The 72,089-nt window shown below is 37.6% G+C and overlaps 1 protein-coding gene and 2 pseudogenes across 1 annotated transcript; 1 reads left to right on the top strand and 2 right to left on the bottom strand.

Moving 5' to 3' along the window:
• Nucleotides 1–28,102: 28,102 nt before the first annotated feature.
• LOC112729082 (uncharacterized) lies at nucleotides 28,103–30,350 on the bottom strand. The gene is made up of 5 exons (XM_072196156.1): nucleotides 30,272–30,350; nucleotides 29,993–30,177; nucleotides 29,115–29,177; nucleotides 28,856–28,988; nucleotides 28,103–28,170 (listed from the first exon to the last, which is right to left on the bottom strand). Exons 1-5 carry the CDS (start codon nucleotides 30,348–30,350, stop codon nucleotides 28,103–28,105), a joined length of 528 nt encoding a protein of 175 aa, XP_072052257.1.
• A 1,411-nt stretch (nucleotides 30,351–31,761) lies between these two features.
• On the top strand, nucleotides 31,762–37,819 carry LOC112729021 (probable lactoylglutathione lyase, chloroplastic; annotated as a pseudogene).
• A 29,053-nt stretch (nucleotides 37,820–66,872) lies between these two features.
• Nucleotides 66,873–72,089, bottom strand: part of LOC140184777 (elongation factor G-2, mitochondrial-like) — a 10,436-nt pseudogene continuing 5,219 nt past the window's right edge.

Below are 72,089 nucleotides of genomic sequence, written 5' to 3'. Positions count from 1 at the left end.
TTTTAGGGCCTAAAAAGCATGTTTTCACATTTAAGCACAAATCAAGGGAGAATTGCAAAACCATGCTATTTCATTGAATAAATGTGAGAAAAGGTGATAAAATCCCCCAAAATAAGTACAAGATAAACCACAATATTGGAGTTTATCAGGATTATATGCCGCTTGCTATTATTCTATTGCTTCTGCTATTACTTTCAGATTAAATACTACATGATGGTATTCATAACAATATAAAACATCTATTAGCAAAGAGAATACACAATTCAAATTATTAAAATTTATAACACGAAGGGTTAACAAATGTCAATATCCAATGGAATGCACGGAGGCTCAGACAAATTGAGTAGGCTGGGAGAAAAATCTAAGCATAAATTTAAAATGAGGTTGACCGATACAATCAATCATAGCTATCACTTACATACTCATTTTAAGTAGTTTGTACTACTCTTAACAGAATGAAACCAATCCTAACATACATATTTAGGAGAATAATTCTCATTACTGACTAAATAACTGAACCTCAATGTAACTATGTAATAATCTAACAATTATGCTTCCCCAAGTATAAACCAACACTGAATTTGAAACTATATGGTATAAGCAACTTTGTAGAATGGTCTAGCAACTGAAAACCAATACTTGCATTTCTTCGATCTAATTAGTCAATGGCATTCATCTAAAACTGTAGAACATTAAATGAAAAATGATGAACTAGGCGCCACCAAATTTACATGGCCATCCTCTAAGGAGATGAAGAGGATGGTACTGTTAGTGCGCATAATAGCTTTAGCAGGCATTTAACCTTCTTCTGACTCTACAGATAATAATAGACATCATAACTAGAGTATTCTGGAAGATTCCAAGATTTTCATTCAGTGTGAAAGAACAAAAACAAAATCAAGGGTTGAAATTACGCAAAGTCAACCCCAAAATTGACAATGCTCAAACTCAGCTTGATAATATTTAGCTCAACTCATGGTTTGACTGATTTATTATTGAGCTTAATCTTATTATGGAATCTTGATGCACGAGTAAAATTTCAAAGACCATTTTAAACATTAACCCTTAGATATTAATTAAGCTTTTGGCTATAAGTACATACTTATTTTCAACATATTTAATCTACAAGACACATTATGCAAATAATTGAGATATTATATATTATTATTGATAATATATAATGATATAGGTGATATTATGCCAAGGTCTCAGGCATCTACATATCTATGTGAACCGATAAATGAATATACAACCTTGCTCATGGATCATAGCAAAGTTAAGTTTGACTCATTTAATAAATGAGCTCAAATTTTTAGCTCAAGCTCAGTAGCTCACCGGCTCAAGAGCTTAGCTTATAAAGTAACTAACAAATTGAGCTAAAAATAGCTCACATGCTATTAGGAACAAGGTAAACTACTGAAATTGCACCAAAAAACTCATATCGCTATGAAAAATAACCAAATAAGATTTCTATGAATGACAAGAAGTCTCAAAAGATTTAAAAACGTGACAAAATTAACAAAAATATCATTTTTTTTACATAAATGATAAAGGAATTTTGTATTTAGCAAACAACTTGTGCATTTTATTTTAAATTCAATCATTCACAAAAAATATTGAAAAAATTCCTTGACAAATCACCAAATTTTAACTATGACAAAGTCTCTTTTTTCTAATAATACTTACAAAAAATCGCATCGAAATCTAATATCTAAAGTATTTTATGAAAAAATATAACTAATATCCGGTTAGTTTTCTCACTTTTTAAATCTTTTGGAGCTTATTTGTTATCTTTCCAGGTTATTTTTATTAGTGGCATAAACTTTCGAGTACCATCTTGGAAGTTTATTTTTGGGAAAGTATGCAGATGTTAAACAAAAGGAGTTGTCGCCTTCTCTTAATGCAACAAGGAAACTAAATGAACAAGATATAGCATTAGTTTCAAATAGAACATTTGCTTCATACCATATATAGCTTCCATGTTATTCTCCTTTACAAGCGTACATCTTGCAAGTTATGTTCACCGTATTGTGATGCTTTGAATTGGTAGCATTCTTGGACTATCATGTCACCTTAACCCTATATATTCCCATATATTATTGGAGGATAGATTCACCCTTGACCAAGTAGGTAGATGCATTTGCATTAGTTGCATTCCACAACTCTCTTTTCATTATATCCTTTGGTCTTCTTATCTTTAGCATGAGGACATGCATGGTTTAAGTGTGGGGAGGTTTGATAAACCCTAATTTTGTGGTTTATCTTGTGCTGATTTGAGGGGATTTTGTCAATATTTTCCACACTTATCCACTTGAATTGCATGGTTTTGTATCTCCATCCGTGTTTGATCTTGTGATTGAAAACATGCTTATTTGAGCCGGAATTGCTATATTTTGATCTCTTCTATTACCACTCGATGCCGTGACGTATTTGTTTAGTGATTTTATAGTTTCCAGGGCAGGATTGGTCTAGAAGAGGAGAAGGAAGCATGCACAAGTGAAGAAACATGGAGGTTTGGAGCCTTGGAGTTCAGTCATCAACGCGCACGCGCACCTGGCGCGTACGCGTGGATGCGTACTATTGTGGCCACTCGCATATAGCTGACGCTCCCATGCACATTGGAAGAATCGTCATCAGCACACACGCGTACTGTGCGCATACGCGTGGATTCAGGAGCTCATCGGCGCACGCACGCACCTGGCGCGCACGCGTCGCGACCAGCACGTGACCTCATTAATGAAATCGTGGCTAGCGATTTCTGAGGCCTGGAGGGACCCAATTGAAGGCTAGCTCTGCATGGAAATGACCCATGGATTGTAGGAGCAATGGGGGATCACACATTAGACACTTAGACACATTTTGAGTTTTTGGGTAGTTTTTGTTCATCTAGAGAGGAACCCTTCTTCCTCCCTAAATCTAGCTTGATTTTGATCTCCCATTGTGAAATTACTGGATTGGATCTTGTTGTTTGATACTCTTGTTTACTCAATTTGAATCCTCTAGTGTTATTTTGTTTAGATCTTATCTTGATTGTGTTGTCTTATTGCTTTTCAATTTTCTACCCCAATTCATGAACATTGTGGGTGTTGATTTCTATGAATATGTTGATGCTTCTTGTGATTGCTAGTGTTAATTATGTAGTTTCTATAGATGATTGTTAGTGGGTCCTCATAATTCTCAATTTAATTGTAATTTGAACATGTCTCTAGTTAGTGCATTCTATGTGTTTGATGAAATGTTTGCTTTAATTATGGAGTAGTTTCTTTTACTCTTGGTCTAAGTTATGAGAATTGGGTGACCTTGAGTCATTGGGTCTCATTGGATTGTTGATTGGAGAACCCTTAGTGACCAAATTGACACCCATTAACACCAACCCACTACTAATTAGTAGATTGGTTGGGACTTATGGGTTGAAATTGGTCAAACCACTTGACGTACCTCAACCCTAGGAGTAAATGTTACGTACTTAAGGTTCTTTGAGGTAGACTTAGTGAGTTTGGTTCGTCACAATTGGCTAATTATAGTTGAAGACAAGGATAGAGACCCCAATTCCCATGCTTAGTCAAGAGTACCTTTGATTCATATTTGAAAAACCAAAATTCTTAGTTGCTAGTTCTTGATTTAGTTAATTGCTTAAATTTAGAGTTTCTTGCATTTTAAGATTTCTTGCATGACAAGCTTGGTAGTTAATTTTCATCACCATGATTCTCAACCCCGTATTTCTGATCAATGCTAAAGCACATGCTTTTCCATTCTTCGTGAGATGACCCGGAGTCTAAATACTCCGGTTACATTCTTATTTGGGGTTAGCACTTGTGACAACTGATAGGCGAATTTGTGATCTCAATGGCAATTGTTGTTCGTTCCCTCCCTGGCAACGGCTCCAAAAACTTGGTGCACAATACCATGGTTCACACACATTCTTCACAACTTCAGACAACTAACCAGCAAGTGCACTGGGTCGTCCAAGTAATAAACCTTACGTGAGTAAGGGTCGATCCCACGGAGATTGTTGGTATGAAGCAAGCTATGGTCATCTTGTAGATCTTAGTCAGGCTGATTCAAATTGGTTGAGAGATTATAATATATTAAAAGATAAATAAAATAGGATAGAGATACTTATGTAAATCATTGGTGGGAGTTTCAGATAAGCGTATGGAGATGCTTGTTCCTTTTGAATCTCTGCTTTCCTTCTGTCTTGATCCAATCGTTCTTACTCCTTTCCATGGCAAGCTGTATGTTGGGGGATCACCGTTGTCAATGGCTACTGTCTGTCCTCTCAGTGAAAATGGTCCAGATGCGCTGTCACCGCACGGCTAATCATCTGTCGGTTCTCGATCATGTAGGAATAGGATTTACTATCCTTTTGCGTCTGTCACTACGCCCTACAGTCACGAGTTTGAAGCTCGTCACAGTCATTCAATCCCTGAATCCTACTCTTTAGACTTTCCGGATTCTCAAGAATGCTGCCAATGGATTCTAGCTTATACCACGAAGATTCTGATTAAGGAATCCAAGAGATATTCATTCAGGCTTGTTTGCATGTAGAACGAAGGTGGTTGTCAGGCACACGTTCATAAGTGAGAATGGTGATGAGCGTCACATAATCATCACATTCATCATGTTCTTGGGTGCGAATGGATATCTTAGAATAAGAATAAGCATGAATTGAATAGAAGAACAATAGTACTTTGCATTAATACTCGAGGTACAGCAGAGCTCCACACCTTAATCTATGGTGTGTAGAAACTCCACCGTTGAAAATATATAAGTGATGGTGGTCCAGGCATGGCCGAATGGCCAGCCCCCAATGTCTAAGAACTGAACGTCCAAGGATCCTCCCAAAAGGGGATTTTCCAAAAAGGAACTCCATACACAATAGTAAAAAGTTCTATTTATACTAAACTAGTTACTAGGGTTTATAGAAATAAGTCTAAGTGCAGAAATCCACTTCCAGGGCCCACTTTGGTGTGTGCTGGGGCTGAGACTTGAGCTTTACACGTGTTAGGCTTCTTCTGGAGTTAAACGCCAAGTTGTAACGTGTTTTTGGCGTTTAACTCTGGTTTGTGACGTGTTTGCATTGTCTAAACTTGAATAAAGTATGGACTATTATATATGGCTGGAAAGCCCTGGATGTCTAATTTCCAACGCAATTGAGAGCACGCCATTTGGAGTTCTGTAGCTCCAGAAAATCCATTTCGAGTATAGGGAGGTCAGAATCCAACAGCATCAGCAGTCTTTTTTCAGCATGAATCAGATTTTTGCTCAGATCCCTCAATTTCAGCCAGAAAATACCTGAAATCACAGAAAAACACAAAAACTCATAGTAAAGTCCAGAAATGTGAATTTTTCATAAAAACTAATAAAAACATCCCTAAAAATAGTTAGATCCTACTAAAAACTACCTAAAAACAATGCCAAAAAGCGTATAAATTATCCGCTCATCAACAACCACCCTTTCTTAATTTGGGATTGAGGATTAATTATCAGTTGGGCTATACTAACAACGGATGTATTTTGTGGAATTCCGAACCGGTATACCTTCCGTCAACTCTACCAAATTAATGGCGCCGTTGCTGGGGAATGAGTGCAACGTATGCCTTAGCATTGGTTATATGAATATGTAGATAGTGTGGATAGTTTACTTGTTTTCTCTATTTTTCTCTTAGTATAGATTTCTTGTGTACATGAGCTATGACTCTCAAGTTTGATGACTCGGTCCCAACCAAACGCTAGCTTAGCCGAGCTTGACTTAGAAATTGAAAGGACTTTATTGCATACTCGGCAAGCTAGGCGTCGGTTGGACTACGCGCCCAGTGTTTCGGCCTCACTTGAGGAACATACCGAACCACTAGACGGTTCCGAGCGACTTAGAGTCCATTACTTCTTATTCTTCTGTTGGCACTACTGATACATCTTCGCAATCAACAGGTGAACCTCGCATGGCGGAGCCACGTAGGATCACTTTGCATGAACAAGGAGCGCCGGACCTCATTCTGCCACCACTACAAACAAGATTTCCCAACCTTGACCGAAACTTTGAGTTGAAGAGTAGTCTGATCAACTTGTTTCCTAAGTACCATGGGCTTCCCGGTCAAGACCCCATTCGACATCTGAGAGATTTTCAAGCGGCTTGTGCTACGGCCCGGAGGCATGGGGCCAACGAAATTGCCATCATGGTTTACTCCTTCCCCTTTTCTCTTGAAGGGCAAGCGAAGGAATGGTACTACTCCCAACCGGATGAGATAGTGACCAATTGGGACTTCTTGAGAAGAGAGTTTCTAGACAAGTTCTTCCCGCCGGAAAAGATCGACTATATCCGGAAAGAGATCTCGGGCATAATGCAAAAGTATCAAGAGACTTTGTATGAGTATTGGAGCCGATTCAAGAGATTATTGGAGACTTGCCCCCACCATGGGTTGAGCACTCATCTACTCATAAGTTACTTCACCGGAGGTCTTTGTGTGGAAGATAGAAGGCTACTTACCGCATCTAGCGGTGGTCCCTTTCCAAGAACAAGACAGAGGCGGAAGCATAGAGCTTGATAAATGATGTCACCGAGGCTACTCAACACGTAAGGGTGAGAAGCAACCCCCTCAAGGGTATAGTGGAACCCTCTCCTTCTGAATCAAGTTTGACTAAGGTGCTTGGTGACATGACTACCATTCTCATCGAGATGCACAAACAGCAAAAGGAGTTCTATTCCATTCAAGCCGTTCAAGCTTCACCCCAAGTTCCCCAAATTGAAGGTCCTCTAAGGATTTGTGGCTTGTGTTCTAGCACCGTACATTACACGGATCAATGCCACCGAATTCAAGAGGACTACACCTTAGCCGTCGCTAATGTGAATTACAACAATCACCCACCCTACCAAAACCAAGGCCACAACAACTACTCTCATGGCAATAACTCCAATCAAGGGTGGAGGGATAATGCACAAGGGAACCATCAAGGTCAAAGATGGAACAACTCTTCTTCGCACCACAACAACAATTACCAATCTTCATCCCAACACCACCATAACAACAACAACTACCAAGCCAACCAAAACCAAAACAACTACCAAAAATACCAAGCACCACATCAAAGACAACAATCCAACCAAGCTTCTTCTGCTTCTACCAACCAAGTTGATAAGCTTAGAGCTATTGTGGAAAAGAATGAAGAAAATAGCAAAGCTCAATTTAATACTGTGAATGCCCAATTAGCTAACCTCACCGAGATGGTCTCAAGATTGGTTTTACCCTCTTCCAACAACATCCACCAACCCTCAAGCTCTTCAAACCTTCCATCCCAACCCCTTCCAAACCCAAAGGGCATACTCAACGCCATCACACTACGGTCGGGGACTACATTGGAGAAGATACCTCCTAGGGTCTTGGAAGACATTCAGGAGAAGGAAGTGGCTGTTGAAGCTCCACATGAAGAGGAGGAGGTGAGCACAAGGCAAGAAGAAGAAGAAATGAGCCTCAAGGAACCTAAGAGGAAAGCTACCACAGATGATCCCATTCCTATCCCATTCCCTTCAATGATAAAGAAAGCAAAGAAAGCTCCGGAATTCGATTTGAACATGCTCCAAGTGTTCAAGAAGGTTGAGGTAACCATCCCACTTCTTGATGCTATACAACAAATTCTGAAGTATGCAAAATTTTTGAAGGACTTGTGTACACATAAAGATAGGATTGGTGAACTAGAAATGTTGTCTTTGGGCAATTCTATTTCTGCATTGATGAAGCCTATTCTTGAAAAGTTTGATGACCCCGGGCCTTGTCTGGTTTCTTGTTGTATTGGTAGAGTTATTTTTCCTGATTGTATGTGTGATCTAGGAGCTTGTGTGAGTATTATGCCGCTCTCAGTTTTTGCAAGGTTGAACTTGGCTCCATTGAAAAGGTTGGCCGCTCGATTTGCCTTAGCCGACAAGAGTATAATTACTGTGATGGGTATAGCCTAAGATGTACTCGTAGCAATCAAGGATTTGGTGTTTCCGGTCGATTTTTACATTCTTGAAATGCCACTAACAGAGGGTAGAAGCTCTTCCTCTGTTCTACTTGGTAGACCCTTCCTTAAAACTTCCAAATTCAAGTTAGATGCCTACACCGGCAGATATTCTTTTGAGGTTGGGGATACGATGATTAAGTTCAACTTGGAGAAAGCCATGAAACACCCACCAGAAGAGCATTCCGTTCTCCGATGTGATGTAATTGATGAGGTGGTAGCGGAAGTGCAAAGCGAAGATCATGACGAGCTATGTTACGCTACTATTAAAGAGAAGGATAATCATGATGAACAAAGGGAAATGGTTGAAGATGAATCCTATGAGCTCAGTGAAAAAGAACCTCAATTGGAAGCAAAAAGTGAACTGAAACCTCTTCCGTCTCATTTGAAGTATGCGTTCCTTGGGAACAATTAAGAGTTTCCGGTCATTATTGCTAGTGAGCTCTCTAGTCACGAAGAGGAGAAGCTCCTAGAAGTCCTGAGGAAACACAAGAGAGCAATCGGTTGGAGCTTAGCCGATATTGTGGGAATTGATCCACAAATGTGCATGCATCGCATTTTTCTATAAGAAGGAGCTCGGCTGGTTAGACAACCGCAAAGACGACTTAACCCAACTATCCTTGACGTGGTAAAGAAGGAAGTCACGAGCCTACTTGATGCAAGTATCATATACCTGATTTTTGATAGTGAATGGGTAAGTCTGGTCCAGGTCGTTCCAAAGAAATCTGGCATCACCGCTGTAAAGAATAAAGATGGTGAAGTGGTCACCACAAGAGTACAAAATGCATGGCGAGTGTGCATCGATTATAGGAGGTTGAACGCTACAACTAGGAAGGACCACTATCCTTTGTCGTTCATCGACCAGATACTAGACCGACTTGTGGGTAAATCCCATTATTGCTTTCTTGATGGCTATACTGGATATTTCCAGATTCACATCGCTCCTGAGGATCAGGAAAAGACCACATTTACTTGTCCCTTTGGCACCTTTGCCTACAAAAGGATGCCATTCGGGCTATGCAATGCACCCACCACATTTCAGCGGTGTATGATGAGTGTCTTTTCCGATCTTATGGAGAGTTGTATGGAAGTCTTTATGGACAACTTCAGTGTGCACGGAACTTCATTTGATAGTTGTTTGGAGAACTTGGCCAAGGTCCTAGCTAGGTGTGTTGATACTAACCTTGTCTTGAATTTTGAAAACTGTCACTTCATGGTTAGACAAGGTATAGTATTAGGACACGTAGTTTCCGACAAAGGAATTTCTGTAGACCCGGCCAAGGTGAATGTCATTACCGGTTTATCTCACCCCTCATCTGTGAGGGAGGTCCGTTCTTTTTTGGGGCATGCAGGATTCTATAGGCGCTTCATCAAGAATTTTAGCAAAATTGCATTGCCATTGTCGCGCCTACTCCAAAAGGACGTGGACTTTGAGTTTGATAGTGCTTGTGTGGACGCATTTGAGGAGTTAAAGAGAGCACTTACCACAGCACTGATTGTGAGGGGCCCTGACTGGACGTAGCCATTCGAGATCATGTGCGATGCGTCAAATCATGCCGTAGGTGCCGCGCTAGCACAGCGCGATGGTAAGCTCCCCTATATCATCGCTTACTCCTCAAAGACGTTGGATGCGGCACAATCCAACTATACCACTACCGAGAAAGAGCTTTTAGCCGTTGTTTATGCTTTGGATAAGTTTCGATCTTACTTGCTAGGCTCTAAGATAGTGGTATACACGGATCATGCTGCCTTGAAATATTTATTGACAAAGACTGAGTCAAAACCCAGGCTCATACGTTGGATCTTGCTTTTGCAAGAATTCAACATTGAGATTAGGGACCGGAGTGGATCACAAAATTTAGTTGCGGATCATTTAAGCCGCTTGGAAAATATTAAGTATGATCCATTTCCGATCAATGACTCATTCCCTTTAGAAGGTTTGCATGCTGTTTCGGATAGTTTTCCTTAGTTTGCCCCCATGGCGAACTACTTGGTTGCTAAGATTTACCCTGCCAACTTTTCCAAACACCAAAGAGATAAGTTGAGGAGTGATTCCAAATATTATATTTGGGATGACCCCCACTTATGGAGGAGAGGAGTAGACCAAGTAATTCGCAGATGTGTTCCAGAATCTGAAATCCAATCAATTCTTGAATCTTGTCACTCGTCCGAGTTTGGTGGCCACTTTTGCCCACAACAGACGGCGAAAAAAGTTTTGGATTGTGGATTCTGGTGGCCCACGCTGTTCAAGGATGCTAACCAATTTTGTGTGTCGTGTCACCAATGTCAAAAGTCGGGGAATGCATCTCAAAGGGATGAAATGCCTCAACAACCCATGCTATTTTGCGAAATCTTTGATGTATGGGGCATAGACTTTATGGGACCATTTTCCAACTCAAGTGGGTACTTGTATATCCTGTTAGAAATTGACTACGTCTCAAAGTGGGTAGAAGCGATACCTACTTGCCTTGATGACGCCAATGCTGTGATTTCTTTCATTAGAAATAATATTGTGTGCCGTTATGGGTTGCCACGAGCAATCGTGAGCGACCAAGGTTCCCATTTTTGTAACAGAAAAGTAGAAGCACTACTCAAGCGCTATGGGATAGCACATAAGGTTTCAACTGCATATCACCCCAAACAAATGGGCAAGCAGAAGTGTCCAACCGAGAGATTAAGCGAATCCTGGAGAAAGTGGTAAACCCACAAGGAAGGACTGGAGCACTCGGTTAGGAGATGCATTGTGGGCATACAGGACGGCCTACAAGACAGCGTTAGGGATGAGCCCCTTTCGGGTCGTCTATGGTAAGGCATGCCACCTCCCGGTGGAAGTTGAACACAAAGCCTATTGGGCAGTGAAGCAGTGTAATATGGACATCACCAAGGTGGGTGTAGCCCGAAAATTGCAGTTAGAGGAGCTTGAATATCTTAGAATAGAGGCATATGAAAATGCCCGGATCTACAAGGAAAAGACTAAGACATTCCATGACCACCACATTCGGAAGAAAGATTTTCAAGAAGGTGACGAAGTTCTCCTCTACAACTCGAGGCTCAGATTCATGCCTGGAAAGCTCTGTTTAAGATGGGAAGGTCCCTTTAAGGTGAAGGAAGTTAAACCCTATGGTATAGTGGAGCTGTTTGATCCTCAAAGTAAGACAACCTTCAAGGTGAATGGCCATAGAGTAAAGAAGTACCATGGCTACAAATCACCCAAGGAAGTGGAAGTGCTCCTCCTGGAGGATGCACCAAAAGAAGAGGAAGCTTGAGCACAAGATCGTCCAACTTAAGGATGTAAAAGAAAAGTGCTGGGTGGGAGACACCTGATGAGCGGATATTTTATACGCTTTTTGGGGTTAATTTCATATAGTTTTTAGGATGTTTTAGTTAGTTTTTTGTTTAATTCTATTAGTTTTTAGGAAAAAATTCATATTTCTGGACTTTACTATGAGTTGTGTGTTTTTCTGTAATTTCAGGTATTTTTCTGGTTGAAATTGAAGGAGCTGAGCAAAAATCTGATTCAGGCTGAAAAAGGACTGCTGATGCTGTTGGATTCTGACCTCCCTGCACTCAAAGTGGATTTTCTGGAGCTACAGAACTCGAAATGGCGTGCTTCTAATTGCGTTGGAAAGTAGACATCCAGGGATTTCCAGCAATATATAATAGTCCATACTTTTCACAAGGATAGACGACGTAAACTGGCGTTCAACGCCAGTCCTCTGCCCAAAACTTTAAGTTTGGTGTTTTCTTGTTGATTTCTCTGTGTTTTTCGAAAATTTTAGTTTGGTTTTCTAAAAATTTTAAGTTTGGTGTTCTTCCTTCGTGTTACTGTGTTCTTGTGAATCTTCAAAGTATTCTTGAGTTTTCCTTGTGTCTTGATCTTAAAATTTTTAAGTTTGGTGTTCCTTGGTGTTTTCCCCTCCAAAATTTTCGAAAACAAGGAGCATTAGATCTAAAAATTTTAAATCTTGTGCTATCTTATTGTTTTTCTCTCTCCTCTTTAAATTCAAAAATATATTTTCTCTCTGTTTTAAAAGCAAATTTTCGAATTCTATTTCAAAAATTCAGATTTTTATTTCAAAATTTAAAACCTTTTTCAAAAAAATCATCATATCTTTTTCAAAACTTCCTAACCATTTTCTCTCTCCTCAATTTTTCGAAAATTTCACCCATTTTTATTTATTATTATTTTATTTTCGAAATAAATTAATAAATAAATAAATAAAAATATTTTTTTTCTATTTTACATCATCTCCCTTTCTCCATCATGGACCTAAGCGGAAATGAACAGTCCAGGAGGACTCTGGGGTCATATTCTAACCCCTCTACTGCTTCATATGGGAGTAGCATTTGCATACCCTCCATTGGAGTCAGTAGCTTTGAGTTGAATCCTCAGCTCATTATCATGGTGCAGCAGAGTTTCCAGTATTCCGGTCTTCCACAGGAAGAACCTACAGAATTTCTGGCACAGTTTCTACAGATTGCTGACACAGTACATGATAAAGAAATAGATCAGGATGTCTACAGACTATTACTGTTTTCATTTGTTGTAAAAGATCAAGCTAAGAGGTGGTTAAATAACCAACCTAAAGCCAACATAAGGACATGGAAACAGCTAACAGAAAAATTCCTGAATCAGTATTTCCCTCCAAAAAGGATGACACAGCTAAGGCTGGACATCCAAGGCTTCAAGCAAGGAGATAATGAATCTCTTTATGATGCCTGGGAGAGATACAGAGAGATGCTACGAAAATGCCCCTCTGAAATGTTTTCAGAGTGGGTTCAGTTAGACATCTTCTACTATGGGCTTGCAGAAGGAGCTCAGATGTCTCTGGATTACTCAGCTGGTGGATCTATCCACATGAGAAAGACAATTGAAGAGGCTCAAGAGCTCATTGATACAGTTGCCAGGAATCAGCATCTGTATCTAAGCAGTGACCCTTCCATGAAAGAAGAGGTTAAAACAGCAACTGCTGAACTCAGTCCTGTAAAACAAGCTGCTGAATTCAATCAGCAATTGGACTTCCTAACAAAGCAGTTAACCGAATTCAAGGATAGACTACAAGAGACAAGGATGGCTAATATACATATGGAAGAACAGTTTAGGCAAACAAAGCAGCAGCTGTCAAGATAAATAACAGAAGAATGCCAAGCAGTTCAATTAAGAAGTGGGAAAACATTAAATGCCCCACCTCAAGGCAGCAAAAAGCTAAGAAATGAGCAAACCACCTAAGATTCACCTGAGGACTATAAGAGCCCAGGGAGAAATAATTCTGGCGTTAAAACGCCAGAAAATTGGTGGAAGGCTGGCGCTGAACGCCCAGACCATGCCCAAAACTGGCGTTCAACGCCAGAAACAAGGCAGGATTGGCGTTCAACGCCAGAAATGGACAAGGATCTGGCGTTGAACGCCCAAAATGGGCAGGATCGGCGCTGAACGCCCAAAATGGGCACAATTCTGGCGTTCAAACGCCAGGAACAGACAAGGAGTTGGCGCCCAACATCACTCCAGCTTCTACTTCTGGCACTCAATTGCCAGTGAGGGATCAGACACACACAAATGCTGATAACAACCCCTCTAAAAAGGCTTCTTCAACCACTTCTGTAGGCAATAAACCTGCAGCAACTAAGGTTGAAGAATATAAAGCCAAGATACCTTATCCTCAAAAACTCCGGAAAGAGGAGCAGGATAAGCAATTTGCTCGCTTTGCAGATTATCTCAGGACTCTTGAAATAAAGATTCCATTTGCAGAAGCACTTGAGCAAATACCTTCTTATGCCAAGTTCATGAAAGAGATCTTGAGTCATAAGAAGGATTGGAGAGAAACAGAAAGAGTTCTCCTTACTGAAGAATGCAGTGCAGTCATTCTGAAGAGCTTTCCTGGAAAGCTTAAAGACCCTGGGAGTTTTCTGATACCATGCATATTGGAAGATAATTGTACCAAGACATCTTTATGTGATCTTGGGGCAAGCATCAACCTAATACCTGCATCCACTGTCAGAAAGCTTGGCTTAGCTGACGAAGTTAAACCAACCCGGATATGTCTCCAACTTGCTGATGGCTCCACTAAATACCCATCAGGCGTGATTGAAGACATGATAGTCAGAGTTGGGCCATTCGCCTTTCCCACTGACTTTGTTGTGCTGGAAATGGAGGAGCACAAGAGTGCTACTCTCATTCTAGGAAGACCCTTCCTAGCAACTGGATTCAGAGGACATGAAAGAGCCTCTGAAATTTCTTCTGGAAGAGGAAAAACCTCCTAAACCCGAGCTCAAGCCATTACCACCATCCTTGAAATATGTATTTCTAGGAGAAGGTGACACTTTTCCAGTGATCATAAGCTCTGCTTTAAATTCACAGGAAGAGGAAGCACTTATTCAGGTGCTAAGGACACACAAGACAGCTCTTGGGTGGTCCATAGGTGACCTTAAGGGCATAAGCCCAGCTAGATGCATGCACAAAATCCTATTGGAGGATAATGCTAAACCAGTGGTTCAACCACAGAGGCGGCTAAATCCAGCCATGAAGGAAGTGGTGCAGAAAGAGGTCACCAAATTACTAGAGGTTGGGATTATTTATCCTATTTCTGATAGCCCCTGGGTGAGCCCTGTCCAAGTCGTCCCAAAAAAGGGAGGCATGACAGTGATTCATAATGAAAAAAATGAACTGGTTCCTACAAGAACAGTTACAGGATGGCGCATGTGTATTGACTACAGAAGGCTCAATACAGCCACCAGAAAGGATCATTTTCCTTTACCATTCATAGACTAGATGCTAGAAAGACTGGCAGGTCATGAGTATTACTGCTTTTTGGATGGCTACTCAGGCTATAACCAGATTGCAGTAGATCCCCAGGATCAAGAGAAAACAACATTCACATGTCCATCTGGAGTGTTTGCTTATAGAAGGATGCCATTCGGGCTGTGTAATGCGCCTGCAACCTTCCAGAGATGCATGCTCTCTATTTTCTCTGATATGGTGGAAAAATTTCTGGAAGTCTTCATGGATGACTTCTCAGTATATGGAGACTCATTCAGCTCCTGTCTTGATCACCTGAAACTTGTTCTGAAAAGATGCCAAGAGACCAACCTAGTTTTAAACTGGGAAAAATGTCACTTCATGGTGACTGAAGGGATTGTTCTTGGGCATAAAATCTCAAACAAGGGAATACAGGTGGATCAAGCAAAGATAGAGGTAATTGAAAAATTACCACCACCTGCCAATGTTAAGGCAATCAGAAGCTTTCTGGGGCTTGCAGGATTCTATAGGAGGTTTATAAAGGATTTTTCAAAAATCGCAAAACCTCTAAGCAACCTGCTAGCTGCTGACACGCCATTTGTGTTTGACACAGAGTGCCTGCAGGCGTTTGAAACGCTGAAAGCTAAGCTGGTCACAGCACCAGTTATCTCTGCACCAGACTGGACATTACCATTTGAGCTAATGTGTGATGCCAGTGATCACGCCATTGGTGCAGTGTTAGGACAGAGGCATGACAAGCTTCTGCACATCATTTATTATGCTAGTCGCGTTTTAAATGATGCCCAGAAAAATTACACAACCACAGAAAAAGAATTACTTGCAGTGGTTTATGCCATTGACAAGTTCAGATCATACTTAGTAGGATCAAAAGTGATTGTGTATATTGACCATGCTGCTCTTAAATATCTACTCACAAAGCAGGATTCAAAACCCAGGCTCATCAGATGGGTGTTGCTTCTGCAAGAGTTTGATATAGAAATAAGAGACAGAAAAGGGACAGAGAACCAAGTGGCTGATCATCTGTCCCGGATAGAGCCAATAGAAGGGACGCCCCTCCCCTCTCTTGAGATCTCTGAGACTTTTCCGGATGAGCATCTATTTGCCATTCAGGAAGCACCATGGTTTGCCGATATTGCAAACTATAAAGCTGCAAGGTTCATACCCAAAGAGTACAACAGTATACAAAAGAAAAAATTAATCACTGATGCAAAGTACTACTTGTGGGATGAACCCTATCTCTTTAAGAGATGTGCAGACGGAATAATCCGTAGGTGTGTGCCTAAAGAAGAAGCACAGAGGATCCTATGGCATTGCCATGGATCACAATATGGAGGCCATTTCGGAGGTGAGCGAACAGCCACCAAGGTCCTCCAATGTGGCTTCTATTGGCCCATACTCTATAAAGATTCCCGAGAGTTTGTACGTAACTGTGACAGTTGCCAAAGAGCTGGCAATCTGCCTCATGGTTACGCCATGCCTCAACAAGGGATCTTGGAGATTGAGTTGTTTGACGTATGGGGAATTGATTTCATGGGACCTTTCCCACCATCATACTCAAACACTTATATTCTGGTGGTAGTTGACTATGTATCAAAATGGGTTGAGGCCATTGCCACACCCAACAATGATACTAAAACAGTGCTGAAGTTCCTCCAGAAACATATCTTTAGCAGGTTTGGTGTCCCTAGAGTACTAATTAGTGATGGGGGCACTCACTTCTGCAATAAACAGCTTTACTCTGCCATGGTTCGGTATGGAATTCGCCATAAAGTGGCCACTCCATATCATCCACAAACTAATGGGCAAGCTGAAGTCTCTAACAGAGAATTAAAGAGAATCCTAGAACGGACAGTAAGTACCCGTAGAAAGGATTGGGCACGGAGCTTGGATGATGCTCTGTGGGCTTACAGAACAACATTCAAGACCCCTATAGGGACTTCTCCATACCAACTTGTGTATGGTAAGGCATGTCACCTGCCCGTGGAACTGGAACATAAAGCCTACTGGGCAACCAGATTCCTAAACTTTGATGCCAAGTTAGCAGGAGAAAAAAGATTGCTCCAGCTAAATGAGCTAGAGGAATTCAGATTCACAGCTTTCGAAAATGTCAAGCTTTATAAAGAGAAATAAAAAAAATGGCATGACAGAAAGCTGTCATCTAGAATCTTTGAACCAGGACAGAAGGTTCTGCTGTTTAACTCTAGACTCAGGCTATTCCCCGGGAAATTGAAATCCCGGTGGAGGGGACCATACGTGATTACAAGTGTATCACCATATGGTTATGTGGAGCTTCAAGATATTGATTCTGACAAGAGGTTCACTGTCAATGGACAGAGAATCAAGCATTATCTTGAAGGCAACGTTGAGCAAGAATGCTCAAGGCTGAAGCTAGATTAAAAGCTCAGCAAAGTCCAGCTAAAGACAATAAAGAAGCGCTTGCTGGGAGGCAACCCAGCCATGGGGCATCAATCCTCTAAGCATTTTGCCCGATTTTTATTTTTATTTGTTTATATAAAATTCATTGAGACTAAGGTAAATCATTATTTTCATAAATCCACAGGGTTACAGAAGGAATCTACACACAAAACAGAGATAGGGAGCTCACTGGCAAGAAAACGCCAGTGAAGGCCATTTTGGGCGTTCAGCGCCCAAAATGGGCATCCAGTGGGCGCTGAACGCCAGGAAGGATAGCAATCTGGCGTTCAACGCCAGAAAAGGGCAACAACTGGGCGTTGAACGCCCAGGAGTGCAGCATTTGGGCGCTGAACGCCCAAAACAGGCAGTGTTTGGGCGTTCAAACGCCAGGATGGCAGGGAAGAGCCAAATTCATTTTTTTCCACACATATTTCCATTCTAATTTCAAAATTTTATGTTTCAATACATGATTTCTTGCATAAACATGTCAAGAACCCTGATTTCTAAAAACTTTAATTTCTAAAAATTCCTCTTTCAAAATATCAAATATATCTTAATCCATAAGCACAACCCTCTTTGCAAATTCAATCCAACTCCTTTCAAATATTTTCTAAAAACAAATCTATCTTTTTCACTCTAAAATATTTTCAATATCTTTTTCAAATCTCCATATTATCTTTTTCAAAATCTAGATTCATCTTTTTCAAAAATCTATCATATCTTCTCAATTTTAAACTATATCTTCTATCTTATCTTTTTCAAATCAATCTTTTTATCTTATCTTTTCCAATTTTTCGAAAACCCCCCCATCCCTTTAAATATGGGTTCGGCCTCCCTCCTCCTCAATCAACAATTGCACCTAGCTCTCCTTCCATCCCTCTCCTTTCTTTTCTTTTGCTTGAGGACAAGCAAACCTCTAAGTTTGGTGTGTTTATCCGAGATCACTAAGATCATGGCTCCTAAAGGAAAACAACCCACTCCAAGAGGCAAGAAAGAGAGCGTTCCAAAACCACTTTGGAATCAAGGGAAGTTCTTATCTAAAGAACATTCAGACCATTATTACAAAATAATGGGTCTGAGATTAGTGATCCCGGAAGTTAGATTCAATCTGAAAGAAGATGAATATCCGGAGATCCAGGAGCAAATTCGAATCAGGAACTGGGAACTCCTAGCTAATCCTGAAACGAAAGTGGGGAGGAACATGGTCCAGGAGTTCTATGCTAATATGTGGCAAACTGACAAGCAGAAACTATCTGGGACTGCTCTCTATGACTATCGGACCGTGGTCAGAGGAAAGATTGTTCATACTCACCCTGACAAGATCAGGGAGATCTTAAAGCTACCTCAGCTGAAAGATGATCCAGACTCATTCAATAGGAGAATGATGAGAACAGACAAGGGCCTGGACAAGATTCTAGAGGACATATGTATCCCTGGAGCCAGGTGGACCACCAACACAAAGGGTGTCCCAAATCAACTCAAGAGAGAAGATCTCAAACCAGTCGCCAGAGGATGGCTGGACTTCATTGGGCATTCTCTGCTGCCCACCAGCAACCGTTCTGAGGTCACTGTTAAAAGAGCAGTGATGATCCATTGCATCATGATGGGAAAAGAAGTGGAAGTCCATTAGCTGATCTCAGCTGAACTCTACAAAATTGCTAACAAAAATTCTAAAGAGGCCAGGTTGGCTTATCCAAGCGTGATCTCTCTGCTCTGCAAGGATGCTGGAGTAAGGATGGGAATAACTGAGTATATCTCAGTTGAGAAGCCAATCACCAAAGCATCAATGGAAAAACAACAAGCACAGGATGATCCCATCAAGAAGAAAACACAGGAATTTCTCCCAGAGATCCTTCAGTCTGAATACTGGGAGTATCTTGAGACGTCTGTTACCAAGATACGGGAAGCTATGGAACAAATCATAAAAGAACAAAAGGAACACGGTCAAATTCTCACCTATATGTTTAAAGAACAAGAGGAGCAAGGGCGTGACTTAAGGGACTTGAAGCGCCAGAAAGTATCTCTTGCAGGACCAAGCACCCCAAGGATCAGAGGAACCCCCGTTCCCCCAGAATAAAGGTTGTTAATTTCCAATTTCTGCCTTAACTCTGTGATAGTGTCCTTATAGAAGTTTACCTTAGGAGTCATATAGTAGTAATTAGTATCTATTTTGATTTTATCTCCAATTAAGCTATAGTTTATTTTTCTCATCATTAGCAAACATGAATAAAGTAGTAGATCTTTTGAATAAGAGGCAATAAAATTTCGAGTTTTAATAAGAGAAATTCTAATTAGTTAAATGTGGTGGCAATGATTTCTGTCTTCTGAATGAATGCTTGAACAGTGCATATGTCTTTTGAATTTGTTGCTTAAGACTGTTAAATATGTTGGCTCTTGAAAGAATGATGAACATGAGACATGTTATTGATCATCTGAAAAATCATAAAAATGATTCTTGAAGCAAGAAAAAGTAGCGAAAAAAATAGAAAGAAAAAGAAAAAGCAAGCAGAAAAAGCCAAAGCTCTTAAAACCAAGAGGCAAGAGCAAAGAGCCAATAGCCCTTAAAACTAAAAGGCAAGGGTAATAAAAAGGATCCCAAGGCTTTGAGCATCAGTGGATAGGAGGGCCAAGAAGGAATAAAATCCTGGCCTAAGCGGCTAAACCAAGCTGTCCCTAACCATGTGCTTGTGGCGTGAAGGTGTCAAGTGAAAACTTGAGACTGAGCGGTTAAAGTCAAGGTCCAAAGCAAAAAGAAGAGTGTGCTTAAGAACTCTGGACACCTCTAATTGGGGACTTTAGCAAAGCTGAGTCACAATCTGAAAAGGTTCACCCAGTTATGTGTCTGTGGCATTTATGTATCCGGTGGTAATACTGGAAAACAAAGTGCTTAGGGCCACGGCCAAGACTCATAAAATAGCTGTGTTCAAGAATCATCACGCTGAAATAAGAGAATCAATAACACTATCTGAATTCAGAGTTCCTATAGATGCCAATCACTCTGAGCTTCAATGGATAAAGTGAGATGCCAAAACTGTTCAGAAGCAAAAAGCTACTAGCCTCGCTCATCTAATTAGAATCTGAGCTTCATTCAAAAACTTTGAGATATTATTGCTTCTCAACCTATTAGTCTTCTATTTTATTTGTCTAGTTGCTTGAGGACAAGCAACAGTTTAAGTTTGGTGTTGTGATGAGCGGATATTTTATACGCTTTTTGGGGTTAATTTCATATAGTTTTTAGGATGTTTTAGTTAGTTTTTAGTTTAATTCTATTAGTTTTTAGGAAAAAATTCATATTTCTGGACTTTACTATGAGTTGTATGTTTTTCTGTAATTTCAGGTATTTTTCTGGCTGAAATTGAAGGAGCTGAGCAAAAATCTTATTCAGGCTGAAAAAGGACTACTGATGCTGTTGGATTCTGACCTCCCTGCACTCAAAGTGGATTTTCTGGAGCTACAGAACTTGAAATGGCGCGCTTCCAATTGCGTTGGAAAGTAGACATCCAGGGATTTCCAGCAATATATAATAGTCCATACTTTGCACAAGGATAGATGACGTAAACTGGCATTCAACGCCAGTCCTCTGCCCAATTCTGGCGTCCAGCGCCAGAAAAGGATCAAAAGTTGGAGTTCAACGCCAGAAATGGATCCAAACCTGGCGTTGAACGCCCAAAACAGCCTTATGCACGTGAATTGCTTAAGTCTCAGCCCCAGCACACACCAAGTGGGCCCCAGAAGTGGATCTCTGCACCATCTGTTACAGTTTACTCATTTTCTGTAAACCTAGGCTACTAGTTTAGTATTTAAACAACTTTTAGAGATTTATTTTGTATCTCATAACATTTTAGATCTGAACTTTGTACTCTTTGACGGCATGAGTCTCTAAACTCCATTGTTGGGGGTGAGGAGCTCTGCTGTGTCTCGATGAATTAATGCAAGTATTTCTGTTTTCCATTCAAACACGCTTGTTCCTATCTAAGATGTTCATTCGCGCCTAACTGTGATAGAGGTGATGATCTGTGACACTCATCACCTTCCTCAAACCATGAACGTGTGCCTGACAACCACCTCCGTTCTATATCTGATTGAATGAGTATCTCTTAGATTCCTTAACCAGAATCTCCGTGGTATAAGCTAGATTGATGGCGGCATTCATGAGAATCCGGAAAGTCTAAACCTTGTCTGTGGTATTTCGAGTAGGATTCTGGGATTGGATGGCTGTGACGAACTTCAAACTCACGAGTGCTGGGCGTAGTGACAGACGCAAAAGGATAGCAGATCCTATTCCGGTATGACTGAGAACCTGCAGATGATCAGCCGTGCGGTGACAGCGCACTTGGAATCTTTTCACTGGAAGGATGGATGGTAGCCATTGACAACGGTGATCCACCTACACACAGCTTGCAATAGGGGGACATGCGTGCGTGAATCAGAAGACAGAGGAAAGCAGAGATTCAGAAGACAAAGCATCTCCAAAACTCCAACATATTCTCCATTACTGCATAACAAGTAACCTTTAATTTATGCTCTTTTGGTTATTCGCAATTCAACTGATAAATATAATTGACTTCCTGACTAAGATTTATAAAATAACCATAGATTGCTTCAAACCAACAATCTCTGTGGGATTCGACCCTTACTCACGTAAGGTATACCTTGGACGACCCAGTGCACTTGTTGGTTAGTGGTACGAGTTGTGAAAAGTGTGATTCACAATTCGTGCACCAACACCCCACCGTGGTATGTTCGTTCTTGTATATACTTTCTTGTTTCTAGCTTAGATACTTGTGAATTCCATGATTTTTTATGATTGTTGAGCTTGTTTTGATATATGTTGATATGATAGGTATAGTTGAATTTGTTTGAATGTTGTGATACTCATTAGGATTTTGTCAACCTTGGCAATCTTTGTTGTGTTGGTTGTGTTGTTGAAATACTTCATCTTGAGTGTTGTATGATTTTGTGAGTGTTTTCTCAACCTATCTAGTTGATTGTATGCCAAGAGTATGTTAAATTACATTTTCTTTTTCCTGTGTTGTTAAAAAAAAACAAAAAAAACAAAAAAAAAGAAGGGGAAATTGGGCATCCGCGCGCCAGCGTGCCGTGCGCGTGCGTGCCGGTGGTGCATTTATACTCTGGTATAAAAAACCAGAGAGTTGTGCCTCTTTTGTGCCCACTTCATGTCAGGCGGCCCACGCGCAAGCGTACGTGGCGCCTGCGCGCAACCCTGCTGTCTCGTTATCGACGCGCAAGCGCACAGTGCGTGTGCGTCGTGTGTGTATTCTGAGCTCTCTGGTACAAAAATCAGAGAGTTGTGCCAAAGTCGTGCCTGCTCTGTGCCCACGACCTGACGCGCAAGTGCACCTGGCGCGTCAGCGTCGGTCGCCACCCTCTTCATACGCGCGAACGCGCACTGTGCGTGTCCGCGTCGCTTATGCCGCACGCCAACTCTGGTACAACAACCAGAGAGTTAGGCCTACTCTGGGCCTACCCCGTGCCAATCTTAGCGCGTACGTGCAAGGGACGCGCACGCGTCCCTTGCCCAACCCTTATCGGTGCGCTAGCGCGCTATGCGCGCGCGCGCCGGCCACGCAGCCCAGCTTTAAACTGCGCGCCCCTGCTTCGTCCCTCCTCTCATCTCTTTTCTAATTCTCTCTTCTTCCACTACTTACTCTTTCCTCTTCTTCCATACTTCACTTACATTGTCTCTGGTCACCCACTGGCAACCACCACCACCTCCGGTGGCCCTACATTTCTCTTCCCCTCTTCTCCTTTTGCAAGAACCCCATCTTGCCTCTCTCTCCCTCTCAAGGTTTTGCTTCTTCTACTCTCATCTCTTACTTTCTTTTCACATTTTCTTCTTTTAGTTGCATGCTTCTTTTAGTACCTTCTTATTTCTCTCTTACTTTTATTTGCTTGTTGCTTGTCCATTTGATTTTTCCTTTCTTATTTCTCCATGGATGATGAACTAAAACTTTAATTTGCTTGAGTAAATCTTGTTGTTGTCATTTGATGACTTTGTAAGTAAGTGATCTTGTGTTGATGATTGATGTTTCATTTTGAGGCTTTAATTGAGTGAGTTTCTTATATTTGCTCATTACTTGTTAGTTGCACGCCAAGTGTTCGAAGAAATGCACACATGCCATTTTGGTTTGTTTTGGTCTTGTACCCGCAATTTAGTGCTTCTTCCTCATTCACTTGCCATCTTTCAAGCATATTGAGCCATTCTACTTTATGCTCACCAATTGAATGCTCACTTCACATGACTGGTTCTTTCTTTTGGATACTTGAGTGCACTCTTCTCATGCCACATTGCATGCATTATTCACTCTTGCATCCCATGCTAAGTGTTGTGACCCATGCTTCTTTAGTTGTTCTTGATCACATGTGCAACTGTCGCATCTTCAAGATCCACAATTTACTCTGGGCACTACTTCTCACTTGCATGATGTTTTCCATGAGATGATTATTTGGGTTTAATATTTTTCATTCTCTTTCCTTTTTCAAGATGGCCACCAAAAAAGGAAAGGGGAAGGAACCAAGAAAACCGGCCACAAAAAGGGCACCCCAAAAGTCATCCTCCAAGGCGCATCCTACACTAGAAGCCATACCTCTTTCTAAGAAAGCGAAGGCATCCACTCCTATTGATGAAAAAGAGAAGAGCAATCCGGAAAGGGACTCTTCAAGGTTCCCCAACCGCTTCTGTGAACTTGTGTTCCCCGCCATGGTTGATCGGAACTATCATGCTGAGCATCTACTCACCCCTCCGGACAAGATTGCCCATTATATCCTACCCCGCATCGAGCGGCGAGGATGGGATTTTCTTCTGAGAAAACCACAAGAGGTCAATCTCTTGGGTGGTAGATTTTTATACCAACTACCACCTCCCATCTCTTCAGCCAGTATATGTGCGCCGAAAGCAAGTCCTGGTTTCAGAAGAGGCTATTCAGCATGTGCTTAATGTCCTACCGGTACCAAGGGAAATGGATGGATACCAAGAGGTCTTACGTCAGCGAAGTGCGTTTGGGTTTGATTGGGACTCGATTCTTCGAGTCATCACTGAGCCAGAGACATTTTGGACCCAAGGACGACTCCGGATGCAGCCCAAGTGCATCGATGCTCGTTACCTTACTGTGGAAGCTAGAGCTTGGGCCCAGATCCTCTCCCACTATGTGCTACCTAGCACCCACAAGTCGTCCTTCATGGCGGATCTTGCCTTGCTTGTTTGGTGTGTTCTCACAGAGAGACCGGTGAACATTCCACTTCTTGTCCAACAAGCAATGAGTCAAATCCATGCTCGGGGTAATTTGCCATTACCAGCATTGGTATCTACTTTAGTCGCTGCAGCGGGTGTTCCTTGGGAGACCACGAACACGAAGGCTATAATTCCGGCCAAGGGCGATGTAGTCCCGAGTGGGAGATACTTACAGCTTCCCTTGACTACCCCAAGCCTTGACATTACCCCGCAGCCTATTTTTCCTTCCACATCATCATCACTACCACCACAAAGATCCACCCATCAACAAATTGAAGATCTCCACCGAAAGATTGATAGATATGAGTGGCGCAACCAACGCCGCTATACTTACATCAAGAAGCTTCTGCGTTGTGTTACCCCTAAACTGAAGGAACGCGAAATATTCACATCCACTTCGAACCCAACTGACAGGAGCTCTGATGAAGAGGATAGTGCTAGTTCCAGTCCCGACCGTCCTTTGCGCATTGCTAGTAGCACGGAGGACCGTGCTATATTCTAAGTGTGGGGAGGTCGTTCGACCGATCTCCATGGGTAACCATCTCTTCCTCACCCATGGATGTTCTTGATTAGTCAGTAGATTGCATGTTAGTTAACTTTTGCTTGTGAATACTCCTTGCATGATAGTTAGTTTACACTTGGTCAAAGTAATAACTTCCTTTTCTGAGAAAATGTATTTTTAGGGCACCCTACCAATTAATTGAAAAAAAAAATTTTTGTGTGACAAACTTGCTAGAAGAATGTACTTTGGAACATGATTGTTGAGTTAAGAACACAAGCTTGTGGGACTTGAGCCTAATGACGTGGTCACATCTTATGACTACTTATTTTTCTTCTTGTGTGCGAACATTCTCTTTCCATGAGTGTAATCATTGCTTTGTCTGACTCTATATGTCCTTTATTTGGTGTATGAATGCATTTACATGATTGAGGCTATCATTTCAATAGTCACTTCACTTCCCCAAAATAGCCTTAACCTTTATCTACCATTGCTAACCAATTTTGAGCCCATAATAATCCCTTTTGTTCTTAATTTTAGCACGTCAACACCCCTAAGCAGAAAACAATGAATGTCCCTGGAATTGGATCCTTGATTAGCTTAGGTGAGTGAGGGTGTGTGTTATTCAATTGGGAGGGAATACCTGGGAACTTGGGTAGATGTAAAGGTAGGTTTTTGTAATTATAATGAAAAAAAATTTGGGAGGTAAGAACATACTTATGTATTGAATGATTGGACCGCATGCATTGGCACTCTTGTACATAAAATCCCCAAAAAGAAGGGGACAAGCAAAGAGAAACAAAAAGAAAGAAAAGGAAGAATGTAAAAAAAAAAAGAATAGAAAAAAAAAGAGAAAAACAAAAGAGACAAAAACATAGATAAAGAAACAATGAAAATGGGACAAATTACCCCAAGGCAAAGCCAATGATCACCAATGCATGCAGATGAAGAACTAAAGAGAAATACATGAGCATGAGGAAAAGTGGATAATTGGGTAGCTAGGTTATGTATTAGAATTGCATAGGTTATTGTATGTTTTAGGTGAGGATCTAAGCTAATCAAAGATACAAATCTTAAGCTCACTTGGCCATACATGCATCCTTACCCTCACCCTAGCCCCATTACAACTGAAAATAAGACCTCATGATAACTGTATGCATGCATTAAAATAATTGTTGATTGTTAGATGAAGGACAAATCTTGGAGAGCATGATTGGAAGGGAATTGAGTGGCGAACCCTATACACTTGAGCGAATAGAGCGGATACACTTCCGGTGAGGGTTCGATGCTCAACTTCTTGTTCCCGACTTTCACAAGCGTACATCTTGCAAGTTATGTTCACCGCATTGTGATGCTTTGAATTGGTAGGATTCTTGGACTATCATGTCACCTTAACCCTATGTATTCCCATATATTCTTGGAGGATAGATTCACCCTTGACCAAGTAGGTAGATGCATTTGCATTAGTTCCATTCCACAACTCTCTTTTCCCTATATCCTTTGGTCTTCTTATCTTTAGCATGAGGACATGCATGGTTTAAGTGTGGGGAGATTTGATAAACCCTAATTTTGTGGTTTATCTTGTGCTGATTTGAGAAGATTTTGTCAATATTTCCGCACTTATCCACTTGAATTGCATGGTTTTGTATCTCCATCCGTGTTTGACCTTGTGATTGAAAACATGCTTATTTGAGCTGGAATTGCTATATTTTGATCTCTTCTATTACCACTCGATGCCGTGACGTGTTTATTCAGTGATTTTAGAGTTTCCAGGGCAGGATTGGTCTAGAAGAGGAGAAGGAAGCATGCACAAGTGAAGAAACATGGAACTTTGGAGCCTTGGAGTTCAGTCATCGACGCGCACGCGCACCTGGCGCGCACGCGTGGATGCGTACTATTGTGGCCACTCGCATATAGCTAACGCTCTCGCGCTCATTGGAAGAATCGTCATCGGCGCGCACACGCACCGTGCGCGTACGCGTGGATTCAGGAGCTCATCGGTGCGCGCGCACACCTGGCGCGCACGCGTCGTGACCAGCACGTGACCTCATTAATGAAATTGTGGCTGGCGATTTCTGAGGCCGGGAGGGGCCCAATTGAAGGCTAGCTCTGCATGGAAATGACCCAGGGATTGTAGGAGCAAGGGGGGATCACACATTAGACACTTAGACACATTTTGAGTTTTTGGGTAGTTTTTGTTCATCTAGAGAGGGAACCCTTCTTCCTCCCTAGATCTAGCTTGATTTTGATCTCCCATTGTGAAATTACTGGATTGGATCTTGTTGTTTGATACTCTTGTTTACTCAATTTGAATCCTCTAGTGTTATTTTGTTTAGATCTTATCTTGATTGTGTTGTCTTGTTGCTTTTCAATTTTCTACCCCAATTCATGAACATTGTGGGTGTTGATTTCTATGAATATGTTGATTCTTCTTGTGATTGCTAGTGTTAATTGTGTAGTTTCTATAAATGATTGTTAGTGGGTCCTCATAATTCTCAATTTAATTGTAATTTGAACATGTCTCTAGTTAGTGCATTCTATGTGTTTGATGAAATGTTTGCTTTAATTATGGAGTAGTTTCTTTTACTCTTGGTCTAAGTTATGAGAATTGGGTGACCTTGAGTCATTGGGTCTCATTGGATTGTTGATTGGAGAACCCTTAGTGACCAAATTGACACCCATTAACACCAACCCACTACTAATTAGTAGATTGGTTGGGACTTATGTGTTGAAATTGGTCAAACCACTTGACATACCTCAACCCTAGGAGTAAATATTACGTACTTAAGGTTCTTTGAGGTAGACTTAGTGAGTTTGGTTCGTCACAATTGGCTAATTATAGTTGAAGACAAGGATAGAGACCCCAATTCCCATGCTTAGTCAAGAGTACCTTTGATTCATATTTGAAAAACCAAAATTCTTAGTTGCTAGTTCTTGATTTAGTTAATTGCTTAAATTTAGAGTTTCTTGCATTTTAAGATTTCTTGCATGACAAGCTTGGTAGTTAATTTTCATTACCATGATTCTCAACCCCGTATTTTTTATCAATGCTAAAGCACATGCTTGCCCATTCTTCGTGAGACGACCCAGAGTCTAAATACTCCGGTTACATTCTTATTTGCGGTTAGCACTTGTGACAACCACCCTTTCTTAATTTGGGATTGAGGATTGATTATCGGTTGGGCTATACTAACAACGGAAGTATTTTGTGGAATTCCGAACCGGTATACCTTCCATCAACTCTACCAAACCCTGCTCATGGAACATAGCAAAGTTAAGTTTGACTCATTTAATAAATGAGCTCAAATTTTTAGCTCAAGCTCAGTAGCTCACTGGCTTAAGAGCTTAGCTTATAAAGTAACTAACAAATTGAGCTAAAAATAGTTCACATGCTATTAGGAACAAGGTAAACTATCGAAATTGCACCAAAAAACTCATATCGCTATGAAAAATAACCAAATAAGATTTCTATGAATGACAAAGAAGTCTCAAAAGATTTAAAAACGTGACAAAATTAACAAAAATATCATATTTTTTTTACATAAATGATAAAGGAATTTTGTATTTAGTAAACAACTTGTGCATTTTATTTTAAATTCAATCATTCACAAAAAACATTGAAAAAATTCCTTGACAAATCACCAAATTTTAACTATGACAAAGTCTCATTTTTCTAATAATACTTACAAAAAATCGCATCGAAATCTAATATCTAAAGTATTTTATGAAAAAAATATAACTAATATCCGGTTAGTTTTCTCACTTTTTAAATCTTTTGGAGCTTATTTGTTATCTTTCTAGGTTATTTTTATTAGCGGCATAAACTTTCGAGTACCATTCTTGGTAGTTTATTTTTAGAAAAGTATCTCTTCATGCAACAAGGAAACTAAATGAACAAGATATAGCAATAGTTTCAAATAGAACATTTGCTTCATACCATATATAGCTTCCATGTTATTTTCCTTGTAAACACCAAAAGGTGATCCATGGACAGAGAGAAGCATCTCGCTAGGTTTCGGCAGCCTAAGGGTTTTAGGTGTCATCCCAACAGACAAGCGCTGACTACTCACCTGCAAAAGGCAACAAAGCCAAATCAATCACAACTGTTTAAAAAATAGCCTCAGCAATGAATACTAGAGTTCATAAAGTCATCCATAAAAAACAGAAGGTAAAAAATAAAGGGAGAAAATTCGGACATTGGGAGTCTGAAGACCTTCTTGACTTGTGAGAGTCTGAGCTTCACATGGCTCCTCAAAAACCTATGTAACAGATATTCAATCAATTCATATTATCACAATACATTGCAATCACTAATTAGTTTTTATTTGCAAGCTGTTTAAGTTAGTCATAATAGATTTAGCAGCGTATGCAATGAAACTAGTAATAGAGGCAAGTTCTCTTCCATCTGCACATGAAAGGATCCTAAATGAATAGCAACATTTCTCATTCAAATCAATTCATGGATGCTTCAGCACATGATGGAAATGAGAATGGAAGTGCTATATTAATGCTGCTCCTACACAGCTACCCCCAATTTTATGTCGCATCAAGTCCTATGTAAGTGACCCAAACAAGCCAGCTAAGGATGTTACAAAATACAATTAATCAAAGTGCACAGAGAAGATAGAGAACATACAAAGTCCTTAAAATGAAGATTTTCATCACCAAGAAATCCGGTTCTCCCTACCAACAAAGAAGTAAACTAACAGGTATCAACTACAATCTATGCCAAAATGTATAAGAACTATAATATCTATAGTAAAATCGTTCAAAATTGAAGGAACTCAAACATTTTAAGGGGCACAAAACAATAGTATGTTTCGTAACATACATTTCCATTTTTTTTAATTCAATTTAGGAAACTTTAATTCAGATATGAAATGAGTTAAATCGAAAGAGAAAACTAAACACTACCAGTATTGCTAGAGTATTCAAAACCACCAAACTAAGGAACCGAAAAAGGACATTCCGAAGGAAAAGCAATCGAAAGCCTCTAGAACAGAGAAGCGTGCAAATCTCTTCCTACACCACCACAAGTCGTGGACATTCTGCTCCCTCTCTCTTTCTACTTCACATCAAATTTTCCATTCCCTTCATCTTTCACAATTGAGGGATTCGGTAAGGTTTCTTCGAAGACCTGCAGCATTGGCTTCCGGAGCTGTTCCTCACTGAAACACGACGGAACCAAACGAAGTTCCATCAACAATCGCTCAATCTCAACATCACGAACCACCTTAATTGCACTGATTTGACGCTCCACTGCCACAAACACACAGGTAGAGTTTTAATAAAAATAAATAAATAGTGAAAACTTTATGCTGATCAAGAAATTTGTTATTTGATTTTGCTGTACCTTCGATTTCAAGCTCTTTGAATTGAGGTTGCTGCGTTTGGGTTTTAAGTTCCTTCAATTGAGTTGATTGTTTGACCATTTTCTTCACTCTACGCCTTGGAAATTTTGCCTTTAATATACTAAAACTAATATAGTAAGAAAAAAGGGCTACAAATCTACAATTATAGTTATCAGAACTGAATCGGCAATCCACCCGGTCTGGTTCAACCGATGGGTCACTGATTCACTCGGTTGACCCGGTCATAATTTAAAAAATATAAAATTATATAAATGAAATTAAAATTACATATTAAAACTTAAAATGCAAGTCTTTACAATAATAATAATAATAATAGTAATAATAATAATAATAATAATAATAATAATAATAATAATAATAATAATAATAATAATAATAATAATAATAATAATAATAATAATCAAATGTTAATTTTTAGACAACTAATGATGAAAAAGAGATAATAAACTAGTTTCTAGTACAAAATACTTTCTTTATTTAAATAAACAAGAGTAAGCAAAAGATAACATAATCGATAATCAAGTCCAAGTGATCTTAAAATCGACATCTATATCTTCATAGGACAAATTTGGAGCTTGATCAACATTTTCCTCACTTTGATTTGCATCTATATCTTCCATAAGAAACACTGCATTATGATGTTATGCAGAACATCTGAAATAGAGAAAGAAGAGTTTGAAGAGAGAGGTACAAGAAACTAGTGAACTGAATTAACTTCATCTTATTCCTCCATCAATGAATCAATTCTACACACCTCTTAGAGAGATGCAAGAGCTTTATTTATAACAGAATTGAAAAAGAGAAAAAGATCAGACATCAGAATAACAAACCCTAACTAACTGTACCAAACTGATTTTGTTATTGACTAACTCTCTTATCTCTTATCCCTTAACATACAGCAACAAAAGATTTAGCATTTTTTAAGCAACACAACAAGAAGGTTCAGTAACAAATTCAACTCAAGTCAGTTATCCAGTAACAAATTCTATTTCTAGCAACAACCACATTTATGATAGGTTCAGCATCAAATTCAACTTAACAACAAATTCTACTTCTAGAGTTCTAGCAACAAATTCAGCTATGATAACTATGATAACTTTCAGGCAGCAACAAAAACATAAACTATGATATAACAAATTTCATCAACACATTCAACTTTCAGCAACAAATTATTTTGGCAACAAAATCAAAGTGCAGTGATGCAGCAAAAAAATTGAAACAGAAAGAACAGGGGGAACTCACCAAATCGGGTTGCACGAAGGAATCTGACAGCGAAGGAGAAGCTGATGGCGAGGAAGAAGCTGACGGCAAGGCTCAAAGCAAGAAGACGACAACGAAGACCAGCCCACTAGGATCTGTTGGCTCTGTTACCAGCGATGAATAGCGTAGGGAAGGGAGAGATCGAGACCAGGTGTGAGATAGAGACTGTGAGAAGCAAGAAGATTACCACCACCACCACCCGAGGGACCAGATGCGGTTCCATTTGCTTCTGCCGCCAGCGAAGCGAGCACAGGGGCATGGGACCGTGACGACGACCAAGGTGAGTGGATGAGGTGGGGGACTGAGAGAGCGATGAGGTGAGGCCGTGAGAGACTGAGAGTGACGACTGTCGAGGTGAGGGGAGAGATGAGAGAGGGACTATTGAGTACTGAGTTCTGACTGCCGAGCTAGAGACGGAGAGAGCACAAAGATTCAAGAGTCTTAGATTTGGCATTTGGGCATAGAGTTTCATCGAAAGGGGAAGGGGAGGAGAGGGTTATGAAACGACGCCGTTTCAGGTATTAAGAAGAAAAAAAAAACGACCTGGACCGGGTTAAATTAATCAGCTGGGTCATCGGGTTTCACGAAAACCCGTCGGGTCGAACCAGGTCTGTTGCACAATCGGTTCAATGAGTGGCTCGATCTAGTCAGGTGACCGGGTGATCGGGTTTTCGGTCGAATCGGCCGAGTTGAGCCGGGTTTGATAACTATGTCTACAATAGACTATAAATAAAGACACAAATATCCTACATAATATAATTTGCAACATTCAGATACAGGTCTCCAACATTCATTAAAAGATTTCACCTATCGTCATTTTAATCTACATTATTATTTAATAGACAAAAAATTACAGTAGATGGATAGCTTTTTGTCATCTCCCAAAGTAATCACTCAATATTTTCTCACAACATTCTTTATTATTTTTTCTCCATCTTTTGTTATATGTCCATTCCCTTTGTAGCATTTAGTAACATGATACATATATAGAGATATCTTTTAGTCATCACAATATATTTTTAGATGTCCTTTATATCAATGTATATATCAACTTTCTTTCTTCCTTCTTTCTTTCTCTTTTTATTTCTTTCTCTTTTTTTGCTTAACTTATTTTCTTCATTGAAATCTTTTTATTGTAAACTATTCATTTTTTTTAATCCAAAATGGGATGAAAGTGATCCCAGAGACTGTGTTTCTTCAACTTCTCAACTTTTTCAATGAATAATAATATTCTGTGTGATCTGATATATTTCTATTAACAAATTAACATAGACAATAATAAAAGACAAGAATATTGTTGGTTTAACAAGCAGTCATCAATTGCATAGCCATAAAAGAGTCTCATTACATGAATAAAAGACAAATTGAGAATTGTAAACAATCATATGCAAGACACTTATTACATTGTATTTAATGAAGATGGATTAGTGAACCTAAATGGTAAGCAAAACCGAAGCAAACTAAGGCCTTCATTCTTCCATTTGTCTTTAATTAAATTCAAATGACAAGCAAATTAAGGCCCTAGAATGTTAACTAGTTCATTCTTTTATAAAGCAGCAAGGTTTAATCATACACAAGCAAATTAAGCCTCTATTTGGGAAGAACACATCACAAATATTAAAAAACTCTCACTGAATTGAATAAAGTTTAATCGCACTGTATTTTCATCTCATAACGAGGCAACCCAGAACTAGTCTAATAAAAAAGGTAGATGAACAAAGAAATTTAAAAATTGAACTAATCCATATTCTTAACTGATCAAATCATCAATATTCAATAATCAATTAATCAAAAATCAAGAGATGCACAGAAAAGTAGAAGAAGAAACACGCCATCAATGTCCATTCCATTCAGCAAATTCTAGTGCCAAAGTTCTATCATTCCAGAAAATGACACAAAACAATCATACAAAATACAATAGTTTAAAAATAAATAAATTCAATTCACAGAGTAAGAGAAAAAAATATTTAGAAAAACATAGAAAATCCTAGAAAACTCTAAAAGACCTTAGAAAATCTTAGATAACCCTAGAAAACCCTAAAAAATCCTAAAAAATTCTAAAAAATCCTAAAAAACCCTAGAAAACCCTAAAAAACCCTAGAAAACCCTAGATAACCTTAGAAAACTTTAGAAAAATCCTAGAAAATCCTAGAAAATACTAGAAAAATCCTAAAAAACGCTAGAAAATAATAGAGAAACCCTAGAAAAATCTAGAAAATCCTAGAAAAACCCTAAAAATTGTGAAAACTATAAAAAACCCTAGAAACTCAAAAAATCCTTAAAAAATCCTAGAAAACCCTAGAAAAAACCTAGCAAACCCTAGATAACCCTAGGAAAACCCTAAAAACCCTAGAAAATCCTAGATAACCCTAGAAAACCCTTGGATTCCGGTCACCATCAACCACGTTCACGTCAACGCCGAGAAGAATTCCATCGGAGGGTTATTCCCTTCAACAAATAGGGAAGATGCTGAGACTTCAGTTTCTGTCCCTTTCAACAAATAACTTTTTAGGTTCGGTCCCCACTTCGTTGTTGTGCGATTCTTTGTCCATTCAAATTGTTAAACTTGTCTTTAATTTTCTCACGGGAATTTTCGAGCTGCAAAGTACAAAGAACTGCATTAACTCGGGTTGAAGTGAGTCTCTGAATTGGAGCAACTTGGTGGGTTATTGTTGTTGTTCTTGTTCTTGATTATGAAGGTTATAATCTTCTGCCATTTTTATTTTTTTGAATCAGTTTATTGAGATTTTTCGATTTCTTTTCTTTATTCTGTTTAGAAATAAGATTAAGGGGAAGATATGATGATAATAGTGGCGGTAGTGGTAAGGGGTTTGGTGATGGGGTATTTGGAAGAGAGAGAAAATAATATTTTGGAAATGATGAAAGTGAATAGATTTTGAAGGGTAAAATTGAAAAAAAAATAGTGTTGACCATAGTTTGATAAAAAAATTTGGAATAAGGATAAAATTGATGCAAATCGAAAAAATTAAATATAAAATTGAAACAAATTAAAACTTAAGAATATTTTTAAAATTTTTAACAAATTTCAAGAACAAAAAATATACTTTACCTTAAAAATTATACATCTTCAATCCTTGTTTTTAGTCTGTATCTTCAACCTTCTTCCCCCATCTACCCCCAAGTTGCAATGGTAATAAACTAGGCCAATTCTTGCATAAACTTCTTTTGTTATTCTAAAAAGAACCACATCATTGTATTTTACCATGTGGTTTTGTTTTGTACATAGATTGTAGGAACATGCATTTTACAACTCAAAATTCATGCCAACGATACCCTTTTTTTTCTAAAAGTTAAAATAATCATCGAATACTAACAAAACTAGTGGTTCAATTTGTCAATATGTTTTTCTTTCTTTTTGAGATTCAACACGTATTGTATACTAACAAAATCACGATGGTAAATAATAAATATGCGCAATTTGGAAATTTAAGACTGAATTTTTATATAAAGGTTTTGCCGAATGAATTGATGAAAGAAAATTAAAACGAGCAGACTCAATGATGTAAATAAAAGCCCAAACTCTATGAAACGCTGTAGTTACAATGGGCTAAAGCCCAATCTAATAAAAGCCCGTTAACAATAATTACTGTCCATGCATGATGCATGGTGGATAGAGCTGTTTGGTTTAGGTAGTCGGGAAGAAGAGAACAAGGCAACCAGCATCATTAGCAATTTGCAGCATTGCCAAATGGCAATGGCAATGGCCATGACCTCATCCTTAATGTTATCAACAACTTGTTCTTTCAGTTTCCCTTCTATCACTATATGCATTTCCTCTTACAACCCTAACCCTTCTAGAAGACTAGCTCTCTTTCACCTTCTTTCTGGTCCTTTTGGTAATTAACCTCCATTCACATAAGCTTTATTATTATCCATTTGATACTTAGAGTTAATTAATTATATTATCACTCTGTTTATATTAACAGAATTGTTATGTCAATTTGTTCAGCTATTCCATAGTCCCAATCTCTGTTATTTGGTGTAAAAGGTTCAGAATTGTTTAGAGTAGCAGAGGCTAATACAGCAAAGAATCTAATTCAACCAAAGCAAAACTTGTTTGAATAGGTCAAAAATGACAATAGAAGATTCTTACATGTTGTGTACCGTGTTGGGGACTTGGATAAGACTATAAAGTATGCTACCTATGATGCTTCAATTGCCCTAAATTAATGCAATTATTATACTATATTCTTGAATCTTGATTACATTTTTGGAATGTGTATATATATTTAGGTTTTACACTAAGTGCCTTGGCATGAAGCTGTTGAGAAAACGTGATATACCTGAAGAAAGATACACAAATCCTTTTCTTGGATATGGCCCTGAAGATTCCAATTTTACAGTTGAGCTTACCTATAGTGAGTTTAGATGTGCAAGATACAAACTTTTGTTTAGCATAAAATAGTTTGTGCTTCTCATGTTTCTTGTTTGTATTTCTTGATCATTGTAGATTATGGAGTGGACAAGTATGACATTGGAAATGGGTTTGGTCATTTGGGTGTTGTAGTTGAAGATGTAAGCTCCTATTATAGAACAATTAGAAAACAAAGCATGATTGTTGATATTGTAGAACTAAGCAACAGCAACTTAAAATTCAAATAGAGTCTCCAATTGAACACATTGGTGCATTAAGAACCAATTTATATTTTTCATGAACATTAGTTACCAGCTTATCTAACATCACCAGCCAATTAATCAATGTGTGTTGTTATCTTCAAACTATGAAATTCTCACAGGAAGTTAAAAACTAAATGGTCTTTTTAAGAGTGGTTTTTGGTTCATTTCCTTTTATTGATGCTCAATTTTCATGTATGTTGCATGTCTCTGTCAAATTTCTGACTTAAATTATGATGATTATTGTCCTTACTCCAATTTCTAGGCTGCCAAGGCAGTTTATCTGATAAAAGTAAAAGGTGGAAAGGTTATCAAGGAACCAGGGCCTGTCAAAGGTGGCAGCACAGTAACTTCTTTCATCCAAGATCCTGATGGTTATGAATTTGAGCTCTTGGAAAGAGGACTTACTTCCGAACCCCTATGCTAAGTGTCACTTCGTGTAGGTGATCTTGACCATGCCATAGTCTTCTATCAGAAAGTGAGTGTTTTCTACTCCTGTTAGGATGAAAATGTGAAAGGTTCTTTCATGAAGTGAATTCCATCTTTCTTTCATGTATTAATATTTTTTCTTTGTTTTTATGGATTTCAAAAGGCTATTGGCATGCAACCTCTGCATAGGAAAGACAATCCTGAGCACAAGGTAAACTTATGCTGGTGGCAATTATTAATATCATGCGCAAGTTGGCTTGTTTGGTTTCTGTTTTCATTTTCAGTAACATTTGCTTATTAGATTTTGTGAAGAAAAAAAGTAAAAACAAAAAACATGATTTTATCGATTTTTAGCTATCAATTGTCATTGATTCTGATTGGTTTATAGAATACAGTTGCCACAATGGGGTATGGTCCTGAAGATAAGAACATTGTTCTAGAACTTACATATATCTACGGAATCACTAATTATGACAAAGGAAATGGCTATGGACAGGTAGATACTATTTATTTTCCATTTTCGAAAGTGATTTTATTGATTTTTGTGGTGTTCTCCGTGTCTATTTTCTATATCTTACTGTTAGAATGCAACTCATTTATGTGTTTGCACATATTGCAATAGGCACAAATGATGTGTATAAGAGTGTAGAAGCAATCAAACTGTGTGGAGGCAAGATTATCCGTGAACCTGGGCCGCTGCCAGTTATCAACACCAAGATAGCAGTTTGCTTGGACCTTGGACCCTGATGGTTGCAAATTGGTATGCGTAACCTTTCCATCTATTTGATTGTATGGGATTTATTATGTGCTTCTTCTAAGACTTCAACCTGGTCAACTATGTTGATGAATTCATGGGTGGTTTGTGTTTGATATGTAATTAGAGAGGAATGAATCATATGTGAAATAACGTGAGAAATACTAGGCAAATATATTTTATTTTAAACACCATGCCGACTCACACTATCCACGGTTGAACGGGGTGAGTCGGATGACTTGCGATGCAAGATATGTACACCTAACATAACTCAAAATATTATTTACCACTACTTCTTTTTCTCTATACCTATCATCTGAGTTCTCCTTTCATTTATACCCGAGACTTTGGCATAGAATGATACCATCTTATTGTATTTTAAAGTTTGACTTGTGTATTACTTATGCAGGCTTTTGTTGATAATGCTGATTTCCTGAAGGAATTAGAGTGACAATGTAACGGTTCTAGATCCTATGCCTCTTCATTGAAATCATTGTACTCTGTCATAGTCCTTGGCGAAATCTTACAGTTATTCTATCAAATGTACATCTTTATAAGCATCTCACAAAGTAAAAGTAAAAGAGAAGTAGAAAAAGCAACCCCATATCAGCCATTTTATTTTTTCTTATTTTCTGTTTATATTTATGCCGCTTTGGCATGGCAATTCAACATATACTGAATCCCATCAAGCTAGAACTGTTTGTCTCTTTTACTCTCACATTCAAACTCTATTATCCTTTCTGCAGTTTTAATTCCGAAATATGCCCTCTTTTCTATTAAGTCTTCTTTCTCTCTTCCTGGCCAAGCTTGGACATCACTGCAGACTCCGGTGACTATACCTGCGATTTTATAGGCCATACCTTAAAGCATTGGTTTTTAGATTGTGGGAAAGAATAGTTATGAATGAAACTTTGAGCTTACATTTCTTCTTTTTGGTGAATGTTCCTGCCATGTGCTTGCTCTTCATTTTTGCTATAACCTGTTGTAATTTTGTTAGAACATTCCATGTAACTATTTAATTGGAGATATTAACAAAATCAGTGGTTATGATTATCTCCTATGCCTATTATTTTTTGATGGATTTTTGAGTGTCTTCTAGCAATTACCTGTAAATTTGAATTCATATTGAAAAATACTTGCTTCCAGTGAAGATCTCCTGCATTTGACATTCAGAAAGAAAGGGATACTTTGTGTTATAAATATAAACTTCTATGTGCATTTGCCATTTATTTTAATTTACTTCAATTGCTATAAATATTTTAAGGATACCTTTTCGTGTACGCTTTAGAAGCTCCCCTCCTTCGATAACAGAGTTTAGTGCCAGCAAGATGTTTGCTTCTCTTCCTTCCTTGCATTTTTCATCGACTAGAGGGATTTTTAGATTTTTTCTAGGATTTTCTAGATTTTTCTAAGGTTTTCTAGGATTTTTCTATTGTTTTCTAGGGTTTTCTAGTGTTTTTTAGGATTTTCTAGGATTTTCTAGGATTATCTAGGGTTTTCTAGGATTTTTTAGGGATTTTCTAGGGTTTTCTAGGGTTTGTTAGGTACTTAGGTTTTTTTAGGATTTTCTAGAGTTTTTTAAAGTTTTCTAGGATTTTTCAGGATTTTTTAGGGTTTTTTAGGGTTTTCTAGGAGTTTTCTAGGATTTTTTAGGATTTTCTAGGGTATTTTTTAGGGTTTTGCTCTAAGTGAGAGATCCTTGGTTTAATACCCACGTATAACATATTTTTATAACATATACATATATAGGATGTAAGTTAGTCATACTCAATTTCCAATCCTCTAATTTGTCATATTTTTACATAGTTTATTCGTAAGGTATTCAAACTATTTTAATTTATTCTAATTTAGCCTCTTAAATTTTATTGTTTAAATTTGAAATATTTGATTTTTAATCATAATTTTAATTTGATCTTTAAATATAAAGAAATATTGTTAAACTAATAAACTATTAACAAAAATGAAAAATCTAAAGACTTCAAATTAATACATGAGTGACAAACCCCCCAAAAAATACCTCAACGACTATGACATCCCATTTTCTCTTTGCTTACCCAACAATACCCACTACTTTCAAATATGCAATATTCTTCTTCCACAACCCCTCAGTCTCTCACCCTGTCATAGACCAGAATGGCAGCCACTTCGTTCTCCAGCATCCCTCTGATCTCTTCATTGTACACCATTACTATTGCTGTTGAGGCTGCAACCTTTGAGCTCGATGCCGATCTGCTCTCTACTCCTCTCTTCGCTGCTGTTGTGCTCTCTACTCTGTACTCTCTCTCCAACCTTTTGCTTTCTCTATGCACACCACCGCTATTCTATCCACTAGCAGCCTCCGCCGCCGCCTGCAAACTCTGCTGCCAGCACTGCAACGAACGTCTCCTTCCTTCAGAAAATTAGGTATGCGTTCTCCTTCTTTATCTTCTATTTGTTGTCATTTCTCAATCTGGAACCTAAATTTGTGTCTCTTGTTTGATTTTATCTAAATATTTTTTCCTCTTCCTCTGTGAATTGAATTTATTTATTTTTAAACTATGGTATTGTGTATGATTTTTTTGTGTCATTTTCTCGAATGATAGAGTTTTGGCACAAGAATTTGCTTAATAAAATGGACATTGATGACGTATTTTTTCTTCTACTTTTCTGTGCATCTCTTGATTTTTGATTAATTGATTATTGAATATTGATGACTTGATCAGTTCAGAATATGGATTAGTTCAATTTTTAAATTTCTTTGTTTATCTATCTTTTTTATTAAGATAGTTCTGGGTTGCCTCTATATGAGATAAAGATACAGTGTGATTAAACTTTATGCAATTTATGAGAGCTTTTTAGTATGTGTGATGTGTTCTTTCCAAATAGAGGCTTAATTTTTCTGTGTATGATTAAACCTTGCTGCTTTATAAAAGAATGAACTAGCTAACATTCTGGGGCCTTAATTTGCTTGTGATTTGAATTTAATTAAAGACAAATGGAAGAATGAAGGCCTTAGTTTGCTTCGATTTTGCTTACCATTTTAGTTCACTAATCCATCTTCATTAAATACAATGTAATAAGTGTCTTGCATATGATTGTTTTCAATTCTCAATTTATCTTTTATTCACGTAATGAGACTCTTTTATAGCTATGCAATTGATGACTGCTTGTTAGACCAACTATATTCCTGTCTTTTATTATTGTCTATGTTAATTTGTTAATTGAAATATATAAGATCACACAGAATATTATTATCCATTGAAAAAAGTTGAGAAGTCGAAGAAACACTATCTCTAGGATCACTTTCGTCCCATTTTGGATTTAAACAAAATTAATAATTTCAATCCAAAGATGTCAAGGAAGAAAATGAGTTAAGCAAAAAAAGAGAAAGAAATAAAAAGAGAAAGAAAGAAGGAAGAAAGAAAAGTTGAGATATTCATTTATATAAAGGGAATCTAAAAATACATTGTGATGACTAAATTAAAAGATATCTCTATATATGTATCATGTTGCTAAATGCTACAAAGGGAATGGACATATAACAAAAGATGGAAGGAAAATAATGAAGGATGTTGTGAGGAAATATTGAGTGATTGCTTCGGAAGATGACAAAAAGCTATCTACCTGCTGTAATTTTTGGTCTATTAAGTAATAATGTAGATTAAAATACGATAGGTGAAAACTTTTAATGAATGTTGGAGACCTATACATGGATGTTGCAAATGATATTATGTAGGGTTTTTTAGAGTTTTCTAGGTTTTTCTATGGTTTTTTAGGATTTTTCTAGGATTTTCTAGGGTTATCTAAGGTTTTCTAGGGTTCTCTAGTATTATCTAGGGTTTTTTTAGGGTTTTACTAGAGTTTTCTAGGGTTTTTTATGGTTGTCTAGGATTTTCTAGGTTTTTTTAGGGTTTTCTAGGGTTTTTAGGATTTTCTAGACTTTTTTTTCATGTTTTTTAGGGTTTTTCTTGTGTTTTCTAGGTTTTCTAGGATTTTCTTAAGTTTTTGAGGGGTTTCAAGGATTTTCTAGGTTTTATCTAGGTCTATCTAGGGTTTTTAGGATTTTTAGAGTTTTCAATAATTTTTTAGGGTTTTTTTTTATTTGTTCTAGGATTTTTTAAGGTTTTTTAGAGTTTTCTAGGGTTTTCTAGATTTTTTCTTAGGTTTTCTAGGGTTTTTCTAGGGTGTTTAGCATTTTTAGGATTTTCTAGGGTTTTTCTAGGATTTTCTTGGGTTATCTAAGGTTTTCTAGGATTTTCTAGGATTTTTTTGTATTTTCTAGGGTTTCCTAGGAATTTATTTAGGATTTTCTATGTTTTTTTAGGGGTTTTTCAGGTTTTTTGTATTTTCTAAGGTTTTCTAGGGTTATCTAGTGTTTTCTAAGATTTTTCTTGGGTTATCTAGGGTTTTCTAGGATTTTTTATGTTTTTCTAAGATTTTCTAGGGTTATCTAGGGTTTTTTAGAATCTTCTAATGTTTTTTTAGGTCTTTTAGAGTTTTCATGTGTTTTTTAGGTTTTTTCTAGGATTTTCTAGAGTTTTTAGGACTTTCAAGGGTGTTTTTTGGTTTTTAGAATTTTTCAGGATTTTTCTTGGGTTTTATAGATTTTCTACAGTTTTCTAAGATTTATCTATTATTTTCTTGAATTTTCTAGGTTTTTCTTGGGTTTTCTTGGGTTTTCTAGGACTTTTTAGGATTTTTTAAGATTTATTAAGATTTTCTAGGGTTTTTAGGGTTTCTATTGTTTTCTAAGATTTTTTTAGGGTTTTCTAGGGTTATCAAAGATTTTCTAGTGTTATTTAGGTATTTCTAGGGATTTCTACGGTTTTCTAGGATTTTTTTGGATCTTCTAGGATTTTCTATGGTTTTTCTACAGTTTTCTATGATCTTCTAGATTTTTTTTATGGTTTTCTATGATTTTTCTAAAATTTTTTAGGATTTTCTAGGATTTTTTAGGGTTATCTAGGCTTTTCTAGGATTTTTATGGTTTTTCTAGGATTTTCAAAGGTTTTCAAGGGTTTTCTATGGTTTTTAGGGTTTTCTAGGGTTTTTTATGATTTTTCTAGGGTTTTTTATGGTTTTTTCTAGTGTTATTTATGGTTTTTAGAGTTATCTAGGGTTTTCTAGGGTCTTCGAGAATTTTCTAGGGTTATTTAGGGTTTTTTTAAGATTTTTCTAGGGTTTTCAAGGGTTTCTAAGATTTTATAGGTTTTTTCTACGGTTTTCTAAAATTTTCTAAGATTTTTAGGGTTTTTTGGATTTTTTTTTTATGGTTTTTAGGATTTTTAGGATTTTTCTAGGATTTTCTAGATTTTTCTAAGGTTTTCTAGGATTTTTCTATTGTTTTCTAGGGTTTTCAAGGATTTTTCTAAAGTTTTCTAGGGTTATCTGATGTGTGGAAAACGATCCAACACAAAACTCACCGGCAAGTGTACCGGGTCGCATCAAGTAATAATAACTCACGGGAGTGAGGTTGATCCCACAGGGATTGAAGGATTGAGCAATTTTAGTTTAGTGGATGATTTAGTCAAGCAAACAAGAGTTGATCTGAGTGATTTGTAATTGACAGAAGCTAAATTGCATGAATTGTAAAGGGAGAGGGAAGAATTGCAGTAAATTAAAGAGCTTAAAGAAGTGAAAGAGCTGAATCTTAAAGGACAAGTAAAGTAAATGACAGAAACTTAAAGTGCAAGAAAGGTAAATTGCAGAAGCTTAGAGTGCAGGAAATGTAAATTGCTTGAATATTAAAGGGCTTAGGGAGTTGTGATAGCAGAATTTAAGCAAAGGAAAGTAAATTGCAACAAGTAAAAGAGTAGAAGATAACTTGGATTGAGCTGGATCTTTAAATAGAAAAGTAAATTGGCTTGAAGAAGCCTTAGCAAATGAACAAAAATGAAAATGCAGATCTCAGGGGTCAAGAGACTAGAAAACAAGTCTAGATCTCAATTTCTTCCTTGATCCGATCAGCAAGCAATTCGCAAAAAAATATAAAATGGAAGTAGTAAGGGAAATTTAGATCCAGTCCTTAGATCACTTGAGATGAAGAATAAAAAATGATTCTCAGAATTTGAATCAATAGAACTCGTTCCAATCTCAATTCCAGATCCAAAGGAAAATAGCAAGATTAGTAGGAGCAATAAGAATGAAATCAGAAAGCTTAATTCAATTCACAATTCCTTAAAATTATGCAGACTTTCACAAAGATAAATTGTAGATCAGGGATTGAAACAGAATTCCTTCAATCTCTCTCTACAATTCTCAAAACAGAAAGAAGGAATGCAGAGTAAGAATAAAGAGGAGGGAGAATTCAATCTCAACTAAACTGAGCTTACAGCCAAAAAAACAAAAAAAAATTACCGTCCCCTTTCTAAATCAAACTAACTTCTATTTATACACTTTCTATTTTTAATCTTCAAGCCTTGAATTGGGCTTTTAGCCTTGATGAATTTGGATCAAAGATGGCTCCCATTGACTGCTCTTGATCTTGAGAAGAGATCTGTGTGAAAGTTGGATGCTGGTGCTTCAAGTTTGAGTCAACATTTTAGTGCCAATGTTAACTCAAACGCCACTTTCCATCATATCAGTAAAACCAGAAAGGTCTGCTGTCATCGGCGTTTGACCCAACGTTGGAGGGCCAACGTCCGCCGATCCACGCGTACGCGCACCTTGCCAAAATTGCTCATCCACGCGTGCGCGCACTGCGCGCTTGCGCGTGGATGCATATTTTCCAATTTCCAGTTTGATCCAGGGAGGGATGACGTTGGTCTCAGCGTTGGACCTCCAACGTTCCCTCCAACGTTGGTATTTTTACGCGTGCGCGTACTTCACACTTACGCGTGCATTGCTTTTTACCCTAGTACGCGTACGTGGCATTGGTGCGTGCGCGCCGATTCCACTTTTTCCAATCTCAATTCTGGGATGAGCATCGAAGATGTTGGAGGTAGCGTTTGAGGCAACGTTGGACCCCCAACGTTTGGTTGTGGTGCGTACGCGCACCGTGCGCTTCCGCGCACATGAGCCAAAAATATGCGTCTGCGCGTACGCGTGCTGTATGCTTCCGCGCGGATGCCAAAATTTGTTGCTTTTGTGCATACGCGGCATGTACGCGTGCGCGCACCTCAAAAATCCTTCGGCCCAGACTTGATCATTTTCTAACTACGTTGGGGTTAACGTTGGACCCCCAACGCCATCTCAAACGTGAGCTCTGTTTCTCTTCTCCAAGTCTCTTTTCTTCAACCTTTCTCCATGTCTTTCTTTACCTGTTATCAACCAATAAATGCATCAAAGCTATGCTAAAATCATGAGACTTCTTATTATCCTTGACATATAAGCAATTATAGCACAATACCTCATGAAAATGCATTAATTTACTCTTGGTTGATTGAATCCAAGTACACATGAATTTATACCCAAATGGCTTACTTGTAACTCAGGAAAGTGCATAAAACCAAATGAAAACAAAGAAAAAGACTAGTAAAACTAGGATAAGATGCCATGGCATCACAACACCAAACTTAAATCTTGCTTGTCCCCAAGCAAGTACTGAACTATTAAGAAGAAAGAATGAAATGGAAGGGAATGTTCACGTTAGCAAAGTATTATTGGTAGTTCATGGGGTTTTGTTAAGATATGCAACAACTCACTTCTTATTGACCTTTAGGCATAGAAAGTCTCTTTCAAGCATCAATTAACACATTGCTATGACCTCTCATTATTTACTTGTCCTTGGTGATTACTTTTCTTCATTTTCTTTTTCTGTAAGCTTTAGCTCAGTGTCATGTGTACAACAATTTCTCAACTTATTTGTGCTCAACACATTATTCACTGCAGACACTTGGCTCATATTTCTACTTAGGACATTGATGCCTAGCACCTCTTTGGGTCACTAAATGTCTTGTAACTAAGTTGTTCTTGATATTGAACTTTCAGTTGATAATCTCGGGTTAGTTAACCCAAGTTACCAAGTGTTAAAGCACTCCATAGAACTTAATCGTCCAAGCAGATCCTAGTACAAAGATACCACAGGCATATATCCTAGTGTTCAAGCTATTGGTGTCTAGCTTTATTCTTTCTTTTTTTTTTCTGCCACTCTTGGCTTTTCTTTTTCTTTCTATTTGTTTTTCTTTTAACCAAGGATTTTTATTTGCTTGAGATTCATAGACAGCAGGCTAATTTCCACTTAAAAAGAGAACAAGCTATTCCTTTTATTCATTGTGAGTGAGCTACCACACAATCAAACACACATACCACCACTTACTATTATTTTACTTCCAGCTAACAAAGAACTATCTCGCTTCATGTTTCAAACATTTCTTTTATTGAATTGAAAACACTCAGGCCATAAGACAAGCATTTAGTCAAGTGAAAGTGAACACACACAAGCACACACTTAAACTAGCCTTCTTATTGTAAAGTTAAACAGACAAGATGCAAAAACTATCAAACTAGAATGACTACCAACTAAACAAGCATGTTCTTTTCTTTAGTGAATGTGATAAGCAAGGAGCGGGTCCACCTTTTATTTGTCTTCCTTTTTGTCTTTGTTTTTCTTCTCACTTGCTTGCTTACTAGTTTCTCCCTTGCCCTTGCCTTTTAGCTTTTGCCAGAATCCAACTTTTTTCATTGTCTCTTCTACCCTGTTCTCCAGGAGTATTGCTTTGTCTACTTCTCTTTCACTTCTCACTTTGAAGTATTCATCAAAAGTTGAAAATGCTGGTTCCATGTTGTGTAGATGATCCACAATATAGCTTAACTTGAATTGGCCATTTATGTTATAATCAGCTTGAACTCCATACCTTGCATCCTGAAGGGTTGTGAATTCCTTGAGAGCTCTCATATTCTCAAAGTACAGTTGGGCCAACTGATTGAATGACTCTTGAATTTGTGAAGCTTGGTCCTGTTGCATGACCAAAGATCTTGACTCATAGTCTCTTTGTTGACTCATCATCCTCAACTGAAGTTCTTCTTGTCTTTGTTGAGCTCTCATGTACTGTGAATGAAATTCTTCCTGCTTCTCTTGAATCCCATGTATTGTTCTGATAGCCTTTGAATTGCTTCTTGCATCCGAACCATGTTCATATTGTTTTGTGGTTGAACTTGTTGCTGTTCTCCTTGTTCTTCCAATGGTTCTTCTTCCTCCTTTGGTTCTTCTCTTCTTCTCCTTCTTTGTGGTCTTCAACTTTGCTGCGCCTCTGTGACGATCATCATTCTTTCAAAGGTTATAGGCATGCCTGGATTCAACCATTTTGGGTTTGCATCCTCTTGTGGTACTTTAGCCTTCATGCATAACCGCATAATGGTACTTGGGTAGTACAGCCAAGCGTCAGCCGAACTCTTCTCTGCAATCCTTTGAATATCATCGGCGATGATTTCTTGAACCTTCACTTCTCCCCCCATCACCATACAGTGTAGCATGACAACTCTTTGCTTGTTAACTTCTGAAGTGTTCACTGTACCTAGGATTGATCTCTTTATGAGCTCATACCATCCTTTTGCCTCAGGGGTTAGATCTCCCCTTTTCAAGTATTTATGCCTTCCATGTTCATCTCTTTCCCAATCTGTGTTCACCACACAGATATCACTAGAGATTTCATCATAATCTGGGTTTCTATTTACTCTTTGGTGGTACCCTGATTCATCAAAGTGAGCTGTCCTTAGTCCTAAGACTTTCGCAATAGTCTTCGAACTAAAATCCACTTCTACTCCCCGTACATAGCTCTTGTAAGTTGGAGCTTCATTCGCATTAAGCCTTGGGGTGTTAGCATAAAACTCTCTTATGATGTTTGCATTAATTCTAGTGATTGGTGATGTGAGCTCTTCCCATTTTCTCTTTCTGATCTTGGCTTTCATTTCTAGGCATCCTTCATCAGGTAGCTGAAATGGAATTTCTGGATATATCTTTCTATCATTCATCCATCCCAGTTGCATTTGATGGTACCATGATTTGAACTTCCATCGATCATATTCACTACCACTTTCTTCAACCATGGGTTCCTTTCCTTTCCGTCTTTTTGCACTTGAAGAAGAAGCCATGCTTCCTTGATTGGTTGAAGGGGTTGAAGTTAAGTTACAAAGAAGGTTGGGTGGTGTGGTGTACTTTTGGAAGAAGAGTGTTTGAAGTGAGGGTAGTATGATGGGTGTAGGTGAACAAGGGTGCTTAGTTGGTCAGGAGGGGACACGGTTTCTAGGCCTTGGTTTTAAGGTACACAAGGTTTGAATTATCTGGAGTGCAAGATGTGTGAAAATTTGGTTCATGTGCATGGTTCAAGTGAGGCTTTTTATAGTATACTTTAATGAAGAATGGAGGGTTAGGATTCATTTGGACAAGTGGTTAATGAAGGGTGTGTATGCAAAGTTAAATGAAGACAAAGTTTGCCTCTTCGTAAAGTATATCTCCTTGGTCTTCAAAGTGCTCCTTCCAAGGATGTGCAGATTCACCTTTCAAGCCATGTGATCCACTTTTGTCTTCTTGCTAGCTTGCCCTTCCTTGTCTTTTCCCTTCCATTGAATAGTTCTCTGACTACCTAACTATCACAACAAGACAAAAAGAACAAGCATTATCAAACGGTAGCAAGATCCTTTCATATCTAAAACTATAGATTGACTATCATTCCTTATGATTGTCTAACCGTGACTCCCCCTTTTTTTTTCATAAAGAATCAATTGTGTCCCTTAATTAGTGAACCAAGGTTCGGTGAACACCAAACTTGTCTCTTGCTAAGGGATTAATGTAGAATGCAAGCAATTCATCACAATTGATATCTTCATCATAAAATATAATTTCTTTCCTATCATAAAGTCCTAAAATGTTATAATGCATGATCCATTTATGTATGACTTTGATTCTATGAACAAGAAATGATCTTCTGAAAATCACTACACATGCAGACACCAAACTTAGTGTTTGGTCATATACTTCAGCGAAATGACTGAGCATATGGTCTAAGAATGCTTGAAAAACTAATTTGGTGTTCTTGAAGGGACACCAAACTTAGAAGTCTGGCATATGCTTCGAAATAGTGCATGCATCTATCAAGTCTGTTCATGAAGATTCAAAATCATGCTAGGGTGATCATAGCTTATTGAATTTAAAACAAACAGGAATCTTAAATCATGGGTTGCCTCCCATGGAGCGCTCTTTTATTGTCACTAGCTTGACATTGGGTCCCCCTTCAGGGTGGTTGACGGCTGTGATGTCTCAACTTATCCCCCCTCACTGTGAGCTTCCTTTTTGTTCCTTGATGCTCAATTTCAGCATGCTCAAGTGAGAGTATTTTGCAAACAGTGTAGTAGTCATTGGCTTGTTGGCTTGTTCCCAATTGTTGATAGATCAACTGTACTTCATCACCCTGGAGAACCCCTTAGTTGGGATTTTCTTGTTCTTCCATCCCTTCTGAGTATTTTTCTTGCTTTTCTTTCTTCTTCTTGTTACTCCTTCTTCTTTGACAGCAACCTTTATTTTGGGCCTCTCCTTCTTAGTAAGCACTTCAATTCCTTCTCGGTTTCCCTCTTCACTTTGCCCAGTCTCATTCTTCTCTTACCCTGCTATGTTGTTTGTTTCCTGCCTTGGAAGATGGTTATCAACTGTCTTGCTAGTTCCTTCCTTCCATTGCAAGCTTCCTTTGTCAATGTCCATGCAGTTGTTCTTTTCATCACTGAGCTGTGTTTCTGGGAATACATTCAAGGTGATGTTTTTATCATGCATTCTGAGGGTTAGCTTTCCTTGCTCCACATCTATAATGGCCCTAGCAGTGGCCAAGAATGGTCTCCCAAGTATAATGGAATCACCTTCATCCTCATCTGAGTCTAAGACCACAAAATCCGCAGGGAATATGAATTTGTCCACCTTAACTAGAAGGTTTTCAATCACACCCCTGGAACATATCACCGACTTATCCACCAGTTCCAGAGACATTTGTATTGGCTTCACTTCCTCTATACAAAGCTTTTTCACCAAAGAAGAGGGTATTAGGTTGATACTTGCCCCTAAGTCACACATTGCCTTGTTGATGGTCAATCTCCCAATGGTGCAAGGCAGAAAGAAACTTCCGGGGTCTTCAAGCTTAGGGGGAAGCCCTTTTTGAATCAACGCCCTACATTCCTCAGTAAGCAGTATAGTCTCTTTCTCATGCCAACTTCTCTTTTTACTGATAAGCTCTTTCAGAAACTTGGCATACAGAGGCATCTGCTCTAATGCCTCAGCCAAAGGAATGTTGATCTCTAACTTCTTGAAAGTCTCAAGGAACTTATGAAAGTGTTGATCCTTTGCTTCTTTGTTGAATCTTTGGGGATATGGCAGTGAAGGTGTGTAAGTTTTCCCCACTTGTTTATATCCCTGGGTTGATTCTTCCTTTGAATTGTGTGGCTGGTTGTCCTTCTCTTTGAACTTTTCTGGGACATTCTTGCTTGTTGTGTCCTTGTTGCTAGCTTCCTCTTTCTCTGTTGATTCTTTGTCACTTTCCATAGGCTTCTTGGTTGCCTCTTTATTGTCCACCAATATCTTCCCACTCCTTAGCTGTATAGCTTTGCACTCTTCTTTTGGATTAGGAATGGTGTCACTTGGTAATGAGCTTGATGGTCTCTCAATAGCAATTTTCTTGGAGAGCTGTCCAATCTGCCTCTCCATATTCTTCATGGAAGCTTCCTGGTTCTTTGTTGTCATTTCTTGGTGCTTCATCATTTTCTCCATTAACATCTCCAAATTGGTGATCTTCTGAGAGTCTTGTGAGATCGGTTGGTTTTGGGGTGTTGATTGTTGATGGTAAGTATTTTGGTTGGTGGTTTGATTACTGGGTGGATAATGGTTGGAAGTGGGGTAGTTGTTTTGGGGTTTTCTGTAGGAGTTTTGGTTAGTGTGCTGCTGGTTGTGGTTCTAGTTATTTCTTGGGGTGTTTTGATTTGAATTCCTTTGCCATGGTTGTTGATTCTGGTTGTGGCCATCTCCCCACCTAAGGTTTGGGTGGTTCTTCCAGGATGGGTTATAGGTGTCACCATACGCTTCATTTTGTCTAGAGCCTTGGTTGTGCACATATTAGATTTGGCTTGATTCTCTTCATTCTGCCCCCAAGGAGTTGATGGTTGGCTTGTGACATTCACTGATGCAACTTGTAGGCTATCAATTCTCTTGGCCATTTGCTCAAATTATTGCTGAATTTGCTGCTGCATCACTTTGTGTTGGGCTAGGATTGTGTCTACTCCTTCCAACTCTAGCAGTCCTTTCCTCTGTGATGGTTGGCGTTGCCTTTGGTAAGCAAAGAAATATTGGTTGTTTGCCACCATGTCAATGAGGTTTTGAGCCTCCTCTGCAGTCTTCATCAGTTGCAATGAGCCTCCAGCTGAGTGATCCAGTGCCTCTTGAGCCTTTAGAGTGAGTCCTTCATAGAAGTTTTGCAGTTTGTCCTACTCAGTGAACATTTTCGGTGGGCATTTCCTGAGCAGAGCCTTATATCTCTCACATGCCTCATATAGAGTTTCAGCATCCAATTGTGTGAATATCTGCACTTCCGTCTTCAATCTAATAATCCTCTGAGGTGGGTAAAATTTGGCAAGAAACTTGCTCACCAAATCTTCCCAAGTGTTGATGCTCTCCTTTGGGAATGTTTCTAGCCATTGAGTGGCTTTATCTCTGAGGGAGAATGGGAATAACAGCAACTTGTAGATGTCAGAATGCACACCATTAGATTTTACAGTATCACATATCCTAAGGAAGGTGGATAAGTGTTGGTTTGGATCTTCAAGTGGCCCTCCTCCAAAAGAGCAGTTGTTTTGGACCAGTGTGATGAGTTATGGCTTCAGTTCAAAGTTATTTGCATTGACATTAGGGGTAAGAATGCTACTCCCACAATGTCTAGAGTTTAAAAATGTATAAGAGGCCAGTACTCTCCTCTGTGGTGGATTGTTATTGACCCCTCCTTCTGGAGGATTGGAATTAGAGGGATCTCCTTCCATTTCGTGGTATTCCTCCTCAGAATCTTCCTTTCCAACAACAGCCTTCCCTCTAGCTTCTCTTCTTATCCTTCTAAGAATCCTTTCGTCTTGTTCACAAAAGATAGGTGTAACTCTCCTTGTACCTGACATACAAACCAGAACACAAGAAACATAAAAGCCAGAAAACCAGTGAAACTTCAATCTATTGCTAGAATGAAGTTTTGGTTAGCTTAGGCAAAAAGTCAAACAGTTAATGTGTTAGTTGAAAACAAAAGAAAAAAATGCTTAATCTAGATCACCACCTCACTTAATCATTGTCAATCTATTTCAATCCCCGGCAACAGCGCCAAAAACTTCATGTGTGGAAAACAATCCAACACAAAACTCACCGGCAAGTGTACCGGGTCGCATCAAGTAATAATAACTCACGGGAGTGAGGTCGATCCCACAGGGATTGAAGGATTGAGCAATTTTAGTTTAGTGGTTGATTTAGTCAAGCAAACAAGAGTTGATCTGAGTGATTTGTAATTGACAGAAGCTAAATTGCATGAATTGTAAAGGGAGAGGGAAGAATTGCAGTAAATTAAAGAGCTTAAAGAAGTAAAAGAGCTGAATCTTAAAGGACAAGTAAAGTAAATGACAAAAACTTAAAGTGCAAGAAAGGTAAATTGCAGAAGCTTAGAGTGCAGGAAATGTAAATTGCTTGAATATTAAAGGGCTTAGGGAGTTGGGATAGCAGAATTTAAGCAAAGGAAAGTAAATTTCAACAAGTAAAAGAGTAGAAGATAACTTGGATTGAGCTGGATCTTTAAATAGAAAAGTAAATTGGCTTGAAGAAGCCTCAGCAAATGAACAGAAATGAAAATGCAGATCTCAGGGGTCAAGAGACTAGAAAACAAGTTTAGATCTCAATTCCTTCCTTGATCCGATCAGCAAGCAATTCACAGAAAAATATAAAATGGAAGCAGTAAAGGAAATTTAGATCCAGTCCTTAGATCACTTGAGATGAAGAATAAAAAATGATTCTCAGAATTTGAATCAATAGAACTCGTTCCAATCTCAATTCCAGATCCAAAGGAAAATAGCAAGATTAGCAGGAGCAATAAGAATGAAATCAGAAAGCTTAATTCAATTCACAATTCCTTAAAATTATGCAGACGAAAACAAAGATAAATTGTAGATCAGGGATTGAAACAGAATTCCTTCAATCTCTCTACAATTCTCAAAACAGAAAGAAGGAATGCAGAGTAAGAATAAAGAGGAGGGAGAATTCAATCTCAACTAAACTGAGCTTACAGCCAAAAAAAAAATGACCGTCCCCTTTCTAAATCAAACTAACTTCTATTTATACACTTTCTATTTTTAATCTTCAAGCCTTGAATTGGGCTTTTGGCCTTGATGAATTTGGATCGAAGATGGCTCCCATTGACTGCTCTTGATCTTGAGAAGAGATCTGTGTGAAAGTTGGATGCTGGTGCTTCAAGTTTGAGTCAACGTTTTAGTGCCAACGTTGACTCAAACTCCACTTTCCATCATATCAGTAAAACCAGAAAGGTCTGCTGTCATCGGCGTTTGACCCAACGTTGGAGGGCCAACGTCCGCCGATCCACGCGTACGGGCACCATGCGCTTCCGCACACCTTGCCAAAATTGCTCATCCACGCGTGCGCGCACTGCGCGCTTGCGCGTGGATGCATATTTTCCAATTTCCAGTTTGATCCAGGGAGGGATGACGTTGGTCTCAGCGTTGGACCTCCAACGTTGGCATTTTTACGTGTGCGCGTACTTCACGCTTACGCGTGCATTGCTTTTTTCCCAAGTACGCGTACGTGACATTGGTGCGTGCGCGCCGATTCCACTTTTTCCAATCTCAATTCTGGGATGAGCATCGAAGACGTTGGAGGTAGAGTTTGAGACAATGTTGGACCCCCAACGTTTGGTTGTGGCGCGTACGTGCACCGTGCGCTTTCGCGCACATGAGCCAAAAATATGCATCTGCGCGTACGCGTGCTGTATGCTTCCGCGCGGATGCCAAAATTTGTTGCTTTTGCGCGTACGCGGCATGTACGCGTGCGCGCACTTCAAAAATCCTTCGGCCCAGACTTGATCATTTTCTAACTACGATGGGATTAACGTTGGACCCCCAACGCCATCTCAAACGTGAGCTCTGTTTCTCTTCTCTAAGTCTCTTTTCTTCAACCTTTCTCCATGTCTTTCTTTACCTGTTATCAACCAATAATTGCATCAAAGCTATGCTAAAATCATGAGACTTCTTATTATCCTTGACATATAAGCAATTATAGCACAAAACCTCATGAAAATACATTAATTTACTCATGGTTGATTGAATCCAAGTACACATGAATTTCTACCCAAATGGCTTACTTGTAACTCAGGAAAGTGCATAAAACCAAATGAAAACAAAGAAAAAGACTAGTAAAACTAGGATAAGATGCCATGGCATCATTATCTAGGAATTTCTAGGGTTTTGTAGGGTTTTCAAGGGTTTTCTAGTGTTTTTATGGATTTTTAGGATTTTCTAGGGTTTTCTAGGATTTTCTAGGGTTTGTTAGGGTACATAGGTTTTTTAGGGTTTTTTTAGGGTTTTCTAGGGTTTTTATGGTTTTATCTAGGGTTTTTTATGGTTTTTAGGGTTATCTAGGGTTTTCTAGAGTTTTCGAAGATTTTCTAGGGTTATTTAGGGTTTTTAGGATTTTTAGGATTTTTCTAGGATTTTCTAGATTTTTCTAAGGTTTTCTAGAATTTTTCTATTATTTTCTAGGGTTTTCAAGGGTTTTTCTAAAGTTTTCTAGGGTTATCTAGGATTTTCTAGGGTTTTCTAGGGTTTTCTAGGGTTTTTCTAGTATTTTTTAGGATCTTTAGGATTTTCTAGGGTTTTCTAAGATTTTTTAGGGTTTTTCTTGGATTTTCTAGGGTTTTCTAGGGTTTGTTAGGGTACTTAGGTTTTTTTTAGGATTTTCTAGGGTTTTTCTAAAGTTTTCTAGGGTTATCTAGAGTTTTCTATGGTTTTTTAGGGTTTTTCAGGATTCTTTAGGGTTTTTTAGGAGTTTTCTAGGATTTTTTAGGGGATTTTTTAGAGTTTTGCACTAAGTGAGAGATCCTTGGTTTAATACCCACCTATAACATATTTTTATAACATATACATATATAGGATGTAAGTTAGTCACACTCAATTTTCAATCCTCTAATTTGTCATATTTTGACATAGTTTATTCGTAAGGTATTCAAACTATTTTAATTTATTCCAATTTAGCCTCTTAAATTTTATTGTTTAAATTTGAAATATTTGATTTAATCATAATTTTAATTTGATATTTAAATATAAAGAAATATTAGTAAACTAATAAACTATTAACAAAAATAAAAAATCTAAAGATTTCAAATTAATACATGAGTGACAAACCCCCCAAAAAAGACCCCAACGACTATGACATCCCATTTTCTCTTTGCTTACCCAACAATACCCACCACTTTCAAATCTCCAATATTCTTCTTCCACAGCCCCTCAGTCTCCCACCCTGTCATAGACCAGAACGACAGCCACTTCTTTCTCCAGCATCCCTCTGATCTCTTTATTATACACCGTTACTATTGCTGTTGAGGCTGCAACCTTTGAGCTCGATGCCGATCTGCTCACTTCTCTTCTCTTTGCTGCTGTTGTGCTCTCTACTCTGTACTCCCTCTCCAACCTTTTACTTTCTCTACGCACACCGCCGCTATTCTATCCACTAGCAGGCTTCGCCGCCACCTGCAAACTCTGCTGCCAGCACTGCAACGAACGTCTCCTTCCTTCAGAAAATTAGGTGACCTCTTTCTGCACCACTTCCTTCATGGCTGGATTTAGCCGCCTCTGTGGTTGAACCACTGGTTTGGCATTATCCTCCAATAGGATTTTGTGCATACATCTAGCTGGGCTTATGCCCTTAAGGTCACCTATGGACCACCCAAGAGCTGTCTTGTGTGTCCTTAGCACTTGAATAAGTGCTTCCTCTTCCTTTGAATTTAAAGCAGAGCTTATGATCACTGAAAAGTGTCACCTTCTCCCAGAAATGCATATTTCAAGGATGGTGGCAGTGGCTTGAGCTCGGGTTTAGGAGGTTTTTCCTCTTTCAGAAAAAATTTCAGAGGCTCTTTCATGTCCTCTGAATCCTCCAAATCAGGCTGAATATCTTTAAAGATATTTTCCAACTCTGATTCGAGACTCTCAGCCATGTTGATCTCTTCCACCAAGGAGTCAATAAGATCAACTTTCATGCAGTCTGTTGATGTGTCTGGATGCTGCATGGCTTTGACAGCGTTCAACTTGAACTCATCGTCATTGACCCTCAGGGTTATTTCCCCCTGTTGGACGTCAATGAGGGATCGTTCAGTTGCGAGGAAGGGTCTTCCTAGAATGAGAGTAGCACTCTTGTGCACCTTCATTTCCAGCACAACAAAGTTAGTGGGAAAGGCGAATGGCCCAACTCTGACTATCATGTCTTCAATCACGCCTAATGGGTATTTAGTTGAGCCATCAGCAAGTTGGAGACATATCCGGGTTGGTTTAACTTCGTCAGCTAAGCCAAGCTTTCTGACAGTGGATGCAGGTATTAGGTTGATGCTTGCCCCAAGATCGCATAAAGCTGTCTTGGTACCATTATCTTCCAATATGCATGGTATCAGAAAACTCCCAGGGTCTTTAAGCTTTTCAGGAAAGCTCTTTAGAATGACTGCACTGCATTCTTCAGTGAGGAGAACTCTTTCTGTTTCTCTCCAATCCTTCTTATGACTCAAGATCTCTTTCATGAACTTGGCATAAGAAGGTATTTGCTCTAGTGCTTCTGCAAATGGAATCTTTATTTCAAGAGTCCTGAGATAATCTGCAAAGCGAGCAAATTGCTTATCCTGCTCCTCTTTCCGGAGTTTTTGAGGATAAGGTATCTTGGCTTTATATTCCTCAACCTTAGATGCTGCAGGTTTATTGCCTACAGAAGTGGTTGAAGAAGCCTTTTTAAAGGGGTTGTTATCAGCATTTGTGTGTGTCTGATCCCTCACTGGCAATTGAGTGCCAGAAGTAGAAACTGGAGTGACGTTAGACGCCAGCTCCTTTTCTGTTTATGGCGTCTGAACGCCAGAAATGTGCCCATTTTGGGCGTTCAGCGCCGGATTTTGCCCCCTTTGGGCGTTCAACGCCAGGTCCTTGCCCATTTCTGGCGTTGAACGCCAGTTTTGCCTTGTTTCTGGCGTTGAACGCCAGTCCTGAGCGTGGTCTGGGCGTTCAGCGCCAGCCTTCCACCAATTCTCTGGCGTTTTAGCGCCAGAGTTATTTTTCCCTGGGCTCTTACTGTCCTCAGGTGAATCTTTGGTGGGTTGCTCATTTCTTGACTTTTTGCTGCCTTGAGGTGAGATATTTAATGTTTTCCCACTTCTTAATTGAACTGCTTGGCATTCTTCTGTTATTTGTCTTGATAGCTGCTGCTTTGTTTGCTTGAACTGTTCCTCTATATGTATATTAGCCATCCTTGTCTCTTGTAGTCTGTCTTTGAATTTGGCTAACTGCTTTGTTAGGAAGTCCAATTGCTGATTGAATTCAGCAGCTTGCTTTACAGGACTGAGTTCAGCAGTTGCTGTTTTAACCTCTTCTTTCATGGAAGGGTCACTGCTTAGATACAGATGCTGATTCTTGGCAACTGTATCAATGAGCTCTTGAGCTTCTTCAATTGTCTTTCTCATGTGGATAGATCCACCAGCTGAGTAATCCAGAGACATCTGAGCTCCTTCTGCAAGCCCATAGTAGAAGATGTCTAACTGAACCCACTCTGAAAACATTTCAGAGGGGCATTTTCGTAGCATCTCTCTGTATCTCTCCCAGGCATCATAAAGAGATTCATTATCTCCTTGCTTGAAGCCTTGGATGTCCAGCCTTAGCTGTGTCATCCTTTTTGGAGGGAAATACTGATTCAGGAATTTTTCTGTCAGCTGTTTCCATGTCCTTATGCTGGCTTTAGGTTGGTTATTTAACCACCTCTTAGCTTGATCTTTTACAGCAAATGGAAACAGTAATAGTCTGTAGACATCCTGATCTATTTCCTTATCATGTACTGTGTCAGCAATCTGTAGAAACTGTGCCAGAAACTCTGTAGGTTCTTCCTGTGGAAGACCGGAATACTGGCAACTTTGCTGCACCATGATAATGAGCTGAGGATTCAACTCAAAGCTACTGACTCCAATGGAGGATATGCAGATGCTGCTCCCATATGAAGCAGTAGAGGGGTTAGAATATGACCCCAGAGTCCTCCTGGACTGTTCATTTCCGCTTATGTCCATAATGGAGAAAGGGAGATGGTGTAAAATAAAAAAAAAAACTATTTTTATTTATTTATTTATTAATTTATTTCGAAAATAAAATAAATCAAAATAAAATAAATAAAAATGAGTAAGAGATTTTCGAAAAAGTGAGGAGAGAGAAAGTGGTTATGAAGTTTTGAAAAAGATATGATGATTTTTGAAAAGGGTTTTAAATTTTGAAATAAAAATCTGAATTTTAAAAATAGATTTTCGAAAAAGATGCTTTAAAACAGAGAGAAAAGATATTTTTGGATGTTTAAGGAAAAGGGGAAAAACAAAAAGATAGCACAAGATTTAAAATTTTTAGATCTAATGTTCCTTATTTTCGAAAATTTTGGAAGGAAAAACACAAAGGAACACCAAACTTAAAAATTTTAAGATCAAGACACAAGGAAAACTCAAGAACACGAAGGAAGAACACCAAACTTAAAATTTTTAGAAAACCAAACTAAATTTTCGAAAATTTTAAGAAAAATCAACACGAAAACACCAAACTTAGAGTTTGGCACAGGATTTAATAGAAAAATTGTTTTTGAAAAAGATTTTAAAAGGAAAATAAGGATTCTAAAGCTTTAACACGACACTAATAAGAGACTCTAAACCAAAAAGAAAAAAAATTTTCCTAATCTAAGCAACAAAATAAACCGTTTAGTTGTCCAAACACGAACAATCCCCGGCAACGGCGCCAAAAGCTTGGTGCACAAATTGTGAATTACACGTTTCACAACTTGTACCACTAACCAGCAAGTGCACTGGGTCGTCCAAGTAATACCTCACGTGAGTAAGGGTCGAATCCCACGGAGATTGTTGGTTTGAAGCAGTCTATGGTTATCTTGTAAATCTTAGTCAGGAAGTCAATTATGTTTATCATTTGAATTGCGAATGAACAAGAGAGCATGGATTAAAGGTTACTTGTTATGCAGTAATGGAGAATATGTTGGAGTTTTGGAGATGCTTTGTCTTCTGAATCTCTGCTTTCCTCTGTCTTCTGATTCACGCACGCACGTCCTCCTATGGCAAGCTGTGTGTAGGTGGATCACCGTTGTCAATGGCTACCATCCATCCTTCCAGTGAAAAGATTCCAAGTGCGCTGTCACCGCACGGCTAATCATCTGCAGGTTCTCAGTCATACCGGAATAGGATCTGCTATCCTTTTGCGTCTGTCACTACGCCCAGCACTCGTGAGTTTGAAGTTCGTCACAGTCATTCAATCATTGAATCCTACTCGGAATACCACAGACAAGGTTTAGACTTTCCGAATTCTCATGAAAGCCGCCATCAGTTCTAGCTTATACCACGAAGATTCTGATTAAGAGATCTAAGAGATACTCATTCAATCGGATATAGAACGGAGGTGGTTGTCAGGCACACGTTCATGGTTTGAGGAAGGTGATGAGTGTCACAGATCATCACCTTCATCACAGTTAAGTGCGAATGAACATCTTAGATAGGAACAAGCGTGTTTGAATGGAAAACAGAAATACTTGCATTAATTCATCGAGACACAGCAGAGCTCCTCACCCCCAACAATGGAGTTTAGAGACTCATGCCGTTAGAGAATACAAAGTTTAGATCTAAAATGTCATGAGATACAAAATAAGTCTCTAAAAGTTGTTTAAATACTAAACTAGTGGCCTAGGTTTACAAAAAATGAGTAAACTATGATGGATGATGCAGAGATCCACTTCTGGGGGCCCACTTGGTGTGTGCTGGGCTGAGATTTAAGCAATTCACGTGCAGAGGCCATTTGTGGAGTTGAACGCCAGTTTTTGTGCCATTTTGGGCGTTCAACTCCAGCTTTCGCTCCTTTTCTGGCGCTGAACGCCAGAATTGGGTAGAGGACTGGCGTTGAACGCCAGTTTACGTCGTCTATCCTCGTGCAAAGTATGGACTATTATATATTGCTGGAAATCCCTGGATGTCTACTTTCCAACACCACTAGAAGCGCGCCATTTCGAGTTCTGTAGCTCCAGAAAATCCACTTTGAGTGCAGGGAGGTCAGAATCCAACAGCATCAGCAGTCCTTTTTCAGCCTGAATCAGATTTTTGCTCAACTCCTTCAATTTCAGCCAGAAAAATACCTAAAATCACAGAAAAACACACAACTCATAGTAGAGTCCAGAAATATGAATTTTTCCTAAAAACTACTAGAATTAATATAAAAACTAACTAAAACCTCCTAAAAACTACATGAAATTAACCCCAAAAAGCGTATAAAATATCCGCTCATCAGTCATTTTCTCGAATGATAGAGCTTTGGCACTAGAATTTGCTTAATGAAATGGACATTGATGACTATTTTTTTTCTACTTTTCTGTGCATCTCTTGATTTTTGATTAATTGATTATTGAATATTGATGACTTGATCAGTTAAGAATATGGATTAGTTTAATTTTTAAATTTTGTTGTTTATCTATCTTTTTTATTAGGATAGTTCTGGGTTGCCTCTATATGAGATAAAAATACAGTGTGATTAAACTTTATTCAATTTAGTGAGAGCTTTTTAATATGTGTGATGTGTTCTTTCCAAATAGAGGCTTAATTTGCTTGTGTATGATTAAACCTTGCTGCTTTATAAAAGAATGAACTAGCTAACATTCTGGGGCTTAATTTGCTTGTGATTTGAATTTAATTAAAGACAAATGGAAGAATGAAGGCCATAGTTTGCTTAGATTTTGCTTACCATTTTGGTTCACTAATCCATCTTGATTAAATACAATGTAATAAGTGTCTTGCATGTGATTGTTTTCAATTATCAATTTATCTTTTATTAACGTAATGAGACTCCTTTATAGCTATGCAATTGATGACTTCTTGTTAGACCAACTATATTCCTGTCTTTTATTATTGTCTATGTTAATTTGTTAATCGAAATATATCAGATCACACAGAATATTATTATTCATTGAAAAAAGTTGAGAATTTGAAGAAACACTATCTCTAGGATCACTTTTGTCCCTTTTTGGATTAAAACAAAATTAATAGTTTCAATAAAAAGATGTCAAGGAAGAAAATGAGTTAAGCAAAAAAAGAGAAAGAAATAAAAAGAGAAAGAAAGAAGGAAGAAAGAAAAGTTGAGATATTCATTTATATAAAGGGAATCTAGAAACACATTGTGATGACTAAATTAAAAGATATCTCTATATATGTATCATGTTGCTAAATGCTACAAAGGGAATGGACATATAACAAAAGATGGAAGGAAAATAATGAAGGATGTTGTGAGGAAATATTGAGTGATTGCTTCAGAAGATAACAAAAAGCTATCCACCTGCTGTAATTTTTGGTCTATTAAGTAATAATGTAGATTAAAATATGATAGGTGAAAACTTTTAATGAATGTTGGAGACCTGTACATGGATGTTGCAAATGATATTATGTAGGGTTTTTTAGAGTTTTCTAGATTTTTCTATGGTTTTTTAGGATTTTTCTAGGATTTTCTAGGGTTATCTAAGGTTTTCTAGGGTTCTCTAGTATTATCTAGGATTTTTTTAGGGTTTTACTAGAATTTTCTAGGGTTTTTTTATGGTTATCTAGGGTTTTCTAGGTTTTTTCTAGGTTTTTAGGATTTTCTAGACTTTTTTTCATTGTTTTTTAGGGTTTTTCTAGTGTTTTCTAGGTTTTTTAGGATTTTCTTAGGTTTTTGAGGGGTTTCAAGGATTTTCTAGGTTTTGTCTGGGTTTATCTAGAGTTTTTAGGATTTTTAGGGTTTTCTAGGATTTTTTTAGGGTTTTTTAGGATTTTTTTTTTTGTTTTTTCTAGGATTTTTTAAGGTTTTTTAGGGTTTTCTAGAGTTTTCTAGATTTTTTCTTAGGTTTTCTAGGATTTTTCTAGGGTTTTCTTGGGTTATCTAGGATTTTCTATGATTTTCTAGGATTTTTTTGAATTTTCTAGGGTTTCCTAGGGATTTTTTTAGGATTTTCTATGGTTTTTTTAAGGGTTTTTAGGTTTTTTGTATTTTCTAAGATTTTTTATGGTTATTTAGTGTTTTCTAAGGTTTTTCTTGGGTTATCTAGGGTTTTCTAGGGTTTTTTATGTTTTTCTAGGGTTTTCTAAGGTTATCTAGGATTTTTTAGAATCTTCTAATGTTTTTTTTTGTTTTTAGAGTTTTCATGTGTTTTTAGGTTTTTTCTAGGATTTCTAGAGTTTTTAGGACTTTCAAGGGTGTTTTTATGGTTTTTAGAATTTTTCAGGATTTTTCTTGGGTTTTATAGATTTTTCTACAGTTTTCTAAGATTTTTCTATTGTTTTCTTGGATTTTCTAGGTTTTTCTAGAGTTTTCTTTGGTTTTCTAGGACTTTTTAGTGTTTTTTAAGATTTACTAGGGTTTTCTAGGATTTTTAGGGTTTTTATTATTTTCTAAGATTTTTTTTAGGATTTTCTAGGGTTATCAAAGATTTTCTAGTGTTATTTAGGGATTTCTAGAGATTTCTAGGGATTTCTACGGTTTTCTAGGATTTTTTAGGATCTTCTAGGGTTTTCTAGGGTTTTTCTATAGTTTTCTATGATCTTCTAGGTTTTTCTATGGTTTTCTATGGTTTTTCTAGAATTTTTTAGGGTTTTCTAGGATTTTTTTAGGGTTATCTAGGATTTTCTAGGGTTTTTATGGTTTTTCTACGATTTTCTAGGATCTTCTAGGGTTTTCTAAGTTTTTTTGTAGGATTTTCTTGGATTTTTTTATGGTTTTAGGGTTTTCTAGGATTTTTATGGTTTTTCTAGGATTTTTTATGGTTTTTTCTAGGATTTTTTATGATTTTTAGGGTTATCTAGGGTTTTCTAGGGTTTTCAAAGATTTTCTAGTGTTATTTAGGGTTTTCTAGGATTTTTCTAGGGTTTTCTAGGGTTTTCTAAAGTTTTCTAGGTTGTTTTCAAGGGTTTTCTAAAATTTTCTAGGATTTTTAGTGTTTTTTTTTATATTTTTTATGGTTTTTAGGATTTTTAGGGTTTTTCTAGGATTTTCTAGATTTTTCTAAGGTTTTCTAGGATTTTTCTATTGTTTTCTAGGGTTTTCAAGGGTTTTTCTAAAGTTTTCTAGGGTTATCTAGGAATTTCTAGGGTTTTGTAGGGTTTTCTAGGATTTTTCAAGTGTTTTTTTAGAATTTTTAGGATTTTCTAGGGTTTGTAGGATTTTCTAAAATTTTCTAGGATTTTTTAGGGGTTTTTCTTGGATTTTCTAGGATTTTCTAGGGTTTGTTAGGGTACTTAGATTTTTTTAGGATTTTTTAGGGTTTTTCTAAAGTTTTCTAGGGTTATCTAGAGTTTTCTAGGGTTTTTTAGGGTTTTCTAGGGTTTTCCAGAATTCTTTAGAATTTTTTTTAGGAGTTTTTAGGAGTTTTCTAGGATTTTTTAGGGTATTTTTTAGGGTTTTGCACTAAGTGAGAGATCTTTGGTTTAATACACACCTATAACATATTTTTATAATATATACATATATAGGATGTAAGTTAGTCACACTTAATTTCCAATCCTCTAATTTGTCATATTTTGACATAGTTTATTCGTAAGGTATTCAAACTATTTTAATTTATTCCAATTTAGCCTCTTAAATTTTATTGTTTAAATTTGAAATATTTAATTTTTAATCATAATTTTAATTTGATCTTTAAATATAAAGAAATATCGTTAAACTAATAAACTATTAACAAAAATAAAAAATCTAAAGATTTCAAATTAATACATGAGTGACAAACACTCCAAAAAATACCCCAACAACTATGACATTCCATTTTCTCTTTGCTTACCCAACAATACCCACTACTTTCGAATCTCCAATATTCTTCTTCCATAGCCCCTCAGTCTCCCACCCTGTCGTAGACCAGAACGGCAGCCACTTCTTTCTCCAGCATCCCTCTGATTTCTTCATTGTACACTGTTACTATTGCTGTTGAGGCTGCAACCTTTGAGCTCGATGCCGATCTGCTCACTTCTCCTCTCTTCGCTGCTGCTGTGCTCTCTACTCTGTACTCCCTCTCTAACCTTACCTTTTGCTTTCTCTACGCACACCGCCGCTATTCTATCCACTAGCAGGCTCCGCCGCCGCCTGCAAACTCTGCTACCAGCACTGCAACGAACGTCTCCTTCCTTCAGAAAATTAGGTATGCGTTCTCCTTCTTTATCTTCTATTTGTTGTCATTTCTCAATTTGGAACCTAAATTTGTGTCTCTTGTTTGATTTTATCTAAATATTTTTTCCTCTTGCTCTGTGAATTGAATTTATTTATTTTTAAACTATGGTATTTTGTATGATTGTTTTGTGTCATTTTCTCGAATGATAGAGCTTTGGCACTAGAATTTGCTTAATAAAATGGACATTGATGACGTATTTTTTCTTCTACTTTTCTGTGCATCTCTTGATTTTTGATTAATTGATTATTGAATATTGATGACTTGATTAGTTAAGAATATGGATTAGTTCAATTTTTAAATTTCTTTGTTCATCTATCTTTTTTATTAGGTTGGTTCTGGGTTGCCTCTTTATGAGATGAAAATACAGTGTGATTAAACTTTATTCAATTTAGTTAGAGCTTTTTAATATTTGTGATGTGTTCTTCCCAAATAGAGGCTTAATTTGCTTGTGTATGATTAAACCTTGCTGCTTTATAAAAGAATGAACTAGTTAACATTTTAGGGACTTAATTTGCTTGTCATTTGAATTTAATTAAAGACAAATGGAAGAATGAAGGCCTTAGTTTGCTTCTGTTTTGCTTACCATTTAGGTTCACTAATCGATCTTCATTAAATACAATTTAATAAGTGTCTTGCATATGATTGTTTGCGATTCTCAATTTATCCTTTATTCACGGAATGCGACTCTTTTTTGGTTATGCAATTGATGACTGCTTGTTAGACCAACCATATTTCTGTCTTTTATTATTGTCTATGTTAATTTGTTAATTGAAATATATCAGATCACACAGAATGTTATTATTCATTAAAAAAGTTGAGAAGTTCAAGAAACACAATCTCTGGGATCACTTTGTCCCATTTTGGATTAAAAAAAATTAATAATTTACAATCAAAAGATGTCAAGGAAGAAAATGAGTTAAGCAAAAAGAGAGAAAGAAATAAAAAGAGAAAGAAAGAAGGAAGAAAGCAAAGTTGAGATATGCATTGATATAAAGGGCATCTAAAAACATATTGTGATGACTAAAAGATATCTCTATATATGTATCATGTTACTAAATGCTACAAAGGGAATGGACATATAACATAAGATGGAGGAAAAATAATGAAGGATGTTGTGAGGAAATATCGAGTGATTGCTTTGGGAGATGACAAAAAGCTATCCACCTGTTGTAATTTTTGGTCTATTAAGTAATAATGTAGATCAAAATGACGATAGTTGAAAACTTTTAATGAATGTTGGAGACCTGTACATGGATGTTGCAAATTATATTGTGTAGGATATTTGTATCTCTATTTGTGGTCTATTGTAGACATAGTTATCAAATCCGGCTTGACCTGGCCGGTTCGACCGAAAATTCGGTCACTTCGTTACTTGGTCGGGCCAAGCCACTCGTTGAACTGGTTGTGCAACAGACCCGGTCGAACCCGGTTCGACCAAACGGGTTTTCGTGAAATCCAATGACCCGGCCGGTTAATTTAACCCGATTCGGGTCGTTCTTATTTTTTTTTCTTCCTAATACTTGAAACGGCGTCCTTTCATAACCCCCCTCCTAACCTTTCCCTTTAGATGAAACCCTATGCTTAAATGCCAAATCTGAGACTCTTGACTCTGAGAGTCTAAGTAAAACCCCCCTAATCCAGCCAGTCTCTGTGATCTCTCCATCTCTAGCTCGGCAGTCGGAACTCAATACTCAGTAGTCCCTTTCTCGTCTCTCCCCTCACCTCGACAGTCGTCACTCTCAGTCTCTCACGGCCTCACCTCGTCGCTCTCTCAGTCTCTCACCTCGTCCACTCACCTTGGTCGTCGTCGCGGTCCCGTGCCCCGGTGTTCGCTTCGTTGGCGGCAGAAGCAGACGGAACCGCATCTGGTCCCTCGGGTAGTGGTGGTGGTCATCTTCTTGCTTCTCACGGTCTCTGTCTCGCACCTGGTCTCGATCTCTCCCTTCCCTGCGCTCTTCGTCCCCGGTAATAGAGGCAACAGGTCCCGGTGGACTGGTCTTCGTTGTCGTCTTCTTGCTTCGAGCCTTGCCGTTAGCTTCTCCCTTGCCATCAGCTTCTCCTTCGCCGTCAGATTCCTTTGTGCAACCCGATTTGGTGAGTTCCCCCTGTTCTTTCTGTTTTAATTTTGTTGCTGAAAACCGAATGTGTTGCTGAAATTTGTTACTGATTATCATGAACCTTGAATTTGTTAATGAATTCCCCCTGTTCTTTCTGTTTCAATTTTCTTGTTTTTTTTTTTGTTGCTGCCTGAAAGTTATCATAGTTTATATTTTTGTTGCTCCCTGAAAGTTATCATAGTTATCATACAATGCAACTAGTTTCTTGTATCTCTCTCTTCAAACTCTTCTTTCTCTTATTCTGATGTTCTGCATCATAATACAGTGTTTCTTATGAAAGATATAGATGCAAATCAAAATGAGAAAAATGTTGATCAAGCTCCAAATTTATCCTATGAAGATATAAATTTCGATTTTAAGATCACTTGGACTTGATTATCAATTATGTTATCTTTTGCTTGTTCTTGTTTATTTAAATAGAAAAAATATTTTGTATTAAAAATTAATTTATTATCTTTTTTTGCATCATTAGTTGTCTAAAAATTAACATTTGATTATTATTATATTTGTAAAGACTTACATTTTAAGTTTTAGTATGTAATTTTAATTTTATTTATATAATTTATATTTTTTAAATTATGACCAGATCAACCGGATAAACCAGTAACCCACCAGTTGATTCAGTAATCGGGTCACCTGGTCATTTGGTTCTGATAACTATGATTAATATTATATTAAAGTGTATTTATGTATCGAGTAGGATATACTAGAATTAATTAAGATCAATTAAGACTCATCATGTTCTTCTTTATTATATATTATAATTATGAGTAATAATTAATTAGTGTATATAAATCTAAAAATTGAGGAGTTCATTAACCTTTTTCACATTATAATCACCGTCTAAAAGTGGTATCAGAGGCAAAGCATAGGTTTTGTCAGTTTTTTCAAAAAGCATTCTGTCAGTTTTTCTAGCCACTAATTAAGATGACTTAAAAACTCTTAACCTAAATTAAAATTTAATAAAAAAAAAATCTGACATCGTATACCATAGATAAAAATATCATAAATAAACCAATATCAAAGATAGAATAAAATAAACCAGTATCATAAACCAATACCATAGATAAAAATATCATAAATAAACCAATATCATAAATAAACCATTTGAAAAGAGAAACAAGGATAGAATAAAATAAGAACCCCACTTGTTAATGTCACCAGCAACAGCTCCTTGGAATTCTGTTGGTACTTTCAGCTCAACAAGCATAACAAGTTCTAATATAAATGGCCTGGAAGCTGTATAGCACTGATACAAATATCAAAGAATATGGTCATTACTATGAGAACAAAACTATGGACAATATTATCAGGATGATATGTGCAATGTTATGAATATGGATGCGGAATTGTAAAGAACCTGTCTGAAAGCATAGATAGAAGCCAACTTAAATGCAAGTTCACTAGAATCAACGGCATGAGTAGCACCATCTGTCAAGACAACTCTAAGATTTTCAACAGGATGTCCAATTAAAGCCCCCCTGTATGAAAGCAACATTACGTTACCATAAAATGAGTATTGTAATACTATCATGGCTGAATCGCATAATAAAATTGATGTTTCGTAAATATGCCTATGAATGAACTTTGGCTTCCTCAATATTACATTCTTAGTCCCCATAAATTACTTTTGAATGCTCACTTATTCCATCATTACATTTTTCGGTGGTCTTTATTACATTCATGGGGAATAAGATAATATATGTTGAACAACAATTAGACTTAAAGTAGAAATCACAAATAAGCAATGATGAAAATTTCACTCACGAGTTGGCGGCTTCCTTAAAACCTTTTTCAATTGCAGGGATAAAACCTGATGGAATAGCTTGCCCAACAAGGAGGTTTTCAAATTCGAATTTAGTTGGTGATCCTGCCCGAAGTGGTTCAATATACCTGCAAACATAGAACATAGTGAATTCACTAAGCATCAAGAAACAAAAGGTGATTAGGGATGAGTTGGAACATCACAAATTCACAATCAGCTGCTATCATAAAGTAAGATATACTTTATACGGAAGCCATTAGCCCAGAACCAGAACCACAGCAAAGAGAAGAAGGCTTTATCCAATTTGTTTTAAATCTAAGGATTATTACACTTTTATTGAGAAAAGAAAAAGGATATTTATACACATGGAGAAGTCTGGAAGTAAATGAAAATCCCTATCTAAAATTTGATTGCCCTTGAATACCAGCAATTTTCTGTTCCCAAGAGACATGCATTTAGTTTGGATGACATTGTTTGAAAATCACGATGTATACTTTCTTCATTTATTAATTCACAACACCTTTTATTTAATAAAACTTTTTTGACTAACTTTAATTTTTTTAATAACGCATCAACTTAATTTTATTTCTAACCACACAGAAAAGAATATAAATTGAGACAAATTTGTTTAAAAACTAACATGGACAAAAATGCCTCTTTTGTCAAGCGCTTATATTAAAAGGAACTTCTCAAAAAGTAATTTCTGAATAAACAATTTGCTGTAAGATTAATATAAGTTACTTTTTTTTATCCTTTAGAAAGTACTTATTGAGCCTAATATAAAAAATATATAATTTACACACTACAACGACATATTTATCTTGTAATATTCAGTAAGTTAAAACTTGGGGAAAAATAATTAATCAATCTTGTAATGATCAAACAGTTCTTCAAACAGTGCCTACTCCCTAATCTTGCCTTGCATGCAAGGTCTATGCATATTTAGACATGCGGTTGTTTGAGAGAAAGTTAATCACGACTAAGTCACAGTCATTATATTTCTTGCAAGGTTGGTTCACATGATTTCTATGCTCCAACCATAGGGTATTGAAAATTGTAATTGTAATTGCAATTAAACTTTATTTGGAGTTATATCTTTGATGCTAACAGTTTGTCAGTAAGTATCTCTCCTAAAGTTGTAATTATTGTAATTGGATAAAGGTAAAACTCAAAAGAATGGTTTAATATCGAACATGCCCCTTCACACGAATGTCGCTTATTCTTTTTGAGTTTGAAGAATGGACAATGCACAGGTCCATCCTATCTTGGGATGCAGCTTTTATTAAGAATAATTGAGACAACAAGGATTGAACCCTCTGTCTAGTCATAGAAGCTCTTACACCATTATTGAAACTCAGTCACTCTAATTAAACTTTAAAAAATAGCTCAAGGGAGAGGGTTGCCCTAGACTTGTAAAGGCTTCTACCACACCTTATCCTTAGGACATGTGGAACTATAATATACCTTCTCATGCTCAAGACTGGACAAAGACTTGCTATTTGGTTGACTAGACATTTTGGGGTGACCCAAAACAACCATAGAATAGGTTCTGGTACAGTAATATACCATGATATGAACCATCTTTCCCATGAACTTAAATTGTTGGTCAGCGACACGATTTTATATCTAACACTTTCATGAGAAACAAATCCAAATCTTGATTATTGATATTGTAAATGTGAGATGTAAATTAGTGGGATACAAATAATAATAATAATTAGAGCATATGACGATCATAGTGCAAAGTGCCACTCTCGGGCAATCCACATGTCTATCTGATTTTAATAAAAAAAAATCTTATGGTAACTAATATAAAAATTACCGATACATACCCGATTACCCGTCCATATTGACCTTGCCCTCCAGATTGCTTCTTGTGTAAATAATCAAAATCAGCACGTTGTGTAACAGTTTCTCTGAAGTTTACATGGGGCTTTCCAACAGTTGCATCAACCTTAACAAGTAGGAACATAATAATGAAACTCCAGAAGCAGGAAATATAAAACCAGTATCAGCAAGGATTAACAACATTAATGCATGGGAAAGGAATAGGTACCTTATACTCTCTCCAAATACGTTCAACATAAATATCTAAATGTAGTTCTCCCATTCCAGAAATGATAGTCTAACAACAAAGGTAAACTATGTCATTGCAAGTACAACAAATTTGCCACTTTTATGATCTAGATAAATAGAATAGAACATTACCTGCCCACTCTCTGGGTCTAAACCAACACGGAATGTAGGATCCTCTTTCTAGAAGCGATTCAAAGCTTTTGAAAACTGCAAGTGATATACCAAGAAAATCAAATACATGATAAGCTGGGACAGGGTGGTCAGTGTGTTACATAAAGAAACTACTTACTTGCCCTCCAGAATCTTTTGAAACTGGCTGTACAGCTAATGACATTACAGGTTCAGGAACATTCATGGAAGTCATTGTGTATTTAACTGATACATCGGTAAAAGTATCTCCTAATAACCAATGGATGGAAAAAAGCTAGACAAGTAATCATGTATTAAGGCCAATATAAACTAACTTAGGCAACATATTACTACAAGATTAAGTTCAAAATTGAGTGCAATTCATTCTCTACATCAATAGGCAGAGACTGCTAACAACAAAAGACTCAATTATCAGAAATTCAGAATGTTTAACAGCTGTTGAGAAGGATTGACAGTAATTAAGCCTAAAAAATTGATTAAACTATACAATTAGAGCCTTACAAATTAATTTAAAAGATTTAACTTGAGAGTTTCCTATGGGCATTGGTTAAGAGAGAAAATAGAAAAGTTTTGGTTTGCATTAAGTGCACAGAAAAATAAAAAAAAAAAATTAACATTTACTTGTTCTTATAGTATTCTTAGTAAGTGCCTTAACACTTGTTAACAAGACCCTTAATTAAATCTTGAATAAATAAAGGTACAATATAGGATTCCAGAAATCAATATTTGCCCTGCATGAGCCTCTTGAATGTCCTGCAATTTGGATAAAATCCTAATTGAATATTAAATATATTTAATTATTGAAATATATTAAACAGTCTTCGTAACAAATCAAGCAGGGAAAGGTACCCCTACCAAGTTACTCTATAGCAAAAACAATAGCCTATAACCTACCCAACAAAAGTTTCTTTTTCTTTTCTTTTCTTTTCTTTTTTGTTTTTTCTTGATAAAAGAAGACTTTTTTTAATATGAAGAGAAAACTAAACAAACTGGGTAGGACAAGGGGATAAGAGTTCCTCTTTACCATAAAAAAATAATGAGAAAAAAATACCAACAACATGAAAATCCGCCAGTAATACTGTAAATCCAAAACCTAACCTCCATCTCATCAGAATGCATCCTAACTAAGCGAGGAACCTGCATCCATTAAGAAAAACATTTAGCCAAAAATTCATTCTAATTTTGAAATGCAATACATGAAAGCACAGACCTAATGATCTAACTAGTGAAAATATTACATCACTGGTAGCACAACAACAAAATTTTGGTGCATAGTTTTAAAGAAATTCATGAACCCAGGGTAGATTAAAATTGAATAATTGCTATAATCTTATGTCATGTAATTTATTACTCTTCCCAAGATGAAATCTAAAGGAAATAATAAAAAGCTGAAGATTTCAACAAAACACTACTGCAAAGTTGTGTTTGGAAAAATCTTGAGAGTTACACCTATGATTTATAGCATAGCATTAGCCAAAAAAAATTCCAGGATTCAGTTGCACATATGCCCATGAATAACACAATCACAAAAAGCCTTAGATTTTACCTTGATCTTCTTGCCGGTGTTTACATTAATAATAAACTCGCCCTTGTGGATCACACCCTCGTAAATTCTTCAACACCCAAAGCCGGGGGGAAGGAAAATTGAGAAAACAATCCAATAATTTTGTGTAATTTACAAAGTTAACACATTCAAAACAAAATATATGCAGACAAACACACGCAGGGAAAGTGATAAAATGGTTAATGGTGAGAATGAAATGAGTAAATCTCGGTTGTGGGAAAACAAAATGCTCAGGACGGGGAGGAGGGGAGCGCAATATGGGCCCGAGGAACTGGTAACTCTGGGCGGCAAGACTGGTGGGGAAGGGTAGTGAAATAATTTTGTTAGAAAAGAGAGTTGGGGAGTATATTGGGAGGTGACAAAATGCTGAGGAGGGCATTCAGATTGTTGGGATTAGAATCAGACTAGGAGAGGGTCAGGTCTCTCAAAAGCCTGCCATTTGTCACACATTGTTTTTTCCTTTCTCAGTAAAGAACACATATGACCTGGGGAAGGGTAAAGCCACATTGGATTTTACCCATTTCCTTCAGTTTCTGTACTGTTTGATCTCTTTTCTACCTACAATTGGTACCAGTTGTTACATACAGTCATACGAGATGTGACTTCTTTATGTAATCATGTGAGCTCTAAAGTACGTCAACCATTCATGTACGATGATGCAGCCAAGAATTG

The sequence above is a fragment of the Arachis hypogaea genome, chromosome 5 (genome assembly GCF_003086295.3).
Source record: "Arachis hypogaea cultivar Tifrunner chromosome 5, arahy.Tifrunner.gnm2.J5K5, whole genome shotgun sequence".
NCBI classification, from domain to species: domain Eukaryota; kingdom Viridiplantae; phylum Streptophyta; class Magnoliopsida; order Fabales; family Fabaceae; genus Arachis; species Arachis hypogaea.
This window is presented reverse-complemented; position numbering and strand designations above follow the sequence as displayed.

What these genes read in the sequence shown, in the direction of transcription:
- LOC112729082 (XM_072196156.1), bottom strand. Translation starts at nt 30,350, where the DNA reads ATGGTCAAACAATCAACTCAATTGAAGGAACTTAAAACCCAAACGCAG. An exon ending in CAAAGAGCTTGAAATCGAAG is followed by an intron (nt 30,178 to 30,271) that starts GTACAGCAAAAT and finishes TGTTTGTGGCAG; the next exon opens with TGGAGCGTCAAATCAGTGCA. An exon ending in TAACATGGAAGCTATATATG is followed by an intron (nt 28,171 to 28,855) that starts GTATGAAGCAAA and finishes TTCCATGAGCAG; the next exon opens with GGTTTGGTAGAGTTGATGGA.